Source organism: Bos taurus, chromosome 2 (genome assembly GCF_002263795.3).
Source record: "Bos taurus isolate L1 Dominette 01449 registration number 42190680 breed Hereford chromosome 2, ARS-UCD2.0, whole genome shotgun sequence".
In the NCBI taxonomy this organism is placed as follows: Eukaryota; Metazoa; Chordata; class Mammalia; order Artiodactyla; family Bovidae; genus Bos; species Bos taurus.
Window position 1 is genome coordinate 68,089,224 of NC_037329.1, and position 72,089 is coordinate 68,161,312.

Genomic DNA, 72,089 nt, shown 5'->3' on the forward strand with positions numbered 1-72,089 from the left:
AGGAGCCCGGCAGGCTACAGTCCATGGAGTCAATAAGAGTCAAAATCAACTGAGCACATGGTAGTTATCATCCCACATGTCCCCTCAACCAACAAGCAGGGATGGCAGTCATGGAGATTGTAGCCTCCATTCCTTTGCAGTTCACTTGTGCTGAGTGCTGATAAGATCTTATCCTTAAAAGTTTTGTCATTGTTTGTTTTGACCTGTCTGGTTAATTCTGTTATATTCAGTTCAGTTCAGTTCAGTCGCTCAGTCGTGTCCGACTCTTTGCGACCCCATGAATCGCAGCACGCCAGGCCTCCCTGTCCATCTCCAACTCCCGGAGTTCACTCAGACTCACGTCCATCGAGTCAGTGATGCCATCCAGCATCCTCCGTCGTCCCCTTCTCCTCCTGTCCCCAATCCCTCCCAGCTTCAGAGTCTTTTCCAATGAGTCAACTCTTCGCATGAGGTGGCCAAAGTACTGGAGTTTCAGCTTTAGCATCATTCCTTCCAAAGAAATCCCAGGGCTGATCTCCTTTAGAATGGACTGGTTGGATCTCCTGGCAGTCCAAGGGACTCTCAAGAGTCTTCTCCAATACCACAGTTCAAATGTATCAATTCTTCAGCGCTCAGCCTTCTTCACAGTCCAACTCTCACATCCATACATGACCACAGGAAAAACCATAGCCTTGACTAGACGGACCTTTGTTGGCAAAGTAATGTCTCTGCTTTTGAAGATGCTATCTAGGTTGGTCATAACTTTCCTTCCAAGGAGTAAGCGTCTTTTAATTTCATGGCTGCAGTCACCATCTGCAGTGATTTTGGAGCCCAGAAAAATTAAGTCTGACACTCTTTCCACTGTTTCCCCATCTATTTCCCATGAAGTGATGGGACCAGATGCCATGATCTTCGTTTTCTGAATGTTGAGCTTTAAGCCAACTTTTTCACTCTCCACTTTCACTTTCATCAAGAGGCTTTTGAGTTCCTCTTCACTTTCTGCCATAAGGGTGGTGTCATCTGAGGATATCTGAGGTTATTGATATTTCTCCCGGCAATCTTGATTCCAGCTTGTGTTTCTTCCAGTCCAGCGTTTCTCATGATATACTCTGCATATAAGTTAAATAAACAGGGTGACAATATACAGCCTTGATGTACTCCTTTTCCTGTTTGGAACCAGTCTTTTGTTCCATGTCCAGTTCTAACTGTTGCTTCTTGACCTGCATACAAATTTCTCAAGAGGCAGATCAGGTGGTCTGGTATTCCCATCTCTTTCAGAATTTTCCACAGTTTATTGTGATCCACACAGTCAAAGGCTTTGGCATAGTCAATAAAGCAGAAATAGATGTTTTTCTGGAACTCTCTTGCTTTTTCCATGATCCAGAGGATGTTGGCAATTTGATCTCTGGTTCCTCTTCCTTTTCTAAAACCAGCTTGAACATCAGGAAGTTCATGGTTCACATGTTGCTGAAACCTGGCTTGGAGAATTTTGAGCATTACTTTACTAGCGTGTGGGATGAGTGCAGTTGTGTGGTAGTTTGAGCATTCTTTGGCATTGCCTTTCTTTGGGATTGGAAGGAAAACTGACTTTTCCAGTCCTGTGGCCACTGCTGAGTTTTCCAAATCTGCTGGCATATTGAGTGCAGCACTTTCACAGCATCATCTTTCAGGATTTGGAATAGCTCAACTGGAATTCCGTCACCTCCACTAGCTTTGTTCATAGTGATGCTTTCTAAGGCCCACTTGACTTCACATTCCAGGATGTCTGGCTCTAGGTCAGTGATCACACCATCATGATTATCTGGGTCATGAAGATCTTTTTTGTACAGTTCTTCTGTGTATTCTTGCCATCTCTTCTTAATAGCTTCTGCTTCTGTTAGGTCCATACCATTTCTGTCCTTTATCGAGCCCATCTTTGCATGAAATGCTCCTTTGGTATCTCTGATTTTCTGGAAGAGATCTCTAGTCTTTCCCATTCTGTTGTTTTCCTTTATTGCTTTGCATTGCTTACCTGAACTTAAGTATTATCTTTTATTCAATTGCTAAGTTGTGTCCAACTCTTTGAGACTCCATGGACTGTAGCCCATGAGGCTCCTCTGACCATGGGATTTCCCAGGCAGGAACACTGGAGTGAGTTGTAATTTCCTTCTTCAGGATCTCTTCCTGGACCAGGGATCAAACCCACATCTCCTGCATTGGCAGGTGGATTCTTTACCACTGAGCAACCTGGGAAGCCCTAAGTGTTACCTAGGAAACCTGTAAAACTACAGATACTCAGAGACATATTCAAGAAATTTCTATTCAGAAAGTCTGAATGTGGTTTCTAGAACACTGACAATTTCAAATAAAACCCTGTTACTAATTTAAAAATTCAAGTCTTTAATCACTCAACACATCCCTACTGAATATCTACTACAGTTAGTCATTGTGCTGTAAACAGAGTTTATTAAATGGATAAGACCCAAGGAAGGAGTGACAAAACTGAAGAGGTCTTGTAGACAAATCATGTCTTTAGTTTGTAAGTAAAGATGAGATACGGAATTTGCCCTAAGAATGTACCTTCTTCTGTTGCCTATCATTAAATATGTCTTACTAATTATGAAAGTTTATCTTTTTTAGATCTGCTTATTCTATTTTAATTTTATTATTTAATAATAAATATTCCTCACTTCTATGTAGCAGCTACCTCAACACTTCCAAGGGATGGGTTCCCAGTCCTGCTCATGTTGGTCTCTATCTAACACTTACCTTCCCAGATCACTTGGTTCACATTAGTCATTACAAATGTGTTTAATGTAAAAGTAACAATTGCAAACCCATATCATTTGCACAGGCATTTGATAAATGCAAAAAAAGCTAAAACAATTCATGGTACAGTAAGAAAGTTCTACAATAAACAGTTGTTTAAAAAAAAAATCATAGCTACATGATTCAGGCCTTTCCAAACACCTTTCGTTTTATCACTGTACAATATTCATGGAGTTTAATCATGGAATTGTGTTGCTTATAGATGTGGCAGGAGGATGATGTCAGTCTTAGAAGTGTGTTTATTGGAATGAGTCTGTGTGGGAACCACGGATTTTAGAGGTATGTTAAGTGAAATGAAATGTTATCGATGAGTTAAACAAGTTTGAAACAGATTCCAGCCCTCATGCCACAACATAAAATCCTGCATTCTGCAACAAAGAGCTGACGCGGTCTCTTTCGATGTCTGCCGCCGAGGACTTTGGGTCTCTGGATGTACGTAGGGCTCCGGGCCTTTGGGCCGCCAGCTGCACTGGATTCAGCCCTTGCCGCTGGAGCTGCCCGCCTGGGCCTGTGCGCTGGCTCCCGTGTGGTGTGTCTGGCTGACCCAACTCGTGGTGCCACCTCCAGTCTCTGGGCGACCCAAGGGTGGCGGGGCGAGCAGCGTGGGTCTTCTACCCTATGCGCTCCCCGCTGCAGGCACCCAGGGGTGGCTGGGACGACCCCCGCCCTGTGGGCTCCGTGCCACGTGTCAGGTGTTCTCCTCCTGGGGTCGTTGGCTGCTCTCACCTGAGGCGAGGTGGGGGGGCCAGGGGAGGTTGCCGGTGAGGCTTAAAGCGGGCCCCTCTTGTGACTGTCCTCACCGTGCCTTCCCCTGCGCTCCATCTTGGCTCAACTGATCGATCGATGTGGTGTGGTCGTGCTCTCCTGGACCGAGCCTAAGCCGTGCCAGACGAGGGACCGGCGGTCCCCGTGAACGTGTCTGCTCTTCTCGGTCTGTCCACGGGGCCCCTCGCCTGTCTTTCCCCCTGCCCGTCGGGGATGGTGAGGAAGGCAGGGGTTGGGTGCGGCCTCTGGCCCTGACCTTCGGTCTCCTGTCCCCTGCTTCTGGGTGGCGGGCCCAGAGGTTAAAGCGTCTCCCTGCAATGCAGGAGACCTGGGTTCAATCCCTGGGTTGGGAAGATCCCCTAGAGAAGGAAATGGCAACCTACTCCAGCATTCTTGCCTGGAGAATCCCATAGACAGAAGGAGCCTGGTGGGCTACAGTTCATGGGGTCACAAAGAGTCAGACAGGACTGAACGACTTTACTCACTCACTCACTGTAACAAAGATTGAAGATCCTGTGTGTAGCAACTAAGACTCGGCAGACCCAAATAAATAAATACATAAATATTTCAAAAAACTAATTCCAACCATTATTAATTATAGTAGTTATTAAATGGATGGTCATTTTCTAAGGGTGGGTGATGTTTTTATTATAATATCATGTGTAATTATTTCCTAATTGACTTTCCTCCTTATGTTTGCCTGACTCAGAAATGTAATTTTTTTTATCATAAACTTCATCTTGTTGTTTCCTTCTTGATATCCTTGGGTATTTCCCATAGTTCTTTGCATGAAACCTAAAATAAAGCCAACAGTGGATGGATGACTCACAAGCTGGAATCAATATTACAAGGAGAAATATCAACAACCTGAGATATGCACATGACATACACTTTAATGGCAGTAAGTAACAGCAACTGCACAATTGTACTCATCTCAAACACTAGCAAAGTAATGCTCAAAATTTTTCAAGCCAGGCTTCAACCATATGTGAACCATGAACTTTCAGATGTTCAACTTGGATGTAGAAAAGGCAGAGGAACCAGAGATCAAATTGCCAACATCTGCTGGATCATGGAAAAAGCAAAAGAGTTCCAGGAAAAAAACCTACTTCTGGCTTTTTGATTACACCAAAGCCTTTGACTGTGTGGATCACAATAAACTGTGGAAAATTCTGAAAGAGATGGAAATACCAGACCACCTGACTTGCCTCCTGAGAAATCTGTATGCAGGTCAAGAAGCAAAGGTTATAACTGGACATGGAACAACAGACTGGTTCCAAATAGGAAAAGGAGTATGTCAAGGCTGTATTGTCACCCTGCTTATTTAACTTATATGCAGAGTACATCATGAGAAACAATGGGCTGGAAGAAGCACAAGCTGGAATCAAGATTGCTGGGAGAAATATCAATAACCTTAGATATGCAGATGACACCACCCTTATGGCAGAAAGTGAAGAGGAACTAAAAAGCCTCGTGATGAAAGTGAAAGTGGAGAGTGAAAAAGTTGCCTTAAAGCTCAACATTCAGAAAACAAAGATCATGACATCGGGTCCCATCACTTCATGGCAAATAGATGGGGAAACAGTGGAAACCATGACAGACTATTTTTGGAGCTCCAAAATTACTGCAGATGGTGACTGTAGCCATGAAAGAAAAAGATGCTTGCTCCTTGGAAGGAAATTTATGACCAACCTATACAGCATATTAAAAAGCAGAGACTTTATTTTGCCAAGAAAGGTCTGTCTAGTCAAAGCTACGATTTTTCCAGTAGTCACCTATGGGTGTGAGATTTGGACTATAAATAAAGCTGAGAACCAAAGAATTGATGCTTTTGAACTGTGGTGTTGGAGAAGACTCTTGAGAGTCCCTTGGACAGAAAAAAGATGCAACCAGTTCATCCTAAAGGAAATCAGTCCTGAATATTCATTGGAAGGACTGATGCTGAAGCTGAAACTCCAATACTTTGGCTACCTGATGCAAAGAACTGACTATTAGAAAAGAACCTGATGCTGCGAAAGATTGAAGGCAGAAGGAGAAGGAGATGACAGAGGATGAGATGGTTGGATGGCAACACTGACATGAGTTTCAGTCAGCTTTAGAGCTGGCAATGTACAGGGAAGCCTGGCATGCTGCAGTCCGTGGAGTTGCAAAGTCGGACATGACTGAGTAACTGAACTGAAAGAGGAACTAAAGAGGCTCTCAATGAAGGTGAAAGAAGAGCGTGAAAAAGTTGTCTTAAAACAACATTCAAAAAACGAAAATCATGGCCTCCAGTCCCATCACTTCATGGCCAATAGATGGGGAAACAATGGAAACAGTGACAGAATTTATTTTCTTGGGCTCTAAAATCACTTCAGATGGTGACTGCAGCCATGAAATTAATAGACACTTGCTCCTTGGAAGAAAAGCTATGACAAACTTAGACAGCATATTAAAAAGCAGAGACATTACTTTGTCGACAAAAGTCCATATGGGCAAATCTATGAACAGCAGCAGCATAAAGCCAACAATAATATCTAAAATAAAACATACAAGATTGTGTATGATTAACACACCCCAATATTTCCAATGTCATTGCTGCCTTTGACACAACTTTCCTGCTTTCTTGTGATTTTCTGCAGCATGACATTCTTCCCAGGCCTCAGCAGGGGACCCTGGAAACGTCACTGAATTAAGACTGACATCATTTTTTTTTTTTCATTTCATATGAACTGAAGTTAATGTAGTCTACATGACAGTCTGAGAATTGTTCAAATAGTAAATCACTCAAATGCAATGAAATGTGTTTTTTTAAAATATTTTTTTCCAAAAGAATTCCCCCAAAATTCATATTTTTGGAACTGAATAAAAGTGTCATAATAGAGTTCCCTTTTCTCCATACCCTCTCCAGTATTTATTGTTTGTATACTTTTGGATAGCAACTATTCTGACCGGCATGAAATGGTACCTCATTGTGGTTTTGATTTGCATTTCTCTGATAATGAGTGATGTTGAGCATCTTTTCATGTGTTTGTTAGCCATCTGTGTGTCTTCTTTGGAGAAATGTCTGTTTAGTTCTTTGGCCCATTTTTTGATTGGGTGGTTTATTTTTCTGGAATTGAACTTCAGGAGTTGCTTGTATATTTTTAACATTAATTCTTTGTCAGTTGCTTCATTTGCTATTATTTTCTCCCATTCTGAAGGCTGTCTTTTCACCTTGCTCATAGTTTCCTTCATTTTGCAAAAGCTTTAACTTTAATTAGGTCCCATTTGTTTATATTTGCTTTTATTTCCATTACTCTGGGAGGTGGGTCATAGAGGATCCTGCTGTGATTTATGTCAGAGAGTGTTTTGCCTATGTTTTCCCCTAAGTTTGACAGTTTCTGGTCTTATGTTTAGATCTTTAATCCATTTTGAGTTTATTTTTGTGTATGGTGTTAGAAAGTGTTCTAGGTTCATTCTTTTACAAGTGGTTGACCAGTTTTCCCAGTACCACTTGTTAAAGAGATTGTCTTTTCTCCATTGTATACCTTGTCTCCTTTGTCAAAGATAAGGTGTCCATAGGTGCATGAGTTTATTTCTGGGCTTTCTATTTTGTTCCATTGATCTATATTTCTGTCTTTGTGCCAGAACCATACTGTCTTGATGACTGTAGCTTTGTAGTATAGCATGAAGTCAGGCAAGTTGATTCCTCCAGTTCTAATCTTCTTTCTCAAGATGGCTTTGGCTATTTGAGGTTTTTTGTATTTCCATGCAAATTGTGAAACTATTTGTTCTAGTTCTCTGAAAAACACCGTTGGTAGCTTGATAGGAATTGCACTGAATTAATAGATTGCTTTGGGTAGTATGCTCGTTTTCACTATATTGATTCTTTCAATCCATGAACATGGTATATTTCTCCATCTATTTGTGTACTCTGATTTCTTTCATCAGTGTTTTATAGTTTTCTATAGGTCTTTAGTTTCTTTAGGTAGATATATTCTTAAGTATTTTATTCTTTTCGTTGCAATGGTGAATGGAATTGTTTCCTTAATTTCTCTTTCTGTTTTCTCATTGTTAGTGTATAGGAATGCAAGGGATTTTTTTGTGTTAATTTTATATCCTGCAACTTTACTATATTCATTGATTAGCTCTAGTAATTTTCTGGTGGAGTCTTTAGGGTTTTCTATGTAGAAGATCATGTCATTTGCAAACAGTGAGAGTATTACTTCTTCCTCAATATGGATTCATTTTATTCCTTTTTCTGCTCTTATTGCTGTGGCCAAAACTTCTAAAACTATGCTGAATAGTAGTGGTGAGACTGGGCACCCTTGTCCTGCTCCTAATTTTAGGGGAAATGCTTTCCATTTTTCACCATTGAGGATAATGTTTGCTGTGAGTTTGTCATATATAGCTTTTATTCTGTTGAGGTATGTTCCTTCTATTCCTGCTTTCTGGAGGGTTTTTATCATAAACAGATGTTGAATTGTGTAAAGGCTTTCTCTGCATCTATTGAGATAATCATATAGTTTTTATCTTTCAATTTGTTAATGTAATGTATTACATTGATTGATTTGCAGATATTGAAGAATCCTTGCATCCCTGGGATGAAGTCCACTTGGTTATGATGTATGATCTTTTTAATAATATGTTGTCAGATTCTGTTTGCTAGAATTTTGTTAAGGATTTTTGCATCTATGTTCATCAGTGATATTGGCCTGCAGTTTTCTTTTTGTGTGGCATCTTTGTTAGGTTTTGGTATTTGGGTGATGGTGGCCTCATAGAATGAGTTTGGAAGTTTACCTTCCTCTGCAAATTTCTGGAAGAGTTTGAGTAGGATAGGTGTTAGCTCTTCTCTAAATTTTTGGTAGAATTCAGCTGTGAAGTCATCTGGTCCTGGGCTTTTGTGTCCTGGAAGATTTCTGATTACCATTTCGATTTCCATACTTGTGATGGATCTGTTAAGTTTTTCTATTTCTTTCTGGTTCAGTTTTGGAAAGTTGTACTTTTCTAAGAATTTGTCCATTTCTTCCAAGTTGTCCATTTTATTGATATATAGTTGCTGATAGTAGTCTCTTATGATCCTTTGTATTTCTGTGTTGTCTGTTGTGATTTCTCCATTTTCATTTCTACATTTGGTGATTTGATTCTTCTCCCTTTATTTATCAATGAGTCTGGCTAATGGTTTGTCAATTTTATTTATCTTCTCAAAGAACCAGCTTTTAGCTTTGTTGATTTTTGCTATGGGAACCCTCTTACATTGTTGGTGGGAATGCAAACTAGTACAGCCACTATGGAGAACAGTGTGGAGATTCCCTAAAAAGCTGGAAATAGAACTGCCATATGACCCAGAAACCCCACTGCTGGGCATACACACCTAGGAAACCAGAATTGAAACAGACATGTGTACCCCAATGTTCATCACAGCACTGTTTATAATAACCAGGACATGGAAGCAACCCAGATGTCCATCAGCAGATGGATGGATAAGAAAGCTGTGGTACATATACACAATGGAATATTACTCAGCCATTAAAAAGAATACATTTGAATCAGTTCTAATGAGGTCAATGAAAATGGAGCCTATTATACAGAGTGAAGTAAGCCAGGAAAAAAAAAAAACAACAACTATACAATATACTAATGCATATATATGGAATTTAGAAAGATAGTAATAATGATAACCCTATATGAGAGACAGCAAAAGAGACACAGATGTATAGAACAGTCTTTTGGACTCTGTGGGAGATGGTAAGGGTGGGATGATTGAGAGAATAGCATTGAAACATGTATATTATCATATGTGAAATGGATCGCCAGTTCAGGTTCGATGCCTGAGACAGGGTGCTCAGAGCTGGTGCACTGGGATGACCCAGAGGGATGAGATTGGGGAGGGAAGTGAGTGGGGCGTTCAGGATGGGAATACACATACAACCATGGCTGATTCATGTCAATGTATGGCAAAATCACTACAATATTTTAAAGTAATTAGCCTCCAATTAAAATAAATACTTTTTTTTAAAAAGTAAATATGGAGCACAGTACTATAGATTCAATTACAATAACTGATTAAAACTACTACTCCTAAAAAAAAAGTGTCATAGAAAAGGATCCTATTCTATGTAATATTTTGGCATGTGTGTTGGCAGAGAATCTGCTGGCTTCAACTTTTTGTCTCTCAAGATTCTCTTTGAGATTGTCTCCTTCTCCATCTAGCTTGAAGGAGGAATAGTGGAGATTTCTAAAAGCCCAGACTAAAGTGGTCCAGATCAATATCACTCGTATTCCTTCAAGTGGAACTTAGTCACATGTCATTGCCTAACTGCAGGGGATGCTAGGAAATGTTAAGAAGCTATTAACAGAGATAGGTTTCACCTGTTTTTCATTTTGACCCATTTCACTTCTTTACTTTGATAGGAAAGAATGAAAATTTCCTGCTGGAAAGATTTAGGTCAATTAATGAAAGTTCTCAGGATTTGGAATTTTAGAATATAATTAGCCTCCTGAAGGGAAGAAATTGAGATATAACAAGATATATCTGTTGTTTGATACATCTTGCCATGTTGTAACTTTCTAACTAGAAACTTCTATTTTGTTCTTTAATCATGGTTTTTTAGATTTATGATATTTTACAGTATTAAATTCTGTATTTTCCCCACTTATCATCAAGCAGGAACTTTTTAAAGGGGTAAATTATTTATATGCTTCAATGGTTATTGAAGGAATGAGATTCTGAAAGACAATTTTACTTTTCTCCAGGTACTAGGCTACATATTTTTTAATGTACCCATTTCATCTTCACCATCACTGTTGTGAAGTATGAACAATTGCTATCATTCCCAATTTACAGAGGAGCAAATGGATAATTACTCGTAGCTCAGCTGGTAAAGAATCTGCCTGAAATGCAAGAGACCTTAGTTCGATTCCTGGGTCTGGAAGATTCACTGGAGAAGGGATAGTTAGCCATTCCAGTATTCTTGGGCTTTCCTGGTGGCTCAGCTGGTAAATAATCTGCCTGCAATGTGGGAAACCTGGGTTTGATGCCTGTATTGAGAAGATCCACTGGAGAAGGAAATGACTAACCATTCCCATATTCTGGCCTGGAGAATTCCATGGACTGTGTAGTCCATTGGGTCCCAAAGAGTTGGACATGACTTAGTGACTTTCACTTTCATGGATAATTGAGAAATCAAATAACTTCAGTTCAGTTCAGTTCGGTCACTCAGTCGTGTCAGACTCTTTGCCACCCCATGAATCACAGCATGCCAGGCTTCCCTGTCCATCACTAATTCCCGGAGTTTATTCAGACTCACGTCCATCGAGTCAGTGATGCCATCCAGCCATCTCATCCTCTGTCGTCCCCTTCTCCTCTTGCCCCCAATTCCTCCCAGCATCAGAGTCTTTTCCAATGTGTCAACTCTTCACATGAGGTGGCCAAAGTATTGGAGTTTCAGCTTTAGCATCATTCCTTCCAAAGAAATCCCAGGGCTGATCTCCTTTAGGATGGACTGGTTGGATCTCCTTGCAGTCCAAGGGACTCTCAAGAGTCTTCTCCAACACCACAGTTCAAAAGCATCAATTTTTTGGTGCTCAGCCTTCTTTATGGTCCAACTCTCACATGCATACATGACTACTGGAAAACTCCAGTTTTGTGCACTGCCTCCTTAGGTCTTATCCATTTTATAAACCCTCTTTACAGCACTGTCACTAACTAGTAGATATTCAGTAGGGATGTGTTGAATGAATAAAGAGTTGAATTCTTAAATTAATAACTTAGGTATTATTTGAAAATGTGAATGTTCTAGAGAGCACATGCAGACTTTCTGAATATAAATTTCTTGAACATGAGTTTGAGTATCTGTATTTTAACAAGACTCTTAGGTTTGATTTCTGGGTGAGGAAGATCTTCTGAAGGAGGAAATGGCAACTCACTGCAGTATTCTTGCCTGAAAAATCCCATGAACAGAGGAGCCTGATGGGCTTCAGTCCAAAGTGTCAGACTTGACTGAGCACACACACTAAGTATTTGCCACATTGATACTACATTAGAAAACTCGCTTTTAAAAATAATTTCTGATCTCCATCCTCGTTGCCATTATCATCTATATTCATGAGATTTATCTATAGCTTTTCTTTGTATCAGTAATTGACACACCAATTGTTCTGATTTTTTTAGACACATCATTTCTTTTCATATATGCCATAATCTTTAATTCTGTTTGGTTTTTGTTGTCGTTCTTATTGTGATTATTCTTACTGGTGTTTCTCAATTTGTTGTTTTATGTCTAGTTTCTTTTCATTTTTATCTCATTTATTTTTTAAAATTAATTTATTTATTTTAATTGGAGGCTAGTTACTTTACAATATTGTAGTGTTTTTTCGCCATACATTCACATGATTCTGCCATGGGTGTACGTGTGTTCCCCATCCTGAACGCCCCTCCTACCTCCCTCCCCATCCCATTCCTCAGGGTCATCCCAGTGCACCAGCCCTGAGCACCCCGTTTCATGCATCGAACCAGGACTGGCGATCTATTTCACATATGGTAATATACATGTTTCAATTCTATTCTCTCAAATCATCCTACCCTTGCCTTCTCCCACAGAGTCCAAAAGTCTGTTCTTTACATCTGTGTCTCTTTTGCTGTCTCACATATAGGGTCATCATTACTATCTTTCTAAATTCCATATGTATGCATTAATATACTGTATTGGCATTTTTTTTTTTCTGACTTACTTCACTCTCATCTGACCCTTGAAAACTTTTTTAAGGGTAGCTTTATTTATTTATTTTTATTTTTTAACTTTACAATATTGTATTCATTTTGCTATATATCAGCATGAATCCGCCACAGGTATACACGTGTTCCCCATCCTGAACCCTCCTCCCTCCTCCCTCCCCGTACCATCCCTCTGAAATTATTAGTTTGTTATTCTACACTTTAAAACTATAAAAAAAAATTGTTCCTCTGTTTACCTGAGTCTTGTTTATTTCTTGGCCAGCAATAATCTAGCATAAAGGCTATGCATTTAGACTCAAAACTAAACTGCTTTTACCCAAATTGTAACTCTATGTTTTACTTTCTAATTGACTTTAGCCAAGTTATTTGTCTTTTTCATTATAGGGGACTGGATGCAAAAGTAGGAAGTCAAGAAACACCTGGAATAACAGGCAAATTTGGCCTTGGAATATGGAATGAAGCAGGGTAAAGACTAATAGAGTTTTGCCAAGAAAATGCACTGGTCATAGCAAACACCCACTTCCAACAACACAAAAGAAGACTCTACACATGGACATCACCAGATGGTCAACACCGAAATCAGATTATTATATTCTTTGCAGCCAAAGATGGAGAAGCTCTATACAGTCAACAAAAACAAGACCAGGAGCTGAATGTGGCTCTGATCATGAACTCCTTATTGCCAAATTCAGACTGAAATTGAAGAAAGTAGGGAAAACCACTAGACCATTCAGGTATGACCTAAATCAAATCCCTTATGATTATACAGTGGAAGTGAGAAATAGATTTAAGGGACTACATCTAATAGATAGAGTGATTGATGAAATATGGACAGAGGTTCATGACATTGTACAGGAGACAGGGATCAAGACCATCTCATGGAAAAGAAATGCAAAAAAGCAAAATGGCTGTCTGAGGAGGCCTTACAAATAGCTATGAAAAGAAGAGAAGTGAAAAGCAAAGGAGAAAAGGAAAGATATAAGCATCTGAATGCAGAGTTGCAAAGAATAGCAAGAAGAGATAAGAAAGCCTTCCTCAACGATCAATGCAAAGAAATAGAGGAAAACAACAGAATGGAAAAACTAGAGGTCTCTTCAAGAAAGTTAGAACATTTCGTGCAAAGATGGCACCCCACTCCAGTACTCTTGCCTGGAAAATCTCATGGACAGAGGAGCCTGGTAGGCTGCATTCCTTGGTGTCGCTAAGATTCAGGGACGACTGAGAGACTTCATTTTCACTTTTCACTTTCATGCATTGGAGAAGGAAATGGCAACCCACTCCAGTATTCTTGCCTGAAGAATCCCAGGGACAGAGGAGCCTAGTAGGCTGCCGTCTATGGGGTCGCACAGAGTTGGACTCGACTGAAGTGACTTAGCAGTAGCAGTGCAAAGATGAGCTCGATAAAGGACCGAAATTGTATGGAACTAACAGAAGCAGTAAATCATTCTGAAATAGAAAATAAATATGTAGTACTGTCAGAGTTTATAATTTTAGCACGTATTTTGTGATCATGCATCCTTGACACTCAAGAATACATGGGGTCAAAGTTTCAAATACAGAGCTGAACATGAAATAGGGGAAAATTCACGTGGAAGAAAACTAATTTTAGCAAGGAGGATGGATTTTTAGCAAGCAAATATTGTTTGAAGAAGCAAGATATATTTTAATATAGTGGCAAGTGAAAACTTCTCAAATGCCACACATGCAGCTTTGCACTGGGAAAAAAAGAGTTTGAATTCTATGAAATTTCAAAAAGTACAAACTGTTTTCTAATATTATCTGAATTCCCACAGTCTGATGGAACCTCCTTAAGGAATTGATAACAATATTAACATATCCATCTCTGTCTGGTATGATGTAGTAGGTAAAAATATTGTGAATGTCAAGATCATTAATAATAATTTTCAGCTTATTGGAAGTCAATAACAATTACACAATTCAGCTTTGCCAAGATAGAAAATATGAAAAATTAAAAGATATACAAGATCAATAGAAAAGTATACCCTATCAGATTTTACTGCTGCCAAAAATTACTAGGTGACAATAGATTCAGATAAATGTCATTAAAATGATCAACTTCTATTTCCTGTCAGTGGAGGGAATAGTGGAATAAGTAACTAAAATAAACAAATTTTTAACAGCTTTGAAAGTGTTTATTTCATATTTGGCTACCTATGATTCATTGTGAAGGTATATAAAAGGGAAAATGGTCAGCATAATTTGAAATGCTAGTCAATGCTATTTATTTAGTCTGTGTTTGAATAAGTTAACCAAAAACATATTGATACTGTGTTAAAAACTAGCATGTTATTTGAAATTTTATGGTTTTATGGGGTATTGTACTGATAGAGAAAAATATATTTCAAAGGTGTGTCATACATTTAGAACAGTTAATTAATTTATTTTATGTCTTACCTTGTTCCACATTTGATTTTATGCAACAAGAAAATGCTTAATGATTGGCAAAAATGAAATAGAATAATTCAATTGTAATGATAAATTAAGCATTAAAATATAAAATTAATTATGATAAAGATAATAATGGCTATTATTTACAGCCTTCCTTGTACTAAGCAACATTTTAATGTGCATGTATATTATCTCATTTAATTTTTATAGTAGCCATGTCTGTTGTGTATGCTATGTTCATTTTGCAGATGAAAAGACAGAGGCCTAGTGAGTATAAAAATCATGTTCCAAACTGAATAGCTTGGGAAAGCCTAATATGGAAATTAAACTGAATATTTTTTCCCCATTACTCTATATGTACTATCTATACTTAATTGTTAAGATGAACATAATTGTGGTAGCTAACATCAAATAGTCCATGGGGTCGCAAAGAGTTGGACATGACTGAGCGATTTTCACTTTCACAACTTCAAATTTAGACTCAATTTCTAACCTCTTAAAAGTTGTATATACTATACTCAAAATATTAATTGCAAAGTAATAATTTCAAAATATAGAAAAGCATCACAGAATAATTTTTAAAAATGAAAAATATGTCACTGGCATAGGTAAATTTTAATATATAATTGTCATTTTTCTAGATAATTTAAGAACTTTGAGATTTGGTACCAATAATGCTTAGTTTTTTTATTAAGTATAAATATGAACAACTTTTAAAGGAGAGAAGTTTAGCTAGTGTGGTAAATTAGCTGGCTTATTAATGCTTAAAAATGTGTTTGCAGGTAAGTTGTTAACAGAGTTAAATAAAAAGCTTATCATTTAAAATAAGATCAAATTCTGATATCCTCAATTAAAATAAATAACTGCTTCTTTGGAACATACTACACTTTTAGTTTATTCAATAAAAATAGCACACTTTGCCAAAATTTTATATATACACACACACTTATAAAGTAAAAGTAATTTCATTTATATTTATGATATTATTTGCAGTTTCCAAAGAACCTCTTTAATTAGATGCATACTTATTTCTAAGTTTTTATAAAGATCAATTTCATGTTGGAATGATTAATGGTAATTCCATGACTAGAAAACTAAAGAGGTTTCTTTCAGGCCTTTTTTGCCATTGGTTAATTATCTGCCTTTGCTTCTTAAGATAGTGTGGGTATCACTTAACAATTGAGGTAAGTCAATAAATTATAAACTTATAAATGACCAGGTGTCATATTGGGTCTACGCTGAAAAATTTTATACACACATATATACACATATTTATACATATATATAAATAAATGCAGGACTTTCCCAGTGGCTAAGTGGTAAAGAACCCACTTGCAATGCAGGAGATGCAGGTTTGATCCCTGGATCTTGGAAGATCGCCTAGGGGAGGTCTTGGAAACTAACTCCAGTATTCTTGCCTAGAGAATCCCAAAGACAGAGGGGCCTGGAGGGCTACAGTCCATGGAGTCGCAAAGAGTCAGACATGACTGAAGTGACTTAGTATGTACGCACACATGCATACAAATATGCGTAGGTACATGGATACATATTTAATTCTAAACTTCTTGTTCACTTAGTTAAAACACTTAGTGCTTAAAATAAAGCCTTAATTTCTCTTTCAAATTTGTTCACACCTATAATTTGTTGGCTTTCTTTGCCTGGAACCCTGGTAAATTGAGGTCTCCCCAAAATGAGAAGATGCGTAATCCCTTTTGGGCCCATGGAATTAACCAATGAGATTTCCTGCTGCTCTAGTTCACCCATGTAGTAAACTGAGAATAGCATTAAAATTGGGATACATGGATAGGACACTAGTTTCATTATTTACGTATGTCTTAAAGTTTGTTATTCAGTCTGTGTGACACAGTTTTCTCCTCTTCTTTGTGTAGATATAAAACCTGTATTTCAAGGTTAACATATAGACTGTGTGTGTGTGTTTAGTCGCTCAGTTGTGTCTGACTCCTTGTGACCTCATGGATTGTAGCCAGCCAGGCTTCTCTGCACATGGGGATTCTCCAGGCAGGGATACTGGAGTAGGTTGCCATGATCTTCTCCAAGGGATCTGATTCACCCAGGGATTGAACCCAGGTCTCCTGCATTGCAGGCAGATTCTTTACAGTATGAAACATCAGGAAAGCCCAACATATAGACTAAATGAGCTATAGTTTATAAAGCATGGCGCTAGGTACAAAATGATGCTTCTGAGATTTTAATAAAAGTAGTGGTTGTAGTTATCTCAAATAACAGTTTGCCATGGAATTAGATCAAGGCAGATTCAAAAGTTAAGCCACCGGTTTCGGGGGTCAGGGCTGAGGATTACTTCAACCTCTATTTCACCTGGTTTAAAGGGGAAAAGACTGGGTTAAACAAAGTTAGCTTTGAGCAAGGAATAGGCAAGTATTTAAAGTATTAAAAGTATTAAAAGTCTAGACAGGTAGAAACTGGAGCAAAGGAGGTTAGTGACACTAATGAGCAGAAAATAGTGAGGTTGGCCCAAAATCTTGGAAAGAGAACATTTTACTCTGAGTTCTATTTTATACAATTTTCTTGTCATTTGCTCTTTCTGACACATAGGTATTCAGTATAACCAGGAGGATGTCAGAAAACTGGAAGCCAATTGTTAAACAATTGCAGGCAGACAAATGGGTCACTAGCAGATTCTTCTAACTCTGCCAAGAAGATAAAATATTCTAGCAATGATGGGAAGTACAAAAAGAGAAAATTAAATATTTTGGTGTCTGCTGAATTACAAAGAAAAAAAATACACAATCAAACCAATTGTAAGACAATGAAAAGAACTGAAGAACTGACTCATTTGGAAATACTCTCATTTAGAAAAAGCATAAACAAATAAACATAGACAGGTTGCACTGCATACAACAATTCAAGCCCTTTTGGAATCTATTGAATGAGTAGTTGAGTTCTACTTATAGGTTGCCTTTTTCAGAATTGAATCAGTTTCTGTTTAATATCCAAAACCATGAATGCTTAAAAGCAGCCTTTTAAGAAGGTTTGAGTAGCAAAGATTTCCAAATACTTCCTTTTCTCACATTGACTTACCTGTAACTGACTTCATTGAGGACCAATTCTGATTATTCATTTTTCATTAGAATTGCCAGTACCACCAAGTCTTCACTTCATAAATTAACAAAGTTTTCAGTTATGATTAGTCTGTATCTACATGCCTTTGCATATTCATTGTATTGAGACATCTGGTTTAGCTCTGCCAATTAACAAATTTGTTTGGTAAGTCATGATATCTTCACTGGCAAATATGTTTTTAATGCTTTATATAACCAGGGTGTGCTCCCCTGCTGGCTCAGTGGTAAAGAATTTTCCTGCTATTACAGGACACATGAGTTCAATTCCTGGGTCAGGAAGATACCCTGGAGAAGGAAATGGAAACTCACTCTAGTATTATTGCCTCGAAAATACCATAGACAAAGGAGCCTGCTGGGCTATAGTTCAAGGGATAGCAAAGAGTCAGGTATGACTTAGTGCTAAATAACAACAATAACAAAAACAGGGAAGCTGTTTCCTATGAATAATGTAGATCTCCATAAGCTATTAGTCCTTTGTTTGAAACCTCCAACCTCAATGTATTATTGATCAATGCCATCTCATGGCATCAAGCCAAGAAAGTAAACATTATTCAAATCTATGACCAGCTATCATGAAGTAAATCCATAGATAACAGTTTCAGTTCAATGATATGTCTGAATATATGTGAATTTAGTCATTTTTACTTTAAAATATACTTTATTATGTAGTAGAGTCAGCCATCTACTTTTATTTTTCATGTATAAGCTTTGTTTACTTCTTTAGGTTGTTTACTTTTTCACATGAGGTTTTGAATACTTTCTATCAGCCTCTAGAAAAGAATCTTTTTGGGGTTTTTATAGAAATTATAATAAATCATACATAAGCAACTACAAGTATTTAAATGTTTAAATTTTGAAACCTTTTCTAAATTGTACTTTCTCAATTTTACTTTCAAAAAGAGGTCAACATATTTTCTTGAAGATTGCTGAAATGTAATATATGTTTGACCAACTTAGCATTTCAATTTTAAGTTCCTTCTGTAAACTTTTTGGATACTAGTCATATACCCATGTATCTAAGTCAAACACTCTTTGTTGGGGCCAAAATAAAATAATCCCAAACATTTGTCAAGTTCAAACATGATACATCCATACTTCCTTTTATTAATTCCACACAAAACAATGGTTAGTTGTTGTAGGAAATTGATTCTGAGCTTCCTTTGCCTTCATTTACTTAATTATATGAGCAGATTCTATGCTATTTTCAGTCTTTGGAACCAACACTCCATAATAAAAATACTAAGAAAGAAAGCTTAATTTCTCTTTGATTTTTTGACTGCCTGATAATAAGCATTTGTGTGCGTCTCCTTTTCACCCAAACCTCAATCGAGTATAGCTGTGTAAATCACATTTACCCACCTAACTCCCACATGTGTGTGTGTGTATATATGTTTTATATATGTATATATGTACACATATATAAAACCAACCAAAAGGGCCTCTATAGCATCTAGAACTCAAATGTCACTGGCCATTTTCCTTTAAACCACCAAGAACTGGAAAGTATTTACTTTTAAAATTTGCACTTGGATAAAATTTTCCTTAAGAATATCTTTTTATTACTTAGAAAATTGTCTTTGATATATTTTGTAATTCATCTTTGTTTTTGGAGTGAAACATTATTAAGAAATTTTTACAGGAAATATTCATTTACTTTTTACTTATTCCAAATGTACTGTCTTTCCTAGGTATTGAGGCATAGAAATATATATTTTCCCCAATGTTATTAATTTGCCTCTGAGATTGTTTAGTAAAGAATACTTGTAGACAAAGGGAAAACTATAGGAATGGAATAAAATTACTAAGACTTTCCACAATTGGGAAAAAATGACTTTTTTTTTTTTTTGGACACTTGGTAGCAAAGTACATTGTGTTCCCTCTTGTAATTACTTTAGGACTCCTCACCATTTTTAAAGGTTATATTTATATATGGATGCTCTCATTGATTACCCAGTGATCAAATTTTAAGCTAAATAATAATAACTTTCTTACAAAACAGACTGCTTCTTTCAAACTGAATTTTTAAATTTTCTAAGGACATATTAGGTTAGGTTGTGGAGTATGCAGATTCATTTCACAGAGGAGGTATTTATATGGAAATATGTATTCAACATCAGGCAGATAATTGATAGCACAGCCAAGGACAAATCTTGATTTGGAATGTTCTATGAGTGTTCTCACTTGTTTATTTACTTATTTATATATTTTTGTGGTGAAGAAAGGTAGAGCATTTATTATAGGCACCAAACAAGGAATATGGCAGTTCATGCTCAAAAGACCTGAACACCAAGTTTTATTTTATTAAGATATAAAACTTGAAAGCAAACATAATCACTTTTTCACTTCCATTTCTATAGCAAATATCTTTTAAATATTTGATATATTCTGAACATTCTTTTGGGCCAGATAATAAAAGAGAGTATGCGCAGTCACTCAGTCGTGTACTACTCTTTGTGATTATATGGACTATAGTCTGTCAGGCTCCTCTATCCGTGGAATTGTCCAGGCAAGAGTACTGGAATGGGTTGTCATTTCCTTCTTCAGGGGATCTTCCTGACCCAGGGATAAAACCTGCATTTTTTGCATCTTCTGCACTGGCAGGCAGATTCTTTGCCACTGAGCCACCCAGGAAGCCCCAAACAGAACTTCTTCCTATTCTAAATATATGATGTGGTGGAAAATTTTGATGTGTAAGAAAAGTTAATAACAATCAATACCTGAGTGATATCACTGCCACAGGAGATCAAATGTACAGCTAGGGCATTTGTTGTTTTAAAGAAAGCTTCATGGGTGAGATCAAGTTAAAACTATGCATAGAATGAGGATCTGGATATGCAGAGCAAAGAATATATTCCAGACAAATGATATGAAGAGAGTATATTATAATTATATGTGTTTAGAGAAATAATAGAAACTTGATCCAGGAATATTACTGAGAGTCAATCACTATAGAGTTACACTGGAGTCAAGTTTTGGAGAATATAAAATGTCAGATTAGAGGTTTTGTATAATTGGGAGGTTCAGGAAGCAATTGGGAGCCATGTAAGTAGTATATGAGCAAAGACGTGACACAAAAAAGTGTTGTTATATTTATGCTTTTGATAATATTGCAACAAAGAGAGACAGAAGATGTTACAGTACGAAAACCTGAGCTATAATATTTTTTAACATTATTATGTTGTTATTTTGAGGTTTTGGTTGGGGGTAGGGTATGGAAGGACAACACTCTGAAGCAGTCAATTAGAAACAATTACAATACTTCAGCACCATTGATATGAAGGATGTGAATATAAAAATAATCATCACTTGAGAGGACTGCTGTGAAAGAGTACCTCATGGTTGAAACACATTTCAGACAGAGCAAGAAAGAAGAGAGAAATTTCCAAGAAGTTAAGGAAATTTCCATTGTGGTAAAAATAAGACTTTTTCTGTAGTGGGACCATGTATTCCAGAGATATGGGGTGGGGGGAAGACTAGGAAAGAGGAAGAGGTGGAAAATGGATCGTATTATAGCAGGGGTTCCCAACCTCTGGGATCTAATGCCAGATGATCTGAGGTGGGGCTGATATAATAATAATAGCAATAAAGTACACAATAAGTGTACTGCACTTGAATCACCTTGAAACCATCCTCCACTCCTCAGTGCAGGGAAAAACTGTCTCCCACAAAGCTGGTCCCTGGCGCCAAAAAGGTTGGGGATCACTGTATTAGAGGGAATAGAATGCCATGTTGTCAAATAATAGCAAAAGATGTTACTCATTTTTAATTGTTTTATGAGGCCAGCATAACCAACCCTAAAACATGCTATAAGAAAAGAAATGTTATAAGAAACACATTTAAAATTATTCTTTCTCAAATAATTAAGATGCAAATAAACTTAAAAAAGGTATTATCAAATCAAATATATTAAAATCTTTTTAGAGTATTATACAGCGTGACAAGGTGGTCACTCACATTAGATAAATCAATAGAATCACATTAACAGGATAAAGAGGGAAAATATGATTATCTTATTAGACGCAGAGAGAAACATTTGACAAAATTCATGACCTATTTATGACAAAAATCTCAGCAAACTAGAAATAGAAAAAGATGTTATTCTTATAAAAATGATTGTAAAAAAGGCATATTTCACATATTGTGAAAAGAAAAAATAAGTTAGGAATAAGGACATTTCTGTCTGTTACTTCCATGTAACATTTTACTAAAGGTAATTGCAATAAGGAGGACTGTCATGAAATAAAGAGATAGAAATGTGTTAACCAAGATAATATGATTGGGTAAGTATAAAATCCAAAATAATATACAAAGGAATATTCACACAAATAAAATTTAGCGAGTTTGTGGCAAGCTGAATCAATAGTTCAAAAGTTATATTACAATAAATTCACAAGGAACCATTGGAAATGAAATTTAGACTATACCATTTATAATGACATTTTTTAAAAGTCAGATACCTGGCCATAAACTTAATAAGAAGGTTGCTGAAGGATATCAAAGAAGACAAATAAATGAATAAATATAACATTTGGAAGACAATACTGTTAGGATGGAGATTTTCGGCAAACTTTTCTATTTTGAGGCAGAAAATTGACAAGCTGAATTCAAAATTTTTTATGAAAATGCAAAGAAGCTGGAAGAGCCAAAACAATCCTAAAGAGGAATAAAAATTTATGAGTAATAGCACCATATTTCAGAACTTATTATAAATTTATAGTAATAAAAAAGACTATTGGTGTAAAGAAAGGCTAATAGATCGATGGCACAGACTAGAGAGGTCAGAAAAATATCTACACACACGAATCAACTAGATTGATATTACATGTTCTTTGAAATTCTGTGGGGAATGAACTATCCTTTAATACATGGTGCTAGAGCATCATACTGCAAAATCACTTCATTACACCTAAGAAAGTAAAGCAAAACACAAAAATTAGAAAAATATATTCATGACCTTGTGGTACATAGCTACTTCTTAGATAAGATATAAACCAATAGTCCTACAGAAAAATGCTTATTTTATTAATACTAAAAACCTCTATTCACCAAAATGTTCCATTAAAATTATTTTATTAAAATAATTAAAAAGTGAGTCATAAATGAGAAGACAATGCAAATATCTGCAAAATACTTTCTCCACCAAAATGGAAAAAGTCTTAACAAGTAAATGAAAATTATTAATAACCATGTTTTAAATAACATAACTTACTAAATATTTCATAAATAAAATGTTTAATAAGCATATAAGTAGATGCTTACTACTGTGAATCACCAGATGCAAGTTAGAAGCATAATAAGGAGTTCCATGTCCTGCAGGACAGCAGAAAAAGGTCTACAGATCCACTCCCCAGTGAAGATTATGAATTATTTTAAAAACTCCTCCTAAGTAATCACCTCCCCCATATGCACATAATCCTTTACATCCTTTGTAAAGACATATGACTGAATTGGAGGAGTGGATATAGAGAAGAAAAGAGAGAGGTGCATTATATTATCCACCTTTTCTGTTTGAAAGCAGTGGAAAGTTGAATGTAGCAGAATGTGCATTCTTCAATGGTCTTAACTGCCATTTCATTATCTGTAGTTTTCGTCAGTATTCCTTTGACACTTGTGTCTTACATTTCCACGTATATTTCAAGATGCTTCTTATAAACTGAAAACAGTCTCATGTGATAAAAATTTACTTTCCCTTTAAACTCCCCTCACTGCATTCTTGATGGCTTGTTTAGTGCTAAGGGGAATACATTGGTTCTATACTGCTGTGTAATAAATTACTCCCAAACTCTCCAGTTTAAAACAACATGCATTTATTATCTCAATTTTTCTCTTGGTCAGAAGTCCTGTTATGGCTTAGCTGGGTCCTCTGCTTGAGAGTTTCTCATAAAGCTGTACTCAAGATGTTAACTAGGGTCTCTGACATCTCAAGGTTCAACTAAAGAAGTATCCATTTCAGGTTCATTCAGTGGGTGTTCGTAGAAGTCAGTATTTCGTGGACTACTAAATTGAGGGCATCATTTAGGTCCTTATTAGCTGTTGGCCAGAGGCTATCCTTAGTATCTTGACATATAATCTTCTGCAAAGTGACAGCTTCATCAAAGTCAGCAAAAGGGTCTGTTAGCAAGGAAGCCTTCTCTAACCAAATATCAGAATTGGAATATTGCACTGGTTTGGGTCACCATCCAGACAATAACAGAGATATTCTATTGCCAGTACCCAATGGAGCAGAGGACAGCCACTCTGGCATGCAAAACATCCCCTGGGAAACCTGCTAGCTCTTTCTGAGGTTGTAGTTGATGAGAAATGGATACCAGTTCTGGTTAGTACTGATATTCCAATTTGTTTTGTCTTTACTGCCTTTCTTTATTTCCATAATTTCTTTCTGGCAGTCTGTCATATTAACCTATGCTGACTTCAAGTTCGCCATCACTAACCTTCCATGATCATGGCATATTGTCCCATCTGCTAAGTCGCTTCAGTCGTGTCCGACTCTGTATGACCCCATAGACGGCAGCCCACCAGGCTCCCCCATTCCTGGGATTCTCCGGGCAAGAATACTGAAGTGGGTTGCCATTTCCTTTTCCAATGCATGAAAGTGAAAAGTGAAAGGGAAGTCACTCAGTCGTGTCCGACTCTCAGCGACCCCATGGACTGCAGCCTACCAGGCTCCTCCGTCCATGGGATTTTCCAGGCAAGAGTACTGGAATGGGGTGCCATTGCCTTCTCCAATTGTCCCATCACTTCATGGCAAATAGATGGGGAAACAGTGGAAACAGTGTCAGACTTTATTTTGGGGGGCTCCAAAATCACTGCAGATGGTGATCACAGCTATGAAATTAAAAGATGCTTACTCCTTAGAAGGAAAGTTATGACCAACCTAGGTAGCATATTGAAAAGCACAGAACTGATATTTGAGAGGTCTCAAATTCAAACCCTAACTGTGGTTCTAGAGCTCACACCTTTACACATGATCTTGGCCAAGATGCCAAGAAGCAATAGAGAACTCATGCCCGTTTCTCCATTTCTATCATCAATATTACAACATTGCAAATGACATAATCAAGACTCAAAACTAAAGTAACACTCCAAAGAACAAACTGAAAGAAAGGGATGAGCTGGGATTCAGTCTGGATTTGTCTGACACCAAAATTTATAATCTTGATGAATATTGGAAAATATATGACAATTTGATTAGTATCTCTCTAAATGTATGTGATTTGGCTAAAGCTATATTTGTACTTTCATCATAATTTAATGGGCAGAATATTTTCATTCAAAAATGTATGAAAAATAATGGAGTAGATATTCAATGCCATTTAGAAAAAGAGCTCTAAGCCTGAGGAAAGTTAGGAAATATCTGCATACAAAATTTTTTAAAATAGTTAAACCACAGAAGAACCATAGATTTAATAAACATCCTGAAAAGTTATTGCTTTGAAAAGACCAAAACAATGAATCAGCATGTGTAGGCTTACCAGGAAAAAATTCAACAAACTAATAAATAATATTAAAATGATAGAGGAGATATAAAGAAGACTTTCAAAATTCTTCAGGAAATACACAACATTCTGTAAATGGCGATTCTCAATGAAGTGAAAATTTAATTGGAAAATGTAAGAAATGTAAAAGAGAGCAGTAGAAATAAAAAGAATGAATTAAAAAAATGAAGTTCTAATGCTGATATTGGAGGAAAAATGTGTCATCTGCGTGTCAGACAATATAGCGGATATTTAGACATTACTACCTTTTATATCTCAGTTAAATTCACCCATTCCAGTCCATTTGAGTTCGCTGATTCCTAGAATGCTGATGTTCACTCTTGCCATCTCTTGTTTGACCACTTCCAATTTGCCTTGATTCATGGACCTGACATTCCAGGTTCCTATGCAATATTGCTCTTTACAGCATTGGACCTTGCTTCTATCACCAGTCACATCCACAACTTGGTATTGTTTTTGCTTTGGCTCCATCCCTTTATTCTTTCTGGAGTTATTTCTCCACTGATCTCCAGTAACATATTGGGCACCTACTGACCTAGGGAGTTCCTCTTTCAGTATCCTATCATTTTGCCTTTTCATACTGTTCATGGGGTTCTCAAGGCAAGAATACTGAAGTGGTTTGCCATTCCCTTCTCCAGTGGACCACACTCTGTCAGATCTCTCCACCATGACCCACTGCAGATGGTGACTGCAACCATGAAATTAAAGACACTTACTCCTTGGAAGAAAAGTTATGACCAACCTAGATAGCATATTCAAAAGCAGAGACATTACTTTGCCAACAGAGGTTCGTCTAGTCAAGGCTATGGTTTTTCCTGTGGTCGTGTATGGATGTGAGAGTTGGACTGTGAAGAAGGCTGAGCGCTGAAGAATTGATGCTTTTGAACTGTGGTGTTGGAGAAGACTCTTGAGAGTCCCTTGGACTGCAAGGAGATCCAACCAGTCCATTCTGAAGGAGATCAGCCCTGGGGTTTCTTTGGAAGGACTGATGCTAAAGCTGAAACTCCAGTACTTTGGCCACCTCATGCAAAGAGTTGACTCATTGGAAAAGACTCTGATGCTGGGAGGGATTGAGGGCAGGAGGAGAAGGGGACGACAGAGGATGAGATGGCTGGATGGCATCACTGACTTGATGGAGGTGAGTCTGAGTGAACTCCGTGAGTTGGTGATGGACAGGGAGGCCTGGCATGCTGCGATTCACAGGGTTGCAAACAGTCTGACACGACTGAGCGACTGAACTGAACTGAACCGAACTGAACCTTTTATATCATGCTACTTAGGAAGGGGTTTATTATTTTTATCCTAAATATTGTCTCTGAAACCTTATAATTTTTAAGCTTTCATTGTGAAAGGAAGTACAGAACATTAGAATCAGCATGTACAGAATATTAGAATGCAGATTCTGCATTCTTGCCTCCATGGACTTCAACAATTATTCATCTCAACTGACCTCAGGTCATCATCTGTGAAGTAAAAGTTGGGCCACACTATATTTAAGATTCATTCTAGCTATATAATTATATAGAACATCAGGTTTTTCTTTTGTAGGATAATTTAAACTTTATTGATAACAAGATATGTTCCTTTCAGGTAAGATATTATTTCATCATTATTCTTTACATGGAAAGGAGGTTTACTTTTTATAGATAATACTTCTTAACACACTCAATTCAATCTTTTAAAAACATGAAGGAAATAGAGGGAAAAAAATCACAGTAATATTTTAAGACAAATGTTTAAATATTCAGAGAGTCCCTGTCTCTCCAAATTACTGTTTTGGCTCTGGTACAAAACATATAGTTTGATTAGTTGTCAGAAAAATTATAGTATACGCTAGTTATCCAGAACCACTATCCTTTGAGCCTAAGATCATGTGAGAAGTTAGGGTCACTAAAGCATAGTAAGGAGGCAAGTGCCACTGTCTTTGTTCATCCAAAGTTCTTAAATTTGATCTACATTTTTCAGTGAAATAATTCCTGGAAATGAATTGAGTATATCTCATAGAATCATTTTACTGAATAGCATCTTATCAGTAATTTACCTTGCCTTTGGCAGGAATGGAAGGTACACAAAGAGGAAAATGTGTATTACGGGTCACCCTATTATACTCAAGATTTGATCAAAAGGTTGGGTTTTTTGACCACTTAAACTCACCTGGTTTTAAGGATGGTTAACCCTCAACAGCCTCCAACATATGTTATATCACTTGTTGCAGTTATTTTTCTTTATGAAACATGGCTGCTGCTGCTGCTACTGCTACGTTGCTTCAGTCGTGTCCGACTCTGTGTGACCCCATAAATGGCAGCCCACCAGACTCCCCCATCCCTGTGTGATAGGACAAAATAAATGTAGAAGAAATGATGGAGTTGGAAAGTCAACATTTTGTAACAATTATGGTAACAAAGGATCATGAATGGATGTTAAAGATGTAGATGAATATTTAATGAGGATCTGGATGTTTACACAACATCAAAATATCTCCCAATGAAAAATGTGTGTGTGTGTGTGTGCCTGTGTGTTGACAGAAACAGCAAGCAATGTCACAATATTAACAACTGAAGAGTCATGGTAAGTAGGAGTGATCTGTGCTGTTCTTGCATATTTACCAAAAGTTTATGTTACTTCAAGATAAACAAAAATTAACAAAACCACTCAAATTGAAATAGTAATACATCTTTTTAAAGAAATGACATCTTCCAAAATATGCAAATAAAATTATTAAATTGTCTTTTACTGTTTCCCTCTATTCTTTTTCTACTGAACTAGTAAATAAGCCGGACATGACTGAAGTGACTTAGCAGTAGCAGTAGCAATAAATGTAAGCAGATAAAGTTGCAACATTCCACCCTTGACTACATGCCCAAATCTATACTGTGATGTTTGCATGAATACACATGCATAAGATTTTTGTTTGTTTTCACAAGTGATTTTTCTTTGAATTCTGCAATTTGCATCAATTCTTGTACATCAAAAATATTTGTCTAGATTTAATACATATATAAATACCTATATGTATATGTTTCATTAGTTGCTCAATATCCTGTAGTATGAAATTTTCCACTCTTTGTTCAATCATTTCTCTGTTTTTTTTTTTTTGACACTTACATTGTTATTCTTTTCTAAAATTAGATATCTTTGTGTATATATATGTCCTGCAGTGGCTGCGTGGCTCAGGAGTGGCAGCTGCACAGCACAAGGGCAGCTGAGAGGAAATAGCCCAGGTCCAAGGCCAGGAGTGGTAGCTGTGAGGAGATACCCAATGTCCAAGGTAAAGGGCAGTGGCTGCTCATTGCTGAAGCAGCTGTGAAAAGATACCCCCTATCCAAGGTACAAGAAACCCAAGTAAGATGGTAGGTGCAAAGAGAAGGCATCAGAGGGCAGACATACTGAAACCACAGTCACAAAAAACTAGCCAAAATGATCACATGGACCACAGCCTTATCTAACTCAGTGATAATAAACCATGTCTTGTGAGGCCAACCAAGACAGATAGATGGGTCATGGTGGAGAGGTCTGACAGACTGTGGTCCACTGGAGAAGGGAATGGCAAACCACTTCAGTATTCTTGCCTTGAGAACCCCATGAACAGTATGGAAAGGCAAAAAGATAGGACAATGAAAGATGAGCTACCCAAGTCCACAGGTGCCCAATATGCTACTGGAGATCAGTGGAGAAATAACTCCAGAAAGAATGAAGGTATGGAACCAAAGCAAAAAAACACCAAGTTGTTGATGTCACTTGTTATAGAAGCAAGATCCACTGCTGTAAATAGCAATAGTACATAGAACCTGGAATGTTAGGTCCTTGAATCAAGGCAAAGTGGAAGTGGTCAGACAGGAGGTAGCAAGAGTGAACGTTGACATTCTAGGAATCAGTGAACTAAAATGGACTGGAATGGGTGAATTTAACAGAGATGACCATTATATCTACTACTGTGGGCAAGAATCCCTTAGAAGAAATGGAGTAGGCATCATAGTCAACAAAAGAGTCCAAAATGCAATCCTTGGATGTAATCGCAAGATGACAGAATGATCTCTGTTTATTTCCAAGGTAAACCATTCAATATCATGGCAATTCAAGTCTATGTCCCAACAAGAAGTTGAAGTTGAACTGTTCTATGAAGACCAACATGACTTTTTAGAACTAACACCCAAAAAAGATGTCCATTTCATTAGAGGGGACTAGAACGCAAAAGTAGGAAGTCAAGAAACACCTGGAGTAACAGGCAAATTTGGCCATGGAGTACAGAATGAAGCAGGGCAAAGGCTAATAGAGTTTTGCCAAGAGAATGCACTGGTCATAGCAAACACCCTCTTCCCACAACACAAGAGAAGACTCTGCACATGAATGTCACCAGATGGTCAACACTGAAATCAGATTGATTATATTCTTTGCAGCCAAAGAATGAGAAGCTCTATACAGTCAATAAAAACAAGACCAGGAGCTGACAGTGGCTCTGATCATGAACACCTTATTGCCAAATTCAGACTTAAAGAAAGTGGGGAAAACCACTAGACCATTCAGATATGACCTAATGTCCCTTATGATTATACAATGGAAGTGAGAAAAATTTAAGGCACGAGATCTAATGGACACAATGCCTGATGATCTATGGATGGAGGTTTGTGACATTCTGCAGGAGACAGAGATAAAGACCATCCCCAAGAAAAGCAAAAAAGCCAAATGGCTGTCTGAGGAGGCCTTACAAATAGCTGTGAAAAGAAGAGAAGTGAAAAGCAAAGGAGAAAAGGAAAGATATAAGCATCTGAATGCAGAGTTCCAAAGAATAGCAAGAAGAGATAAGAAAGTCTTCCTCAGGGATCAGTGCAAAGAAATAGAGGAAAACAATAGAATGGGAAAGACTAGAGATTTCTTCAAGAAAATTAGAGATACCAAGGCAACATTTCATGGAAAGATGGGCTCAGTAAAGGACATAAATGTTATGGACCTAACAGAAGCATGAGATATTCAGAAGAGGTGGCAAGAATAAAAATAACTGTACAAGAAAGATCTTCATGACAGATAATCAGAAAGGTGTGATCACTCACCTAGAGCCAGACATCCTGGAATGTGAAGTCACGTGGGCCTTAGGGGCATCACTACGAACAAAGCTAGTGAAGGTGATGGAATTCCAGTTGAGCTATTTCTAATCCAAAAAGATGATGCTGTGAGACTGTCGCACTCAATATGTCAGCAAATTTGGAAAACTCAGCAGTGACCACAGGACTGGAAAAGGTCCATTTTCAATCCAATCCCAAAGAAAGGCAATGTCAAAGAATGCTCAAACAGCCGCACAATTGCACTCATCTCACATGCTAGTAAAGTAGTGCTCAAAGTTCTCTGAGCCAGGCTTCAGCAATATGTGAACCGTCAACTTCCAGATGTTCAAGTTGGTTTTAGAAAAGGCAGAGAAACCAGAGATCAAATTGCCAACATTCTCTGGAACATCGAAAAAGCAAGAGAGTTGCAGAAAAACATCTATTTCTGCTTTATTGACTATGCCAAAGCCTTTGACTGTGTGGATCACAATAAACAGTGGAATTCTTAATGAGATGGGAATACCATAGCACCTGACCTATCTCTTGAGAAACCTGTATGCAAGTCAGGAACCAACAATTAGAACTGGACATCAAACAATAGACTGGTTCCAAATAGGTAAAGGAGTATGTCAAGGCTGTGTATTGTCACTCTGCTTATTTAACTTATATGCAGAGTACGGCAACCTACTCCAGTACTCTTGCCTGGAAAATCCCATGGACTGCGGCGCTTGGTAGGCTGCAGTCCATGGGGTCGCTAGGAGTTGGACATGACTGACTTCACTCTCACTTTCATGCATTGGAGAAGGAAATGGCAACCCACTCCAGTGTTCTTGTCTGGAGAGTCACAGGGATAGGGAAGCCTGGTGGGCTCCCATCTATGGGGTCGCACAGAGTCAGACATGACTAAGTGACTTAGCAGCAGCAGCAACAGAGTACATCATGAGAAACGCTGGATTGGGGGAAGCACAAGCTGGAATCCAGATTGGCAGGAGAAATATCAGTAACCTTAGTTATGCAGATGACACCACCCTTATGGCAGAAAGTGAAGAAGAACTAAAAAGAGCCTCTTGATGAAAGTGAAAGAGGAGAGTGAAAAAGTTGGCTTAAAGCTCAACATTCAAAAAACTAAGATCATGCCATCCAGTCCCATCACTTCATGGCAAATAGATGGGGAAACAGTGGAATCAGTGGCTGGTATTATTTTGAGGGGCTCCAAAATCACTGCAGGTGTTGATTGAAGCCATGAAATTAAAAGACTCTTACTTCTTGGAAGGAAAGTTATGACCAACTTAAGTAGCATATTAAAAAGCAGAGACATTACTTTATCAGCATAGGTCTGTCTAGTCAAGGCTATGGTTTTTCCAGTAGTCATGTATAGATGTGAGAGTTGGACTTTAAAGAAAGCTGAGCCCTGAAGAATTGATGCTTTTGAACTGTGGTGTTGGAGAAGACTCTTGTTAGTCCCTTGGACTGCAAGGAGATCCTACCACTCCATCCTAAAGGAGGTCAGTCCTGGGTGTTCATTGGAAGGACTGATGTTGAAGCTGAAACTCCAATACTTTGGCCACTTGATGGGAAGAACTGACTCATTTGAAAAGACCCTGATTCTGGGAAATATTAAGGGCAGGAGGAGAAGGGGATGACAGAGGATGAGATGGTTGGATGGCATCACCGACTCAATGGATTTGAGTTTGTGTAAACTCTGGGAGTTGGTGATGGACAGGGAAGCCTGCCATGCTGCGGTTCGTGGGGTCACAAAGAGTTGGACACAACTGAGCAACTGAACTGAACTGAACTGATATATATGTCTTATTGTAGCCACTGTAATTTTCATCCCTGATAGTGAAGGTCCTAGTATTTGTAGCTCACATTGAAAGTGGCTCAGATAGTAAAGAGACTGCCTGCAGTGCAGGAGATTTGGGTCTATCCCTGGGACAGGAAGATCCCCTGTAGAAGGAAATGGCAATCCATTCCAATATTCTTGCCTGGAAAAGCCCATAGATGGAGGAGCCTGGCAGACTACAGTCCATACGGTTTCAAAGACATGACAGTCACTTCACTCTACTTTTTATTGCACTGAATCTCAGCCTTTGACTTCCAGCAGTATCAACACTGTTGTTATTTGTTGTTCATTTTTAATCACACCATAGGGCCTGGTTCATAAACTATTGAAACAAAAGCTTTAGGAGTAGGTCTGGGTCATACTAAAGGATGCCTTTATATTCTTTGGTTGTTTTCTACATTAAGACTTCTCAAGCTCTTTCCAAAGGAAAATGGATTTTTGTTTTTATCATAATTTTTAAGTTTGCAATTTTTCACAGACCAATATATGCTGTTCAAGCCACAGGTGATTTGCACAGAAGTTCAACTGTAACCCCAAAAAATCTTTAACTCCTCGCATAATACAGAACTTAAAAATTATATTTAAAATGAAAAAATGGTAAGATAATACAGAAAATCACAGTAGAAAACAGCAGCAATTCCCTGGCCCTAGAAATCATACCCAATACCAGTGCCCCTCTACTTAGGACAATAAATACATGAAGTGTTGAATATTCTCTGGGTTAGGCATGTGAAATCATTCAAAAGCTGAAAATATCCAACGATTATTTCATATAATTGATTTGTCAGGACTGTACGGACCATGTATAATCACACCTGCTAGCTTTTACATCAAGTTTTTAGAATCACATTTTTCTTTAATAGAAACTGATTCTCTCAGTAAGACACTTGTGCAACAAAGACACTCCAGGGGAAAGTAGAGAATGTAGAGTACAGGAGCACTATGGGGCATTAACCTTGTCCATGATAGCTGTAAAAATTAGCTATGCAGAAATAGCTGGCTTAAACTGTGATCTTCTTGGGATATGTACTTTTTTCCTTCTCCTTTTTAAAATCTCATATTAACACTTATACAGATCCTAGTTTACTGTGGATTCCTGGGGCCTGGAGAACTGACTGAACATTTGTGTAAGAGAACAAATAATAAATTCTATAGCAGATACCCATGGCAAATTCTCCAACCTCTTGTTATCTAAACCCTAATTGTGTTGAGACATTTACTACTCAGAGAGGTGTAAAACAATCATGGAAATTCTTTGAAAAACTCATTTTAAGAAAGGTCACATGACCTAATGTCTGATTCTTTGTAACCCCACAGACTGCAGCACACCAGGCTTCCCTGCCCTTCACCATTTCCTGTAGCTTGCTCAAACTCGTGTCCATTGAGTCGGTGATGCCATCCAACAATTTCATCCTCTGTCATCCCCTTCTCCTCCTGCCTTCAATCTTTCCCAGCATCAGGGTCTTTTCTAATGAGTTGGCTTTTTGCATCAGGTGGCCAAAGTATTGGAGCTTCAGCTTCAGCATCAATCCTTCCAATGACTATTTAGGGTTGATTATCTTTAGGATTGACTGATTTTTATCTCCTCGCAGTCCAAGGAACTCTAAAGACTCTTCTCCAACACCACAGTTAAAAAGCATCAATTCTTCAGCACTCATTCTTCTTTATGGTCCAACTCACATCCATACATGATTTTTTGTATAGTTTCATCATTTTTAGTTAGATTGTAACTAAAATCTTTTCTACTATATAGTTGCTAAAGATAAATATTTAAACTAAATATGACCTGGCTCTTTTGCAACTTGCATTTTTATACTGTTTCCCAGCACCTTCAAAATTAGATTAGACCCATACTTCTTTATCTTTAATCCTAAATTACAGATTAAATTAATAATAAAGTAGGTCATATGAAAAGCATTTATATTTTCAAACTATAATTTTGGATATGTTCCTCTTCCACTAGTCTGCAGTTTGGTCCAAATCTTTGTGGACTTTATGGACTGCAATGTCTTCCTTTACAGTTTCATCAAGCAGTTAGTTACCCAAAGAGAGGAAACCAGGAACAGGTTTCAGCTCTTATATCTGATAAATGCTGGCTATGTGAAATAGTAATAGTTTGTATTTATATACAACTCTCTTAGGATCTGAATGCAGTTGGAAACAGCCATAAGTAAACAAATTCTAACTTACTGCTGAATGTGCTTTAGAAATGCCTAGTAATGCTAGGGTTAAGCTGCATTATGAAAGTTATAACACCGTTTAAGTACATAAATTAAAATAAAGATGTGTATAAATATTGAATCATTATGTTTTCGCATGAAACTAATGTAGCTTTATATGTCAATTATATCTCAATGGAAAAGAAGTAAATAAATAAATATAACAAAAATAAATAATATAAATAGTGTTATATTGCATTGCAATATAACAAGCCTCTTGCATTGCAGGCAGATTCTTTACCAACTGAGCCACCAGGAAAGCCAAATGTACAATTAACATTAATCAAATGTAACATATTAGAAAAGATATAATCCATCCCATGCACTGAGGAATGATTTGAGAATTCTAAATCTCCAAAAACATGTTATGGAAAGATAAGTTAAAATTTTTTTTTCAGTTCAATTCTGTCACTCAGTCAGGTCCAACTCTTTGTCACCCCAGGGACTGCAGCACTCCAGGCTTCCCTGTCCATCACCAACTCCCAGAGCTTGTTCAAACTCATGCCTATTGAGTCGGTGACGCCATCCAACCATCTCATCCTCTGTCATCCCCTTCTCCTGCCTTCAATCTTTCCCAGCATCAGGGTCTTTTCCAATGAGTCAGTTCTTTGCATCAGGTGGCCAAAGTGTTAAGAGTTTCGGCTTCAGCATCAGTTCTTCCAGTGCATATTCAGGGGTGATTTCCTTTATGATTGAGTGGTTTTCATATTGTTCTCTTTCTTTAGATACATATATAAAGGATAGGTGTCTAGCCTTGAGTGGTATTGGAAAGTAAGTTTGTTGTAAGTAGTGTTGTTACAAATATTTCAGATCACTGATTAGGAAGTTTGCAGGTACCTACAAAGTATAAACCGTCAGAATAGGTAAAAAAGTTGACAGTGCATTTTTTTTTTTTTTAGCTTTTCTACAACTTTTTTAAAAAATTTATTTAATTGGAGGCTAAATTACTTTACAATATTGCGGCGGTTTTTGCCATACATTCACATGAATCAGCCATGAGTATACATGTGTTCCCCATCCTGAATCCCCCTCCCACATCCATCCCCATCCCATTCCTCAGGGTCACCCCAGTGCACCAGCCCTGAACACCCTGTCTCATGCATCGAACCTGGACTGGTGATCTGTTTCATATATGATAATATATATGTTTTTTATTTTATTTTATTTTTAAACTTTACATAATTGTATTAGTTTTGCCAAATATCAAAATGAATCCGCCACAGGTATACATGTGTTCCCCATCCTGAACCCTCCTCCCTCCTCCCTCCCCATACCATCCCTCTGGGTCGTCCCAGTGCACTAGCCCCAAGCATCCAGTATCGTGTATCGAACCTGGACTGGCAACTCGTTTCTTACATGATATTTTACATGTTTCAATGACAGTACATTTTATTTCTTAAAAAGAGCATAATGTTTTTAAAAATATGAAACACTAGAAACATGAGGCAGATGTGGTGTGAAAGAAAAGTTTTAATAAGATTCCTCCTAGGTAATTAGAATCACAGAATACTGTCAGGTGCTATAGTTTCCCTGGTCTCAAAACTCTTAGGAAAATATGATATTCCAGATAAGCTCCCTAAGCAAAATTATATCATTGTGTTTAGCTAATGAGAAATATGCTCTAATACACATACAGTTTCAAACTGGAAAAGAAAATTTGGGATGCATGATTATTGTACATTTTTAATAAATATAGGGGCTAAGCAATATTTGCCTGTGTATGAATATCACTTTCTCTTCCATAACTTCTTTCACAGGTTACAATGAAAGCAAGCTTCATTCAAACTCTACTGAACATACACTTTTTTGTTTTTTTCACATACACTTTTTAACAAAGCAGGAAAAAGTCAATCTTAAAATCCCTAGTGTATCCTCAGTGACCTCCGGTCTTAATCTTTTTGGAGGTCCATGACACTCTGCGTGTCAGTTTGACTTGACAAAATGATAGTGCTCTAGCAGAAGTACTAGGGTGTCTATTAGTTGGATTAAGGCATAGAAAAGATTCTCCAGATGAGTGGCTCAGCGAAGGGTCATTTGTAGATCAAGACAACTAGTCAATATTGCAGAGGCTATTCATTCAGAGTGTCTATAAACTCTTAAGCACTCACCACATCATGATTGTTACCGATTTCACCAAATGAGAGTCAAATTCTAACAATTCAAGCTATTTAATGAGCCATATTTTTCTCCAAATAAAACTTTTTTTCTAGTATTCTTTGTATTAATTAGAAAGTTTTTGGTATTGATATGATTATAAAAGAAATGGTCTCCCAAATATGGTTTGGAAACTTCTTGGGGCCATGAATCACAACTTTCTTCTAAAAATAAATTATTGCTTCTAATAAAATAAGCAAGTTTTGAAGAACTTAATTGAGAATAGATTTGTTCTGAAAATTATGGAGAAACTATATTCCCACTTAGTGTGCTGTCAATCAAGAGTATACTGACTTTAACCAGGCTTTCTTTTCCTTTCTGTCTAATAATGATTATTTCTTCTATAAAAATGTCTTAACAAGAATGAATCTTTTAGGTAGCCTACAAAGGGCCTTTGATCCTTCTATGTAATATTTCAATAAAAATTTAACACATGATTATAAATAAATTGCCTGAGAAATTTTCTTTGCCAGTTAATGATGGCTCAAGCCCTTGTATGAGCTGTCCCTAGAGAGGTCTTTTTATTAAAACACCACCTTTGGAGTATAAGTTACTGATTAGAACAACCTATTGTTAGAGGAATGTTGTTTAATCTTGCTAATAAGTACAGACTACTACACTGTCTATGTTAAAATAGTTAATTATAAATGATAAGGACTTCTGCTTCCCAAAGAATGAAACTGACATTTTTCTCCATACCTATTGAAAAGCACTACTTGAAACCTACCAGATGTGAAGAAGGAAAAAAAAAAAAAAAAAAAACTAGTTAGGGGTCCTGGAATGGAAAAAACAACTGTGGTGAGTTTTTTCTGTTTGCTCTTGTGCTTATATAATTCAGATTAGGTGCTAAAGAAGATAATAACCTGGAAACACCAATAGACACAGACCAAAAAAGTATTAAAAACCTTCTCACTCCAGTCAAAGGACCAGGAAAGGGGCAGCCTACAAGGACAGAAAGCTTTTACAAAATAATTGCACTGATCCATCCAAACATCATACACACACGTACAATATAATTCTGAATCAAAGAACACCATCAAAAAAATAGTGGTTCCACCACTAGCTCACCAGAAAAAGCCAATTAGAGAGCATAAATTTCCACCCTCATAAGGCTGGAACAGGGCAACATCTTGTGTTATTGGAGACCACATGGGGAGCTTGGATTTCCACCCCACTAGACAGTAGAAAGGTACCACTCTCTCTTTCCAATGGAATGATGAGAAAGTCAGGACATTCAGTACCTTCCACGTAGTAATGAAATCATTTCCTACTTTCCCATGGTATTAGTGAAAGCAACATGGGAACAGTAACAAAGCTCCCTTTTACCCCCAAAGTCCAGAAGAGGATTATGAGTTTAATTACCTGGGGACTAGAATTTTTTCTAAGCAGGGATTTCTAGTTTTCACATATAGATTAAAGGAAGATTCAGTTCAGTTCAGTTCAGTTCCGTTCAGTCTTGCAGTCATGTCTGACTCTTTGCAACCCCATGAATCAGAGCATGCTAGGCCTCCCTGTCTATCACCAACTCCCAGAGTTCACCCAAACTCATGTGCATTGAGTCGGTGATTCCATCCAGCTATCTCATCCTCTGTGGTCCCCTTCTCCTGCCCTCAGTCCCTCCCAGCATCAGGGTCTTTCCCAATGAGTCAACTCTTCACATGAGGTGGCCAAAGTATTGGATTTTCAGCTTTAGCACCATTCCTTCCAAAGAACACCAAGGAATGGTCTCTTTTAGGATGGACTGGTAGGAACTTCTTGCAGTCCAAGGGACTCTCAAGAGTCTTCTCCAACACCACAGTTCAAAAGCATGAATTCTTTGGCGCTCAGCTTTCTTGACAGTCCAACTCTCACATCCATATATGAGCACTGGAAAAACCATAGCCTTGACTAGACGAACCTTTGTTGACAAAGTAATATCTCTGCTTTTTAATATGCTATCTAGGCTTGTCATAACTTTACTTCCAAGGTGTAAACGTCTTTTAATTTCATGGCTGCAGTCACCATCTGCAGTGATTTTGGAGCCCCAAAAAATAAAGTCTGACACCATTTCCACTGTTGCTCCATTTATTTCCCATGAAGTGATGGGACCAGATGTCATGATCTTCATTTTCTGAATGTTGAGCTTTAAGCCAACTTTTTCACTCTCCTCATTCACTTTCATCAAGAGGCTTTTTAGTTCCTCTTCACTTTATGCCATAAGGGTGGTGTCATCTGCATATCTGAGGTTATTGATATTTCTCCCGGCAATCTTGATTCCAGCTTGTGCTTCTTCCACCTTAGCATTTCTCATGTTGTACTCTGCATAAAAATTAAATAAGCAGGGTGACAATATACAGCCTTGACGTACTCCTTTTCCTATTTGGAACCAGTCTATTGTTCCATGTCCAGTTCTAATTGTTGCTTCCTGACTTGCATATAGGTCTCTCAAGAGGCAGGTCAGGTGGTCTGGTATTCCCATCTCTTTCAGAATTTTCCACAGTTTATTGTGATCCACACAATCAAAGGCTTTGGCATAGTCAATAAAGCAGAAATAGATGTTTTTCTGGAACTCTCTTGCTTTTTTGATGATCCAGCAGATGTTGGCAATTTGATCTCTGGTTCCTCTGCCTTTCCTAAAACCACCTTGAACATCTGGAAGTTCACGGTTCATGTATTGCTGAAGCCTGGCTTGGAGAATTTTGAGCATTCCTTTACTAGTGTGTGAGGTGAGTGCAATTGTGCAGTAGTTTGAGCATTCTTTGGCATTGCCTTTCTTTGGGATTGGAATGAAAACTGACCTTTTCCAGTCCTGTGGCCACTGCTGAGTTTTCCAAATTTGCTGGGATATTGAGTGCAGCATCATCTTTTCAGATCTGAAATAGCTCAAAATGAATTCCACCACCTCCACTAGCTTTGTTCATAGTGGTGCTTCCTAAGGCCCACTTGACTTCACATTCCAGGATGTCTGGCTCTAGGTGAGTGATCACACCATCGTGATTATCTGGATCATGAATATATATTTTTTGTACAGTTCTTCTGTGTATTCTTTCCACCTCTTCTTAATATCTTCTGCTTCTGTTAGGTCCATACCATTTCTGTCCTTTATTGAGCCCAGATTTGCATGAAATGTTCCCTTGGTATCTTTAATTTTCTTGAAGAGATCTCTAATCTTCCCCATTCTGTTGTCTTCCTCTATTTCCTTGCATTGATCACTGAGGAAGGCTTTCTTATCTCCCCTTGCTATTCTTTGGAACTCTGCATTCAAACGGGTATATCTTTCCTTTTCGCTTCTCTTCTTTTACAGCTATTTGTAAGGCTTCCTCAGACAGCCATTTTGCTTTTTTGAAATTCTTTTCCATGGGGATGGTCTTGCTTCCTGTCTCCTATACAATGTCACGAACCTCTGTCCATAGTTCATCAGACACTCTGTCTATCAGATTAGTCCCTTAAAAAATATTTCTCACTTCCACTGTATAATCATAAGGGATTTGACTTAGGTCATACCTGAATGGTCTAGTGGTTTTCCCTACTTTCTTCAATTTCAGTCTGAATTTGGCAATAAGGAGTTCATGATCTGAGCCACAGTCAGCTCCTGGTTTTGTTTTTGCTGACTGTATAGAGCTTCTCCATCTTTGGCTGCAAAGAATATAGTCAATCTGATTTCGGTGTTGACCATCTGGTGATGTCCATATGCAGAGTCTTCTCTCGTGTTGTTGGAAGAGGGTGTTTGCTATGACCAGTGCATTCTCTTGGCAAAACTCTATTAGCCTGTGTTCTGCTTCATCCCATATTCCAAGGCCAAATTTGCCTGTTACTCCAGGTGTTTCTTGACTTCCTACTTTTGCATTCCAGTCCCTTACAATGAAAAGGATACCTTTTTAGGTGTTAGTTCTAAAAGGTCTTGTAGGTCTTCATAGGACTGTTCAACTTCAGACTCTTCAGCATTACTGGTTGGGGCATAGGCTTGGATCATTGTGGTATTGAATGGTTTGCCTTGGAAATGAACAGAGATCATTACATCGTTTTTGAGATTGCATCCACGTACTCCATTTCGGACTCTTTTGTTGGCCATGATGGCTACTCCATGTCTTCTAAGGAATTCCTGCCCACAATAGTAGATATAATGGTCATCTGAGTTAAATTCACCCATTCCAGACCATTTTAGTTCTCTGTTTCCTAGACTGTCGACGTTCACTCTTGCCATCTCTTGTTTGACCACTTCCAATTTGCTTTGTTTCATGGACCTAACATTCCAGGTTCCTATGCAATATTGCTCTTTACAGCATCGGACCTTGCTTCTATCACCAGTCATATCCACAACTGGGTATTGTTTTTGCTTTGGCTCTATCCCTTCATTCTTTCTGGAGTTATTTCTACACTGATATCCTGTAGCATATTGGGCAGCTACCAACCTGGGGAGTTCCTCTTTCAGTATCCTATCATTTTGCCTTTTCATACTGTTCATGGGATTCTCAAGGCAAGAATATTGAAGTGGTTTGCCCTTCCCTTCTCCAGATTACCAGAAGAAAAACCAGAAGAGACCTGGTGGGAGACAAAATTCCTATATCATCCACCATTAAAGAGGAACCACAACCTTGGTAACAATAGGTGTCAAGTGGGAAACATGGACTTTGATTCTCCTTCAGCAGTAATGAGATGGCATATTACCTTCCTCTGTCAAAATGATCTATCTAAAACAGAATATTTACTTCTCTGTAACAGAAGATACAGAGTTACATACTACGCACAATGCTTAGGTTTTAAACAAAAATCATCAGTCATGTTAAGAACCAGAAAGATCTCAAAATGAACCTGAAAATGTAATTAAAACATGCTGACATTGAGATGATAGAAATATTAGAATTATCTGAGAAAGAATTTATTTTATCCACCGTAAGTTAAAAATAAACTCAAAATTCTATAGATATATCAAAATAGAAGTATAAAAGAAATGTTCAGGTAATATATAGAAGGAAGTGAAGAGCATACAGAAATCAGCAGTATTTTAGATAATGAAATTTCCAGGCATCATTATTTGGACATCTTAATTGGCTAACACTACTAAAGTTTAATTCCCAAGGAAAATAAAGCAGTGTGTATTCATGTAGAAGAGAAAGAAAACATGGCTGCATCTGGGTCAGTTCAGTGAAGAGGATGATGGGCATAATTATTTGAGGACTAAAATTCTTGAACAGCATGGATGTCTCAGTTTTTTCACAAAGAGACTAAAGGTAGACTATCAAAAGAGGAAGACAGAGGATATATGAATATTTATTATGTGAGATATGCAACTAGCTTAATGTCTTTGTGCCTTGATTTTCTTTTCTAAATATCTAAAATTTGGGGATTATTTGTGAGGATTAAAAAAATCACTCCATCTTATCCATGAGGATAATGATGATGTTTTATTATCATAATTTGCCTGTGCAGAGCAAAGGCAGAACATTTTATAGTGTTAGACAATACAGTCTTTATTTCTTCTTTCCATTTTAAAATTGCAACGAATTAGCAAGTAGGAAATTCACAGAATGAAGGGAAATGAATGAGAAGAGATAGAAGAGCTTTGTTTTTAATTCTACCATCCTTAGTTTTATTATGTCCTTTTATCCTTTTATGTACCTACCCATTTTTACCCCTTCCCTGGTGGCTCAGGTGGTAAAGAATCCTCCTGTAATGCAGGAGACCCAGGTTCCATCCTGGGTTCTGAAGACCAGCTGGAGAAAAGTAAGGCTAGCCACTTTTCTATCCAATATTCCTGCCTGGAGAATTCCATGGACAGAGGAGCTTAGTGGTCTACAGTTTATGGGGTACAGAGATATGGACACAACTGAGCAACTAAAACTTTCACTTTAACTCATTTATGCAACCATTCATCCTTACATAGCTATTTAGGGACAAATTCTGAATGCCACATTTATGATGAGAAGGATTTTAAGGATGCTGTGTAATTCATAGAATGTTTTTTATTTATTTTTTTCAGTTTTATTTATTTATTTATTTTTACTTTACAGTATTGTATTGGTTTTGCCATACTTTGACATGAATCTGCCATGGGTAACATATGTTCCCCATTTGAACCCCCCTCCCACCTCCCTCTCCATCCCATCCCTCTGGGTCATCCCAGTGCACCAGCCCTGAGCACATAGAATGTTTTTAAACATAAATAAAAGGCAACATAATGGAGTGTTTTAAAACTCAGACATTGATGGTTGGACAGAGACACAGATAGATGAATAGAATATGTGATAGAGCAAATATAATAAAAATTTTATTGTATAATTTTGCTCAGTTCTCAGTCGTATCTCTTTGCAACCTCATAGACTATAGCCCTTCAGGCTCCTCTGTTCATTGAATTTTCTAGGCAAGAATACTGGAGTTGGGTGCCAATTCCTACTCCAAAGGATCTCTCCTATGTCTCCTGCATTAGCAGGCAAATTCTTTACTAAGGTCATCTAGAAAACCCTATTGTACAGTTAGCTGGTGGCTATATGGCTGTAAGCTGTACAGTGGATCTTTGCAAGATTACAGATGCCAGTGATTATATCCATAATCCTCTTCACGAACTCAAATGTAGCCATGTGTCTTTTATTATTATTATATTATTATTATTATATTAAAGCTAAGTAGCATTAGTAAATTAAGATATCCAAATAATGATTCCTTACAGATTGTATCACCAACCAAAAAATACTGCTGATTTTGCACGCAGTATATTTTCAAGTATGGCTTTTCATACAGCATGACAATAGTTCCTTATATGGCTTATTTAGCCCTAACCATCACTGATAGCCCAAAACTCTTTGCAGAGTAGCTTTCTTTTGAGAAAAAGGAAAGTGAAAAAGAAAAGGTCCTGTTGGAAATAAGAAATTATAACATACTGAGCAACTGTAATCAAGTTGTTCTCTTTCTACCTGAATCAAATAAGAAGTTTATCATATTTCCCTGAAGAAATTAATCATAAATTTTGTAGCTTTCACTTACTAGGATATTAATGGAGGTGCCTTATATTAAGGAGTTCAGTTCCTCAAACTCAGTAGTTTTTAGTTTTACTCTTTTTATCATTTCCTGCCTTCAAATACTTACGGTTAAGATTAAGAGAGTAAAATATAAAGTTTTGTGAATAGCTAGTACATACATCAAAATAAAATTATTTACAAATTCCAGGTAGCAACAAGAAGTCAAAGAGGGAGAAATAGAGAGGAAAAGAGAGAGAAATTCCAAAATAAAAGATCAGACTTAAGCTATAGATGTGAAAAGTAGCATAAAATATATGACCCAAACATATGCTGGCTGAATATCACTTCAAACATAACAACTAGACAGACGAAAGAATAGAAAAGATTTGTCACATTAGTATCAATCAAAGGAAAACAGGAGTGACTATATTTATACCAGATAAAGAACAGAGAACAAAAAAAATTATCAGAGAGAAGGTGGGCCATTTCATAATGATAAAATAATCAGTCTACCAAGAGCACAGGGCTTCCCTGGCGGCTCAGTTGGTAAAGAATCAGCCTGCAATGCAGGAGACACTGGTTTGATTCCTGGGTAAGGGAGATCCCCTGAAGAAGGGATAGGCTACCCACTCCAGTATTCATGGCCTTCCCTGTTGACTCAGATGGTAAGGAATCCACCTGCAATGTGGGAGACCTGGGTTCAATTCCTGGGTTGGAAATATCTCCTGGAGGACAGCATGGCAACTTACTTCAGTTTTTTTGCCTGTAGAATCCCCATGGACAGAGGAGCCTAGTGGGCTACAGTCCATGAGGTTGCAAAGAGTTGGAAAGGACTGAGTGACTAAGCACAGCACAACACAGCACACCAAGAGCACATAACAATCATAAAAGTATGCAACAAAAACCAGAGTTGCAAAATATGTGTAGCAGAACACGATGAAACTGAAAGAAAACTAGGTAAATCCACCTTGGTACTGGAGACTTCCACATCCTCTCTAAACAACTGATATACCTAATTGGCAGAAAACCAATCAAGATATATAAAAAAGTTAACATTACCACCAAATGGAGGGATCTAATAAATACCTGTAGAATGTTCACCATCTCTGGTGGCTATATATACTTTATTTTACAATCTCCCCAAACATACAGTAACATATCCTGAGCTGTAAAACACATTTCAACAAATTTAAATGAATTTAAATTCTACATAGTGCAATCTCTGACTACAAATAAATCAAACTAGAAGTTGATAGCAGAAAGATAGGAATACTTCCAAAAGTTTGAAAACTAAACAACACACTACATAACAGTCCATGGGCCAAAGAGGGAAGTACAAAATAAATTAAAACATTTAGTAAACTGAATGAATATTAAAATATATCAAAATGTGTGGAAAGCAGTTAAAATAATGCTACTGAGAGGGACATTTATGTAAATATATGCATCTGTTCAGTTCAGTTAAGTCACTCAGTCGTGTCCGACTCTTTGCAACCCCATAAACTGCAGCATGCCAGGCTTCCCTGTCCATCACCAACTCCTGGAGTTCACTCACACTCATGTCTATCGAGTCGGTGATGATATCCAGCCATCTCATCCTCTGTTGTCCCCTTCTCCTCCTGCCCCCAAACCCTCCCAGCATCAGCGTCTTTTTAAATGAGTCAGCTCTTCGCATCAGGTAGCCAAAGTATTGCAGTTTCAGCTTCAACATCAGTCCTTCCAATGAACATCCAGGACTGATTTCCTTTAGGATGGAATGGTTGGATCTCCATGCAGTCCAAGGGACTCTCAAGATTCTTCTCCAACACCACAGTTCAAAAGCATCAGTTATTCGGCGCTCAGCTCTTTTCATAGTCCAACTCTCACATCCATACATGACCACTGGAAAAACTATAGCCTTGACTAGACGGACCTTTGTTGGCAAAGTAATGTCTCTGCTTTTGAATATGCTATCTAGGTTGGTCATAACTTTACTTCCAAGGAGTAAGCGTCTTTTAATTTCATGGCTGCAGTCACCATCTGCAATGATTCTGGAGCCCAAAAAAATAAAGTCTGACAATTTCCACTGTTTCCGCATCTATTTACCATGAAATGATGGGACCAGATGCCATGATCTTCGTTTTCTGAACACTGAGCTTTAAGCCAACTTTTGCACTCTCCACTTTCACTTTCATCAAGAGGCTTTTGAGTTCCTCTTCACTTTCTGCCATAAGGGTGGTGTCATCTGAGGATATCTGAGGTTATTGGTATTTTTCCCTGCAATCTTGATTCCAGCTGGTGCTTCTTCCAGCCCAGCGTTTCTCATGATGTACTCTGCATATAAGTTAAATAAGCAAGGTGACAATATACAACCTTGACATACTCCTTTTCCTATTTGGAACCAGTCTATTGTTCCATGTCCAGTTCTAACTGTTTCTTCCTGTCCTGCATATAGGTTTCTCAAGAGGCAGGTCAGGTGGTCTGGTATTCCCATCTCTTTCAGAATTTTCCACAGTTTATTGTGATCCACACAGTCAAAGGCTTTGGCATAGTCAATAAAGCAGAAATAGATGTTTTTCTGGAACTCTCTTCCTTTTTCCATGATCAGAGGATGTTGGCAATTTGATCTCTGGTTCCTCTGCCTTTTCTAAAACCAGCTTGAACATCTGGAAGTTCATGGTTCACATATTCCTGAAGCCTGGCTTGGAGAATTTTGAGCATTACTTTACTAGCGTGTGCTGCTGTTGCTGCTAAGTCACTTCAGTCGTGTCTGACTCTGTGTGACCCCATAGATGGCAGCCCACCAGGCTCCCCCGTCCCCGGGATTCTCCAGGCAAGAACACTGGAGTAGGTTGAGATGAGTGCAATTGTGCAGTAGTTTGAGGATTCTTTGATATTGCCTTTCTTTGGGATTAGAATGAAAACTGACCTTTTCTAGTCCTGTGGCCACTGCTGAGTTTTCCAAATTTGCTGACATATTGAGTGCAGCAGTTTCACAGCATCAGCTTTCAGGATTTGAAATAGCTCAACTGGAGTTCCATCACCTCCACTAGCTTTGTTCGTATTGATGCTTTTCAAAGGCCCACTTGACTTCACATTCCAGGATGTCTGGCTCTAGGTGAGTGATCACACCATCATGCATAAGATTAGAAGAAAAGACTCAAATCTAAGTAGCCAATTCAAGAGCATAGAAAGAGAAGTGCAATAAATAACCAACCGACAAACAATAACAACAAACTCTTAAAACAATCAGAAAGAAATAAAGGGAAGAAACAATTGAAATCAGGAAAATAATATATAAAATGAGTAAAATAGGGTTATTTGTGCAAAAACAAGATCAATAAAATTGAGACAGAAATAGATCCACAGAAATATACCTAAGGTATTTTTGATAAAGTGCAAAAAATTCAAGAGTGGAAAAATTACTTTTTCCACAAATGAAGAAAATAAAGAACAGCTAAATGTTTTGAGGAAAAAGACAAAGTGGGGAAAAGTCTTCAAGACTAGTATTAGGGAAAGAGATTGGTAATCAAAAGCAAGATTCTTAAAAGGAAAACTTGTTAAACTGACTTCATTAAATTAAATATATTTCTCTTCCTGGGACACTGTTAAGATGATGAAAAGACAAGCTACAGATTAAACAGTTGTAATTCAGCTGTCTGACAAGAGCTGGTGCTTAGAATTTATAACAAATGCTAAGTCACTAATGTAATGAAACAATCCAATTAGAACATGACCAAAACACATGAAGAGACTTTTCAGAGAAGACATACAGATAGAAAATAAGTCCATGAAAATGTGTTCAACATTATTAACCATTAGGGCAATGCCAGTTAAAACCACACTGCCACATCACCTATCAGAATTGCTAACATAAAACCATAATGATGGCAAATTCTGGTGATTACTCAGAGAAATTGGAACATACATGCTATTGTAGCAAATGTTAAAAGAAATTTTTTAGAGAGAGAAAAATAATATATTGAATAGTACAGAAACTTGAATCTATAGGAAGAAGAGAAGAGCATCAATGAAGGAATAAGCAGAGAAAATTAAAAGTTTCTTATTCTTAATTGATTTAATAAATGACAGTTTGTGCAAAATAATAATAGCAACAATGCATTTGATTATATATGCTTATTACATGTATCTTATGTGTATGTATATATATACACATGTACTGATTATATGTATGCTTATCTATAAGTGAAATGAATGACATCAAAAATACAGAAAAAAGGGAAAAAATAGAACTATTTAGTTCTTATATTGTATTCACAGTATCTATGAGGTGCTACAGTGTTATTTAAAAGTGGACTTGGATTAGTGATAAATGTATATTGCAAAGTCAAGAGAAATCCTAAAAAAAAAAGAGCTATAACTGGCATGATATGAAAGGAAAAAATACAATCATTAAAAATGCTCAATTAAACAACAATAGAAAGAAAAATAGCAGACAACAAGAATTGGAACAAAGAACAAGTTCAACAACTAGAATACAGTAACAGATATAGTACATATAAATCCAGTTGCATCAATAATCCATTTGAAAGTCAATAGTCTAAATTCTTCTACTAATGGACAGAAATTTCAGATTTGATCAAATCGTACTATTCAATTACTGTATTCTGCAAAAAAAAAAAAACACATCTTAAATATAAAGATATGTGTGTGTGTGTGTGTGTGTGTAATACCCGGAGAATGAAATGACAACCCACCTCAGTAATTTTGCCTGGAAAATTCCACAGACAGAGGATCCTAGTGGGCTACAGTTCATGAGTCTGTAGAGTCATACATGACTGAGTGCACACACACACACACACATATAAGTAAATGGATAGAGAAAAATACACATTAACATTAATCATAAAAAGCTATATTAATTTCAAACAGAGCAGACTTCAAAGTAAGGAAATTTAGATTAAGAAAGAGAAATATGAGTTGTTCTCTGGGTTTCCTGACATTGTTGTTACCTGACATTAATTTGGGGGAATTCTCAGTCATTATTTAAATATTTTTTTCTGTTTCTTTCTCTCTTTTTCTGGTATTCTCAACATGTGCATGTTACACTTTCTGTAATTGTTCCACAGATCTTGGGTACTCTGTTCTGTGCTGGGTAAAAGGAACTGCTGTAAATAGGCCTTTAGTAATGTGATAGTAAGGTGTGATAGCATAATGTTGTGGGAAGCATTCTATAGCCTATGATTAGGTATCTGTATTTTTTTAAATTTTTTATTGAAGTATGGGTATCTGTATTTTAATGAGCATTTTCCCCCTTAGGAGACACAGGATAGCTAGTGTGAACTCAAGTGTGGTATTTCCCTTCCTCAAGATCAGTTAGATTTTGACAATACCCCAGTAGGTTAGGCAAAACAGTTAACTAGATTCCTCTGACGGCAGGCCTTGTTAAGAAGAATAGGGAACTATGGTATATGTCAAAATGATTCCTTTCCCTCCCACTGCTGGAAGCATGAAGGGATTTTTCTCCAATATTTACCGTGAGATCCTGGTTAATATCCTAGAGGTAAATGTCACAATATTGTGAGATTCCTTATTACTGGGTCCCCCTGGAGTCTTTAACTGTTAGAGTTGTTCACGCTGAGCCTCCAGTAATTCACTAATCACAGTTCTGGTTTTCCTACCCCAGCTCTGGTTCCTGTGTGGTTTCTGCTTGCTGCTGCTCTAGTAAGTTAGCACACCCTGTATTCACCTGTCTCTCCAATATTGGGGGCATTGGTTTGTCTTGTCCTCACCTCTCTTGTGGGGGCTTCCTAGGTGGCTCAGTGGCAAAGAATCCTTCTGCAATGCAGGAGACACAGGGAAATGGCAACCCACTCCAGTATTCTAGCCAGGGAAATCCCACGGACAGAGGAGCCTTGTCCATGGGGTTGCAAGAGTCAGACACAACTTAGTGACTAAAGCACCACCACTAGCCTGATCTTATGGCTTTATGAAGTGTTGATTTTTCAGTCTGTTCAGCTCTTTATTCATTGTTAAGATGGAGAGACAAGGTCCAACACGATGGACCTAAAACATAATAACTGCTTATTTATTCTTATTCACAAAACAGAAGATCTTGCCTCAGAAAGCAGCTAGAAGTCTGAACACAGAAGCTAATTCATCCCACTATTTCCACCCCATCTGAAGGCAGATACAAAGGTATCATTGTTCATTTGCTCAGAGTTCAAAGTTCATAGTTCAGTTGTTCCAGATATGAAAACTAAATATCTATTTATTTAAGTAGGGGCTACATAATAACCAGAATATTGACAAGGCAGAATTATTTCACTACATGTTTAACTATTTTATACTAGAACTATCATGAAAATAACATTGAAATGTATGCTACCTCCATTTGTTACTCCATAACAATCTAGTTTTTGAGCCTGAAAACTAAACGATTTAGCTCAACAATAGATGATCTCCTTTCACAGTTCTGTGGGCTGCCAGTGTTAGTTGGCTAGAATTGTTTGTTGAATGAATAAATGACCATGAGTCAAGTGAATACATTCCCTATTGATTATTTCTTCTATTGTTTTTAGTGCAGTTATTTGTTGAATAAATAGATACATAAATGTACCTGAAAATAAATAGTTACTGAAGTAGAACAATCTTTTTACCACGGATTATTTCTGTAGTAGTCATTTCACAAACAAACTAGTGATATAAATGTCAAAGTTGCTTTCTCATTTAAACAAAAGGCTTCCAAGGCTTCCCTGGTGGCTCAGTGGTAGAGAATTTGTCTGCCAATTCTGGAAACATGGGTTCAATTTCTGATTGGGGAAGATTCCACATGCCACAGAACAGTGAATCCCACATGCTGTGGAGCAAATAATTGCATGTGCCACAACTACTGATCTTGTGCTCTAGAGTCCAGGAGCCACAACCACTGAACCTATGTACCCTAGAGCCTATGTTTTGAAACAAGAAAAAACACTGCAGTGAGAAGTCCACCCATCACAACTAGAGACTAACCCCCACTTCGTGCAACTAGAAAAAAACCTGCATAGCAAGGAAAACTCAGCACAGCCAAAAATAAATGAATAAATAAATAAAATTATAAAAATGAAAATCCCTGAGCTTTGCTAACAATAAAAATTTCTGTGCTATAATTGGATTGAATTGGCTGATTGAATTTTCAAAGGAAAAACATAACCTACATTATATTATTTTGTTTATAAATATTAGTCATTATGTATTAATATTTAGGACTTACTATATTAAAGACAACATGCAACATTTTGGGATGTAAAAATACTTAAAAATAGAAAAGTGTTGGCCCACAAAATGTATGGCAAATACATTGAGTATTTGCCATAATCTTGAGTGAGATTAGTAAGAAAAGAATTAGTCAAAGAAATTAGATTACTGCTCTAAATTTAAGGTAATACATTTCTTTTAAAAAATTGTATGAATAATTGCAGATATTCTTTGTTACTACTGTAGATCAGTGGTTACATCTTTTACTTTCAACACCACGTCTAGTGAATAATTACAACAAAAATCACAAATCCTATACCAAGTGAAACCTTAAAAAGAATCCATCGTCAAATTAAGAGTAGAAATGCTGTCTGAGTTTCAAGTGCACAGGCCAAAAGTCTCCAGTTACTTTTATCTTCACAAGAAGCATTTTGTTAATTTAAAATTAGGATTTAAACATAAAGGATATTGTTTCCTTCAGGCTTTCTAAAACAAATTAGTATGGGCAACTTAAATTTTCCTTCACCTTCTAATCTTTGAAAATCTAACCAGAAAATTGCTTTGTCCCAATATTATATTATCACATAAAAGATATTTATTGCCAGTTTTCCTGCTATTCTAAGTTTAGTGACTTTTATATTAAACAAGCAAAATGTTACTTGTATGAGAAATTTTTACTTTATAGTGTTCCTAAAGTATTGAAGGGAGGGGATTGGGGGCAGGAGGAGAAGGGGACGACAGAGGATGAGATGGCTGGATGGCATCACCGACTCAATGGACGTGAGTTTGAGTGAACACCAGGAGTTGGTGTTGGACAGGGAGGCCTGGCGTGCTGTGATTCATGGGGTTACAAAGAGTCGGACATGACTGAGTGACTGAACTGAACTGAACTGAACTGAACTGAAAGTATGCTTGAGATGTGTTTTATAAAATAAAATAAATTATTAGGCATCATTTCCTGAAGTAATATTCAAACATATTAATTACAACAAGATTCATTAACAAGATGTTTAATATATATTAGCTCTTCCCTGATTTCAGAAATCTACTGAGAAAACACTTGCTACTTCAGCATATTTCATCATCTTAGAAAGATTAATATTGAAGTTAGGAAATGAAAATGAATGATTCAGCAAGGACTATCCTTTTATTTGCAGAAAGTGAGGCCGTGGGAAATGATTTCAAAATACAATATTATAAGTGCTAATTTGTAGAAGATGTATGTTTTAGTAGATACCAGATCAGTTCAGTTTTTCAGTCATGTCTGACTCTTTGCAACCCCATGGACTGCAGCACACTAGGCTTCCCTGTCCATCACCAACTCCCAGAGCTTGCTCAAACTCATGTCCTCGAGTCAGTGATGCCATCCAACCATTTCATCCTCTGTCGTCCCCTTCTCCTGCCTTCAATCTTTTCCAGCATCAGGGTCTTTTCCAATGAGTCAGGAGGCCAAAGTGTTGGAGCTTCAGCTTCAGCGTCAGTCCTTTCAATGAATATTCAAGGCTGAATCCTTTAGGATTGACTGGTTTGATCTCCTTGCAGTCCAAGGGACTCTCAAGAGTCTTCTCCAACACCAAAGTTCAAAAGCATCAATTCTTTGGCACTCAGCTTTCTTTAAGGAGAGCCTCTTGATGAAAGTGAAAAAGGAGAGTGAAAAAGCTGACTTCAAACTCAACATTCAGAAAACTAAAATCATGGCATCCAGTCCCATCACTTCATGGCAAATAAATGGGGAAAAAAATGGAAACACTGAACAGACTTTATTTTCTTGGGCTTCAAAATCACTGTTGATGGTGATTGTAGCCAAGAAATTAAAAGACACCTTGTGCTCCTTGGAAGAAAAGGTATGATCAACCTAGAAAGCACATTAAAAAGCAGAGACATTACTTTGCAAACTAGGTCCAGCTAGTTTAAGTTATGGTTTTCCCAGTAGTCATGTATGGAAGTGAGAGATACCTAATAGTTTATGGAAATTTTCTATTTATATTTAAAAACTTTAAACATATTTTCACATTTCTATGTTTCTTATTTAAATAAATGCTCCGTCCATGGGATTCTCCAGGCAAGAATACTGGAGTAGGTTGCCATATCCTTCTCCAGGGGATCTTCCCAATCCAGGGATCGAACCCAGGTCTTTCACATCACAGGCAGACACTTTAACCTCTGAGCCACCATGGAAGCCCTATATGATAAATGAGAACACTACAAATATAAAAATGTTCAAATTCACAAAGGGCTGTTATAAATGTAGAGAGATTTTGATAAATAAAGTAATAATGACATATGAAACATCAGTAAAGCTTACTTTCCCATTGATGGATACAATTTTTTGTTATTGCTGTTCAATATTATACGACTTAGTAACAATTGCCGTCATGTATTCTGGGCTTTGGGAGAAATATAGCCCATGTAATGCTGATTTAGGCTCCTTTGTGGTTTTATCCTATCAAAAATTTTAAACATTTCATACCCATTCACATATATATTGATATATGTATCATGGGGAGCTGGTATCTGTATCTCTCTGACGTTTGTTTGAATATCTTCCAGCAATGTTTACCCATTCTTCCTTGCTTCTAGGATAGGATTCTCATGCTATCATCCATATTCTGTTTAAAATAATGCACTCTATTCTTAGTCGTGCACTCTCCTTATATCATCATAGGAGAATATTCCCAAAGTGATCATTAAGGACCACTGCTATAGGTGATAAAAGACTACAGTGCAGTATAGATGAAGATAGACAAATTTGTATTCATTTCCTAGTGCTGCCATAACAAATTACTACAAGCTTGTGGGTGACAAACAACAAAAATCTTGTCTTACAATTCTGAATGTTAGAAATCTAACATGGCTCACATTGGGCTAATATCCAGGTGGTGGTAGGGCTATGTTTGTTTCTGGAGGCTCTAGGTGAGAAGCTCTTTCCCTGTCCTTTCCAGTCTTTGTCATCCACACTCCTTGACTCATGGCCCCTTCCTTCATCTTTAAAGCCAGGAGAGATGCATTTCTCTTACTCTTCCATAGTAATATCACCCACTCAGACTAGTCTGAAAAGGTCACTGCTTTTAAGACTCATATGATAAAGGATGGCTCAACTGGACAATCCAATATAATACCCTCTTTGCAAGGTCTAGATTCTTAGTTTCATCTCCAAAGACCTTTGACCAGGAAAGCTAGCATGCTAACTCATGTGTTGTGAGGATTATGGCATGAGTATTTCGGGGAACTTTTATTCTGCTTACTACAAGCATAACACACATTCATGCAGAAAATTAGGAATGAAAGCTACACTTTGAGATCTGAATTTACTTTCTTCTCATATTTCACTGAAATCCACGCCCCCCATGTTTTAGCCAAATCTCATTCAATTCTCACTTCTATCCTCATTTCATCAATTCCAACAACCTTAAACACATTCCTATCTCTAAAATTTGCCTCCATTTATCAGTAGTTTCCTCTTGTATTCTATTTTCTTCCTCTAAGAATTATTAAAAAAAAGATATTCCCAGGTGTGTGGCCTTCAATCCTGCCTCGTTCATCCAGAGGAAGCATAATTGAGCTTTCAGTAAACTGTAAGATGATAGATTTTCACCCGTCAAGATGTGTTGGAGACCAAAAATAAACAATTATAGATACTTCTTCACTTTTAACCTGGATCAGGGCTGAAATACATCAACTTCTATGTTTAGTGATTTAAGCTTCTCTGAATATTTCTATGAAATCTTTTTAGCTTTGGTGTCTAGTTTAGACTTAGTTCCCCTACTAGTATATTATTCTAACATGTTAAGGTGACGTGGTATTTGGTGAGTCCATTGATTAGTACATTAAAAAATTATAATCAAGATGCAACAAGCTGTCTGAGCATGTGCTATTTAAACTGACTAATTCCTTATTATAAAATAGAGTTGAAAATACCTGATACACAATTTTAAAAGTTGATTGTGAAGAGCAGATAAGAATATAAAATAAAACTGCAAGGCTTTTGAGGTGGCGCTAGTGGCAAAAAACCTGCCTGCCAATCCAGGACCTAAAAGATGAGGATTCGATCCCTGGGAAAGGAAGAAGCCCTGGAGAGAAGAATGGCAACCCACCCAAGTATTTTTGCCTAGAGAATCCCATGGACAGAGGAGCCTGGCATGCTACAGTGCATGGGCTCACAGACCTAGACAAGACTGAAACAACCTTGAGAATGCCACGAACAGTATGAAAAGGCAAAATGATAGGATACTGAAAGAGGAACTCCCCAGGTGAGTTCAGTGCAGTTCAGTTGCTCAGTCGTGTCAGACTCTTTGCGACCCCATGAATCGCAGCACACCAGGCCTCCTGTCCATCACCAACTCCCAGAGTTCACCCAGACTCACGTCCATCGAGTCAGTGACACCATCCAGCCATCTCATCCTCTGTCGTCCCCTTCTCCTCCTGCTCCCAACCCCTCCCAGCATCAGAGTCTTTTCCAATGAGTCAACTCTTCACATGAGGTGGCCAAAGTACTGGAGTTTCAGCTTTAGCATCATTCCTTCCAAAGAACACCCAGGACTGATCTCCTTTAGAATGGACTGCTTGAATCTCCTTGCAGTCCAAGGGACTCTCAAGAGTCTTCTCCAACACCACAGTTCAAAAGCATCAATTCTTCGGTGCTCAGCCTTTTTCACAGTCCAACTCTCACATCCATACATGACCACAGGAAAAACCACAGCCTTGACTAGACGAACCTTTGTTGGCAAAGTAATGTCTCTGCTTTTGAATATGCTATCTAGGTTGGTCATATTTTCCTTCCAAGGGGTAAGCGTCTTTTAATTTCATGGCTGCAGTCACCATCTGCAGTGATTTTGGAGCTCAAGAAAATAAAGTCTGACACTGTTTCCACTGTTTCCCCATCTATTTGCCATAAAGTGATGGGACCGGATGCCATGATCTTCATTTTCTGAATGTTGAGCTTTAAGCCAATTTTTCATTCTCCACTTTCACTTTAGTTAAGAGGCTTTTTAGTTTCTCTTCACTTTCTGCCATAAGGGTGGTGTCATCTGCATATCTGAGGTTATTGATATTTCTCTCGGCAATCTTGATTCCAGCTTGTGTTTCTTCCAGCCCAGTGTTTCTCATGATGTACTCTGCATATAAGTTAAATAAGCAGGGTGACCATATACAGCCTTGACGTACTCCTTTTCCTATTTGGAACCAGTCTGTTGTTCCATGTCCAGTTCTAACTGTTGCTTCCTGACCTGCATACAAATTTCTCAAGAGGCAGGTCAGATGATCTGGTATTCGCATCTCTTTCAGAATTTTCCACAGTTTATTGTGATCCACACAGTCAAAGGCTTTGGCATAGTCAATAAAGCAGAAATAGATGTTTTTCTGGAACTCTCTTGCTTTTTCCATGATCTAGCAGATGTTGGCAATTTGATTTCTGGTTCCTCTGCCTTTTCTAAAACCAGCTTGAACATCAGGAAGTTCACAGTTCACATATTTCTGAAGCCTGGCTTGGAGAATTTTGAGCATTACTTTACTAGCATGTTAGATGAGTGCAATTGTGTGGTAGTTTGAGCATTCTTTGGCATTGCCTTTCTTTGGGATTGGAGTGAAAACTGACCTTTTCCAGTCCTGTGGCCACTGATGAGGTTTCCAGATTTGCTGACATATTGAGTGCAGCACTGTCACCGTATCATCTTTCAGGATTTGAAATAGCTCAACTGGAATTCCATCACCTCCACTAACTTTGTTCCCAGTGATGCTTTCTAAGGTCCACTTGACTTCACATTCCAGGATGTCTGGCTCTAGGTCAGTGATCACACCATCATGATTATCAGGGTCATGAAGATTTTTTTTGTACAGTTCTTCTGTGTATTCTTGCCACCTCTTCTTAATATCTTCTGCTTCTGTTAGGTCCATGTCATTTCTGTCCTTTATCGAGCCCATCTTTGCATGAAACGTTCCCTTGGTATTTCTAATTTTCTTGAAGAGATCTCTAGTCTTTCCCATTCTGTTATTTTCCTCTATTTCTTTGCATTGATTGCTGAGGAAGGCTTTCTTACCTCTTCTTGCTATTCTTTGGAGCTCTGCATTCAGATGTTTGAATTTTTCCTTTTCTTTCCTATCTTTCTTTTTCTCCTTTGCCTTTCGCATCTCTTCTTTTCACAGCTATTTGTAAGGCCTCCCTAGACAGCCATTTTGCTTTTTTGCATTTCTTTTCCATGGGGATGGTCTTGATCCCTGTCTCCTGTACAATGTCACGAACCTCATTCTATAGTTCATCAGGCACTCTATCTATCAGATCTAGGCCCTTAAATCTATTTCTGACCTCCACTTTATAATCATAAGGGATTTGATTTAGGTCATACCTGGATTGTCTAGTAGTTTTCCCTACTTTCTTCAATTTCAGTCTGAATTTTGCAACAAGGAATTCATGATCTGAGCCACAGTCAGCTTCCTGGTCTTGTTTTTATTGACTGTATAGAGCTTCTCCATCTTTGGCTGCAAAGAATATAATCAATCTGATTTCAGTGTTGACCATTGGTGATGTCCACGTGTAGAGTCTTCTCTTGTGTTGTTGGAAGAGGGTGTTTGTTATGACCAGTGCATTTTCTTGGCAAAACTCTATTAGTCTTTTCCCTGCTTCATTCTGTATTCCAAGACCAAATTTGCCTGTTACTCCAGGTGTTTCTTGACTTCTTACTTCTGCATTCCAGTCCCCCATAATGAAAAGGGCCTCTTTTTTGGGTGTTAGGTCTAAAAGGTCTTGTAGGTCTTCATAGAACCGTTCTACTTCAGCTTCTTCAGCATTACTGGTGGGGCATAGACTTGGATTACTGTGATATTGAATGGTTTGCCTTAGAATCGAACAGAGATCATTCTGTCATTTTTGAGATTGCATCCAAGTACTGCATTTTGGACTCTTTTGTTGACTATGTTGGCTACTCCATTTCTTCTGAAGGATTTCTGCCCACAGTAGTAGATATAATGGTCATCTGAGTTAAATTCACCCATTCCAGTCCATTTGAGTTCGCTGATTCCTAGAATGTCAACATTCACTCTTGCCATCTCTTGTTTGACCACTTCCAATTTGCCTTGATTCATAGACCTGACATCCCAGGTTCCTATGCAATATTGCTCTTTACAGAATTGGACCTTGGTTCTATCACCAGTCACATCCACAGCTGGGTATTGGTTTTGCTTTGGCTCCATCCCTTCATTGTTTCTGGAGTTATTTCTCCACTGATCTCCAGTAGCTTATTGGGCACCTATTGACCTGGGGAATTCCTCTTTCAGTATCCTATCCTTTTGCCTTTTCTTACTGTTCATGGGGTTCTCAAGGCAAGAATACTGAAGTGGTTTGCCATTCCCTTCTCCAGTGGACCACATTCTGTCAGATCTTTCCACCATGACCCACCCATCTTGGTTTGCCCAATGGGCATGGCTTAGTTTCATTAAGTTAGACAAGGCTGTGGTCCTAGTGGGATTAGATTGACTAGTTTTCTTTGAGTATGGTTTCAGTGTGTCTGCCCTCTGATGCCATCTTGCAACTCCTACCGTCTTACTTGGCTTTCTCTACCTTGGGCATGGGGTATCTCTTCACAGCTGCTCCAGCAAAGCACAGCCACAGCTCCTTACCTTGTACAAGGGGTATCTCCTCACCGCCACCATTCCTGACGTTCAACGTGGGGTAGCTCCTTTAGGCCCTACTGTGCCTGCACAGCCACGGCTCCCAGGTCAGTAGCTGCCCAATATGCTACTGGAGAAATATTCTAGTGGAGAAATATTCCAGAAAGAATGAAGAGATGGAGCCAAAACAAAAACAATACCCAGTTCTGGATGTGACTGGTGATAGAAGCAAGGTCCAATGCTGTAAAGAGCATTATTGCATAGGAAGCTGGATTGTTAGGTCTATGAATCAAGGCAATTGGAAGTGGTCAAACAGAAAATGGCAAGAGTGAAAGTCGACATTCTAGGTACCAGCTAACTAAAATGGACTGGAATGGGTGAATTTAACTCAGATGACCATTATATCACTACTGTGGGCAGAAATCCCTCAGAAGAAATGGAGTAGCCATCATGGCCAACAAAAGAGTCTGAAATGCAGTACTTGGATGTGATCTCAAAAATGTCAGAATGATCCCTGTTCATTTATAAGGCACAACATTCAGTATCATGATGATCCAAGACTATGCCCCAACCAGTAATGCTGAAGATGCTGAAGTTGAATGGTTCTATGAAGACCTACAAGACGTTTTAAAACTAACACCGCAAAAAAGACGTCCTTTTCATTATAGGGGTCTGGAATGCAAAAGTATGAAGTCAGAAACACCTGGAGTAACAGGCAAATTAGGCCTCGGAATACGGGATGAAGCAGGACAAAGGCTAATAGAGTTTTGCCAAGAGAATTCACTGGTCATAGCAAACACCCTCTTCCAACAACACAAGAGAAGACTCTACACATGGACATCACCAGATGGTCAACACTGAAATCAGATTGATTGCATTCTTTTCAGCCAAAGATGGAGAAGCTCTATACAGTCAACAAAAACAAGACCAGGAAGCTGACTTTGGCTCAGATCATGAACTCCTTATTGCCAAATTCAGACTTAAATTGAAGAAAGTAGGGAAAACCACTAGACCATTCAGGTATGAACTAAATAAAATCCCTTATGATTATACAATGGAAGTGAGAAATAGATTTAATGGACTAGATCTGATAGATTACCTGATGAACTACGGACGGAAATTCGTGACATTGTACAGGAGACAGGGATCAAGACCATCCCCATGGAAAAGAAATGCAAAAAAGCAAAATGGCTGTCTGGGGAGGCCTTACAAATAGCTGTGAAAAGAAGAGACGCAAAAAACAAAGGAGAAAAGGAAGATATTCCCATTTGAATGCAGTGTTCAAAGAATAGCAAGGAGAGATAAGAAAGCCTTCCTCAGTGATCAATACAAAGAAATAGAGGAAAACAACAGATGGGAAAGACAAGAGATCTCTTCAAGAAAATTAGAGATACCTAGGGAACACTTCATGCAAAGATGGGCTTAATAAAGGACAGAAATGGTATGGACCTAACAGAAGCAGAAGAGCTGCCAGGAATACACAGAAAAACTGTTCAAAAAAGATCTTCATGACCAAGATAATCATGATGGTGTGATCACTGACCTAGAGCCAGACATCCTGGAATATGAAGTCAAGTGGGCCTTAGAAAGCATCACTATGAACAAAGCTAGGGGACGTGATGGAATTCCAGTTGAGCTATTTCAAATCCTGAAAGATGATGCTGTGAAAGAGCTGCACTCAGTATGCCAGCAAATTTGGAAAACTCAGCAGTGGCCACAGGACTGGAAAAGATCAGTTTTCGTTCCAATCCAAAGAAAGGCAATGCCAAAGAATCCTCAAACTATTGCACAATTGCACTCATTTCACACGCTAGTAACGGAGAAGGTAGTGACACCCCACTCCAGTACTCTTGCCTGAAAAATCCCATGGATGGAGGAGCCTGGTGGGCTGCAGTCCATGGGGTCATTTCAAGTCGGACATGACTGAGCAACTTCACTTTCACTTTTCACTTTCATGCATTGGAGAAGGAAATGGCAACCCACTCCAGTGTTCTTGCCTGGAGAATCCCAGGGATGGGGGAGCCTGGTGGGCTGCTATCTATGGGGTCGCACAGAGTCGGACATGACTGAAGCGACTTAGCAGCAGCAGCAGCAGCACACGCTAGTAAAATAATGCTCAAAATTCTCCAAGCCAGGCTTCAGCAGTACGCGAACCATGAACTTCCAGATGTTCATGCTGGTTTTTGGAAAGGCAAAGAAACCAGAGACCAAATTGCCAACATTCACTGGATCATGAAAAAAGCAAGAGAGCTCCAGAAAAACATCTATTTCTGCTTTATTGACTATGCCAAAGCCTTTGACTGTGTGGATCACAATAAACTGTGGAAAATTCTGAAAGAAATGGGAATACCAGATCACCTGACCTGCCTCTTGAGAAATCTATATGCAGGTCAGGAAGCAACAGTTAGAACTGGACATGGAACAACAGACTGGTTCCAAATAGGAAAAGGAGTACATCAAGGCTGTATATTGTCACCCTGTTTATTTAACTTATATGCAGAGTACATCATGAGAAATGCTGGGCTAGAAGAAGCACAAGCTGGAACCAAGACTGCTGGGAGAAATATCAATAACCTCAGATATGCAGATGACACCACTCTTATCGCAAAAAGTGAAGAGGAACTAACGAGCTTCTTGATGAAAGTGAAAGAGGAGAGGAAAATTTAGGCTTAAAACTCAACATTCAGAAAACGAAGATCATGGCATCTGGTCCCATTACTTCATGGCAAATAGATGGGGAAACAGTGGAAACAGTGTCAGATATTATTTTTTCGGGCTCCAACATTACTGCAGATGGTGATTGCAGCCATGAAATTAAAAGACACTTACTCCTTGGATGGAAAGTTATGACCAACCTAGTAGCATATTAAAAAGCAGAGACATTACTTTGCCAACAAAGGTCTGTCTAGTCAAAGCTATGGTTTTTCCAGTGGTCATGTATGGATGTGAGAGTTGGACTGTGAAGAAAACTGAGAGCCGAAGAATTGATGCTTTAGAACTGTGGTGTTGGAGAAGACTCTTGAGAGTCCCTTGGACTGCAAGGAGATCCAACCAGTCTATCTTAAAGGACACCAGTCCTGGGTGTTCATTGGAAGGACTGGTGTTGAGGCTGAAACTCCAATACTTTGGCCACCTCATGTGAAGAGTTGACTCATTGGAAATGAGCCTGATGCTGGGAGGGATTGGAGGCAGGAGGAGATGGGGACAACAGAGGATGAGATGGCTGGATGGCATCACCAACTCAATACACATGAGTCTGGGTGAAGTCCAGGAGCTGGTGATGGACTGGGAGGCTTGGCATGCTATCATTCACGGGGTCGCAAAGAGTCGGATATGACTGAGCAACTGAACTGAAACAACTTAACATGCATTTTTTAGAAATGTGTTTAAACTGTTTAAAATAATTTCTGAAAACTAATTTTAATTCCAATTATGGTTTGATTTATATTTAAGACAAAATGAGAAAAAAGATGTATTTTATAACTTATTTTTATAGTTTCCCTTTTTTAATTTTTCCTTATATACCATATATTTATAGTCATGCTGCATGCTGTATACTGTGATTCCTATCCTTAAGAGTCTTTTTGTTTGTTTGTTTAGTCCATTCCTTTTTTAAGGGATAAAAAATCTTTTTTTTTCCAGTTTATAATCTCAGTAGGAAAGCAAAGCATTTACAAATGGAAATCATACCCACAGAAGGTAGAAATATAAACTGAAAGAAAATGTGATAAAAACAGTTAGCATCTATGAACAGAAGCTGAATTTTCCAGAAATAAGGGAAGATTACAAAGTCAATTATTTCTCATAATAGTGACCATTCATTAGGTGCTATACATGATAGGTTTGCAAAGTTATGACCAACCTAGATAGCATATTGAAAAGCAGAGACATTACTTTGCTAACAAAGGTCTGTCTAGTCAAGGCTATGGTTTTTCCAGTGGTCATGTACAGATGTGAGAGTTGGACTGTCAAGAAAGCTGAGTGCCAAAGAATTGATGCTTGTGAACTGTGGTACTGGAGAAGACTCTTGAGAGTTCCTTGGACTGCAAAGAGATCTAACCAGACCATCCTAAAGGAGACCAGTCCTGGGTGTTCATTGGTAGGACTGATGTTGAGGCAGAAACTCCAATACTTTGGCCACCTCATGCGAAGAGTTGACTCATTGGAAAAGACTCTGATGCTGGGAGGGATTGGGGGCAGGAAGAGAAGGGACAACAGGATGAGATGGCTGAATGGCATCACAGACTCGATGGACATGAGTTTGAGTGAACTCCGGGAGTTGGTGATGGACAGGGAGGCCTGGCGTGCTGTGATTCATGGAGTCACAGAGAGTTGGACAAGACTGAGCGACTGAACTGAACTGATACATGATAGGTGAAAGACATATTAAGCAATATATAAAAATTTCCATATTAAGACTCACAATAAGCCCATGATTAAAATATTTCTGGATCTATTTTCCAGAGAAACCTGGGAGTCAGTAAAATTAAGTAAGATCCTTGAAGTTACATGGGTATTATGAATTGTTGTGTGTTCATGTGTGTTAGTCACTCGGGTGTGTTTGACACTTTGAGACCCCATGGCCTGTAGCCCACCAGGCTCCTCTGTACCTGGAATTCTCTAGGCAAGAATACTGGAGTGGGTTACCATTGCCTTCTCCAGGGGATCTTCCCCACTCAGCGCTAGAACTCAGGTCTCCTGCATTGTAGGCAGGTTCTTTACTGTCTGAACCACCAGGGAAGCCCATAAATGGTTGTGCCAACATGTAAGTCCAGGCCAGCTTGATTTTGAAAACTTGTGCCCTTGTCAACTTTGCTTCATCAAGAAATCTATGATGAAATGATGAGATCTGGATGAAGGGGCATTGGGAGTCACTGAGACCCTTCAATATTAGATCAAAATTAGACCCCTGCTCAATACGTTCTTCTTAGAAAATGTGATGTCTTTTTATAGCAAGAAGAAATGATTAAATATGTATAGTAATTTTCTAAAAGCTATGATTATAGCATTAAACCTCCTTTGTTTAATTTTGGTGTGATTCTGTTTAAAAATAGGTACTTTTATTGTCTCTCATAAGTGAACAAAAACATCCCTTTAACTAACTCTCAAATAAAAGACAATAATCATAAGACTGGACTCACTAAACAGGGGATAAAACAAAACTCTTCAATGCCTAGTGCTCACTCCAGAAAGAGTTGAAGTAGCTACTACTTAATTAATGTATGATTTTCTGTTTCATATTCATTCAGATGACACTACTAACTTTATGGCAACCTTGACAATTATTAAAATTGTAGAGGAGAGAGTCTAAATTTGAATTCCAACTGTGACCCACAAATATCAGAGATTCGTATTCCAGAAGCCTGTGTGCATGGCCTGATGTCTTCAATTTATTTTATGTTAAATAAAATTATACATCAAGTGAAATTAATGCATTAACCATCATAACATTTGGCACCAAAAAGTATTTTTAACTTTGGAATATAATTGTGAAATTTCAAAAGTATAACTTGATCATTCCCTGCTTATAATGTAATATATGGAATTTCTTGCTTCTGCTTTGAAAGATTTCCAGATAGAGTAAAACAGGAAATTCTTATTATGATTCAAAAGAACCTCTAAGATACAGCCTGGATCATCTATCTGGCCTGATGTTCTTGGTCTCTCTTGTCCAGCTATAAACATTTTCCTTTAGTTATATGAACTTTCTAAGCACTTGCTTCAAAATCTTCATACACATAATTTTTCTGATCAGAATATTCTTTATATGTGGCTAACTCTTACTTGGGCTTCCCTCGTAGCTCAGTTGGTAAAGAATTCATCTGCAACGCAGAAGACCCTGGTTGGGTTCCTGGGTCAGGAAGATCCCCTGGAGAAGGGATAGGCTACCCACTCCTGTATTCTTGGGCTTCCCTTGTAGCTCAGCTGGTAAAGAATCCGCCTGCAATGTGGGAGATCTGGGTTTATCTGATTTGGGAGATCTGTGTTATCCCTGGGTTGGGAAGATCACCTGGAGGAGGAAAAGGCTACCCACTCCAGTATTATGGCCTGAAGAATTTCATGGACTATATAGGCCATAGAGTTGCAAAGAGTTCAGACACAATTGAACGACTTTCACTTTCAACTCGTAATTAATCAAAGTTCTTATCTTCAGCATAATTTTCTGTCACATAAAACTCAATCATTGAACATTTCCTTATGCACACCACAATTCTGTACATATTGAGTGCCAAGTTGATCCAGATGTTATCAACAGGGTGGAGACACAGCAGTGAACACAATTGTTCAAAATCCCTTATCCATAGGTTTGGTTATAATTAGTGTATATCATTCAGAACAGCAAGCTTGGTGATAATGAAGAGGTAGGTTTATTTTATTTTTGCAGATATTTTGGAGGAATTCCTTTAAGAATTTCTTACACTAAAGATCTTAGCTGATACATAAAAACTTTACTCAGTGTGATCTGCTTAGAGAAAGTAATTTATGGAATTTTTATATTATTTATAGTCCTCAAAGCAAGCAGCATTTCATTTTGAAAGAAGGCACTGAACAATTTTATAATTACTGGGACCTGGAGAAAATGGTGAAATCTTTGGAATTCCAACCCTCACCCTTCTGTTCTCTCAGTTATATCTTCATACCTGAGCAATTCATGTTTCTAAACACTTACTCTATAAACTTTCATTTTGCAAACTTCCTTTTGCTATTGTACTTAATTGTAAAAATAGTTAACATCACAATTAGTCTTATCATCACTACTTTTATGATTGCACTTACAAATTACTGTTAACAATCACTTTTACAATATTGTTTATGGCACCACAGAAGAGTCATTACTTTTTACAACCTTTTTATTAAAACTACTTACATGTCATCCCCCTGAAATTCTTTGGATAGTTAGTTCTGTAAACTCTCTGACAATTTTATCTGTCCTAAAAGTGTCTTCTTTGTGCTTTTGAAGGCTTCCCCATAGCTATTCTTTATGGCTCAGAAGTAAAGAATCCACCTGCAATGCAGGAGACACAGGAAATGCAAGTTTCATCCATGGGGGTCTGGAAGATCTCTTGGAGGGGGTACGGCAATATTCTCTTATTATTTGTCTGGAGAATCCTATGGACGGGGAGCCTGGTGGGCTACAGTTCATAGGGTCACAAAGAGTCAGACACAGCTGAAGTGACTGAGTAATCATGCTTCTGAAGTGTGTATAAGGTGTTGGGGACTGGTGGAAGCAGAGATTAGATTGCTATTTCAGTGTCCTGATATTTGAGAAACAAGATTAGGTTCACATTCACTTTATTTCATGAAACTACAGCTGTCATGCTGATCCTATTTAAGTTTTTTTTTTTTTTTAATTTTATTAAAATATAATTGCTTTACAGAATTTTGTTGTTTTCTGTCAAATCTCAGCATGAATCAGCCATCAGATCAGATCAGATCAGTCGCTCAGTCGTGTCTGACTCTTTGCGACCCCATGAATCGCAGCACACCAGGCCTCCCTGTCCATCACCAACTCCCGGAGTTCACCCAGACTCACGTCCATAGAGTCAGTGATGCCATCCAGCCATCTCATCCTCTGTCGTCCCCTTCTCCTCCTGCCCCCAACCCCTCCTAGCATCAGAGTCTTTTCCAATGAGTCAACTCTTCGCATGAGGTGGCCAAAGTATTGGAGTTTCAGCTTTAGTATCATTCCTTCCAAAGAAATCCCAGGGCTGATCTCCTTCAGAGTGGACTGGTTGGATCTCGTTGCAGTCCAAGGAACTCTCAAGAGTCTTCTCCAACACCACAGTTCAAAAGCATCAATTCTTTGGCACTCAGCCTTCTTCACAGTCCAACTCTCACATCCATACATGACCACTGGAAAAACCATAGCCTTGACTAGACGAACCTTTGTTGGCAAAGTAATGTCTCTGCTTTTGAATATGCTATCTAGGTTAATCATAACTTTCCTTCCAAGGAGTAAGTGTCTTTTAATTTCATGGCTGCAGTCACCATTCGTAATGATTTTGGAGCCCAGAAAAATAAAGTCTGACACTGTTTCCACTGCTTCCCCATCTATTTCCCATGAAGTGGTGGGACAAGATGCCATGATCTTCGTTTTCTGAATGTTGAGCTTTAAGCCAACTTTTTCACTCTCCACTTTCACTTTCATCAAGAGGCTTTTGAGTTCTTCTTCACTTTCTGCCATAAGGGTGGTGTCATCTGCATATCTGAGGTTATTGATATTTCTCCCGGCAATCTTGATTCCAGTTTGTTTTTCGTCCAATCCAGCGTTTCTCATGATGTACTCTGCATAAAAGTTAAATAAACAGCCATAGGTATACATATATCCCCTCCCTTTTGAACCTCCCTCCCATCTCCCTCCCCATCCCACCCCTCTCAGTTGGTATAGAGCCCCTGTTTGAGTTTCCTGAGCCATACAGCAAATTCCCATTGGCTATCTATTTTACATATGGTAATGTTTATAGAAGTCTAAGGAAGATAACATATTTAGTCTATATGCATATAAATTCTACTGTATTATTTTGCTCATGCATGTTACTTTCAGATGTGTTCAGTTCAGTTCAGTTCAGTTGCTCAGTCGTGTCCGACTCTTTGCAACCCCATGAATCACAGCACGCCAGGCTTCCATGTCCATCACCAACTCCCGGAGTTCACTCAGACTCACATCCATCAAGTCAGTGATGCCATCCAGCCGTCTCATCCTCTGTCATCCCCTTCTTCTCCTGCCCCCAATCCCTCCCAGCATCAGAGTCTTTTCCAATGAGTCAACTCTTCACATGAGGTGGCCAAAGTACTGGAGTTTCAGCTTTAGCATCATTCCTTCCAAAGAAATCCCAGGGCTGATCTTCAGAATGGACTGGTTGGATCTCCTTGCAGTTCAAGGGACTGTAAAGAGTCTTATCCAACACCACAGTTCAAAAGCATCAATTCTTCAGCGCTCAGCTTTCTTCACAGTCCAACTCTCACATCCATACATGTAATGCTAATTCAGTCTCAAATGCAGAATAATTAATTAACCCATTTATTTATTCAACAAATATTACTCAAATATTAACTATGTGCTTGACCCTGTGCTTAGTCACTCAGTCATGTCCTACTCTTTGTGACTCCATGGACTATAGACTGTCAGGATCCTCTGTCCATGGGATTTTTCAGGTAAGAATACTGCTTGGTCTTAGGTATTCAAATTTATAAATCACATTTTTGAAGAGTTTGTGCCTAATGGAATAACCAGAAAAATAAATGATCAAATGAAACCTAAAAATGCAAAAATACAGGAAAACCCAGTGAGTTATGAAAATATGGAGATACAACAAAATGAAACCCTTCCCAGGAGTAATAGAAAAAGTTTTCTTTAACAGGAAATAATTGAGTTGAGTTTTGAAGAGTGAATAAGAGTTTACCATATGAAGGTATCAAGAAGTGTTTCAGGCACAAGGAAGAACATGTTCAAGATGTGCCCACATGGTTCACCCAATATAAAATCTATATTGTAACTTAGAGGCTGAATAGGACAGATGAGTGAAAAATTATAGACTTGTCAAACTAACACACGGAATCTTGACTTAACAGAGTCTGTAAATATACCTTCCTCACAGGTATAACTTTTTTAGCAAAAATTGAAGTGTAGTTGATTTAAAATTTGCTAGCTTCAGAAGTTCAGCAAAGTGATTTAGTTATATGTATGTATGTATGTATGTATGTGTGTGTGTGTGTATATATAAAATTTCCAATTCTTTTCCCTTATAAGTTGTACAAAATGCAGAGTATAGTTCCCTGTGCTACACACTTGGTCCTTGTTGATTATCAATTTTATATATAGTATAACCAAGAAGGGTTAATTTCAACTCCATGCTAAATCTGTTTCTCTGGCTTTAACCCCTTCTTTGACCCTTTTGTTATTATAAGCACACATGATGGCCTGCCTCAGGTAACCCTGCCCTCTTCTGCCTGACTGTTAATCTAAAGTGCCTTTGTTTAGCTCACAGGGAGATAACCTGACCCTGCCCACCTGTGAATGACTGTGACATCCTTGAGTTCCTTGAGTGGGGATTGAAGTCACTTGTCATCATGGCTCAGAAATTGATGTCTGGAGGGCCAGAATCATGGATAGCTATGACATCCTTGCTTATTGATATGGCAGGAGATATTCCATTTCACACCACCTGTGAAATGATTGTAAGAAAAAGAGACCAATACATCCCACTGCCTGAGGCTTGCCATTCTAAGAGGCATTGCAAGAATTAAATGGTCTTTTTACTTTGTTTCTTCACCTCCACCCATATCTGATCCAGAAAAGAACCTGGCATCCAAGCACCCGCCCCTGCCGCCCCCAGCCACAGATGGTTGAGAGTTATGCTGCCATCTTCTTGGTCAGTGGGCTTTCTGAATAAAGTCACATTTGTTGCCTTAACACCTAGTCTCTTGGATTCATTGGCCTACCCTTTGGTGAAGAGAGCAAGATTGGACTCAGTAACAGTGGTAGTGTACATCTGTTAATCCCAAACTCCTAATTTATCCCTCCCCTTTGGTATCCATGAGTTCATTTCCTACATCTGTGAGTCTATTTCTGTTTTGTATATAAGTTTATTTGTATCATTTTTGATGTACACTTTGATTGTGAAGTTCAACTCCCATTCTCTGTAAAACCAGGAGCCATTATTCAGGAATACTGACAACTTCCTGCCACCAATAAACAACAAATAAATATTTCCAATGTCATTGTGTGCTGTTTTGTTTTTCACAATGAGAAGCCCCTGCCCAAGTCTTCTTTCTGGGCTCTGATTTGCATTCCTTCCTAACTCATTAGTGATCTTGTTTCCCTAATTATTCTTTGCTCTTATATCTCTAATTCTTCCCAACTACTGGACCATCTGCATCTCAAATTCATTTATTAAGATAAACTAACAGAAAAATGAGCTTCCCTGATGGCTCATAAGGTAAAGAATCTGCCTGCAATGCAGGAGACCCAGGTTCAATCCCTGGGTTGGGAAGATCCCTTGGGAAGATAATGGCTATACACTCCAATATTCTTGCCTGGACAATACCATGGACAGAGAAGCCTGGCGGTCTACAGTCCATGGAGTCACAAAGAGTCAGACAACACTGAGAGACCAACACAATGGCAACAACGACAACAAACAAATAAATCAATGTCAGAGGGCAATTACTCTTGATAAGAAGTCTGGGAGGAGCCTTCTCTGGTGGTCCATTGGTTAAGAATCTGCCTTCCAATGCAAGGGACCTAGGTTCAACCCCTAGTCAGGGAACTAAGATCCCACAAGCCACTAGACAACTAAGCTTGAGCCACAGCTACCGAGTCCTCATGTTCTGGAATCCTCATACCACAACTAGAGAGAAGACTGCTCACTGCAACAGAAGATCCTGCATACTGTAACTAAGACCTGACACAGCCAAAAATAAATAAACAAATATAAAAAAAGAAAGTGAGACTAATTTGTATAACATTGTAAAAAAAATCTGGGAAAGAAATGTAGATGAAATTATTGAAATGTGTGCAAGTGAAAATGTTTAAGTGATCTTCTCTGCTTGTTGGTATGAATAAGATAAAAAAAATTCTTAACAAACTTGGAAAGACAGAAATTATACAATACAAATAAAACTATACAAATTGTAACAAATATCAATGTCAAAGTAAGATAACTACAAACACTATCCCAGCTGAAATGGACCAAAGATCTGATTCATCTGTCTCAGAACACATGAAGAAATTTCAGCGTTACATAGCAAACCATAGGGGGGGTGCCTAAAACTGTACTTCGATTAAAAATCAAAGCTGTAACATATTCAATAGGAGAGAATTTGGTATTCAACTTACTGTTTAAAATTTAAGGAAAACAGGAGAGCTAATTAGCAAGTAACAATAAATAAAAGATAAAATTTGTTTTAAAGTGCGAAAGTTTTAAGGAAACAAGGAAAGAAAAAGTTTTCCTCAACCCTCTTAGAGTCCCTATCTGGGTCTGAAAATTAAACTGACAAAGACAGATGAAGAGGAGAAAGATATAAAAGTGTTATTGAATATTTACATATACATGGAACACTTTATAAGAGCATGAGGACCCAAAGAAGAGACCAAAATAGGATACCTTTATATGTTTCAGACAAAGAAACAACAAACTTGTGAAAAACTGACAAAACAATTGGGGCTAGGAGTCATAAACAGTGGTCATAACTAGGAAGATGAGGGTTAGTTTAACAAGGATTTCCTGTACAGATTTCACATCCCCAAATTTCCCATCTCTGGTGATGAGAAGGTCCTCCCTCTTGGCACAGGGAGGATGCCTTTCACATGGGAGTTTTATGACCTGTTTTAGGGAATAAGGGTGAGGGGGTGAGGTCAGAGGGATCTGCTTGTTTCTAATCTTTTCTCAAACTCCTTCAGTTTATATACCAAGGTACCATAATTTAGGGTACCATGTTCACTAGAAACATCTAATCAAAATAAATGGGAGAGTATACATATGTGTGTAATATGGATAAACAAACCTATAAAAAACCAAATATATAAAAGATGTTATTTGAAATTTGAAAGGACACAAAGTCAAAACATAATATATATATATATATAATATAAGACAAGGTTAGGTGCAAATATTTAATACATATGAAATAAAATTCCCTTGTATACTTCTGGGATGACATGTACTACTAAGTCAAATTGAAGAAGCTGTTTTTGGAGAGAGTTTTTTGAAAAAATGTGGACATTGATTTCATACTCTCTCCAAAAACAGCCATGAACCCAGGTGGTTTCCAAGAGGCTATTTGCACATGCTTTCTTTGTCATTTTTTTCAACTTTCTATTGTAATAAAGGAGAAGGCAATGGCAACCCACTCCAGTACTCTTGCCTGGCAAATCCCATGGATGGAGGAGCTTGGTAGGCTGCAGTCCATGGAGTCACTAGGAGTCTGACACGACTGAGTGACTTCATTTTCAATTTTCACTTTCATGCATTGGAGAAGGAAATGGCAACTCACTCCAGTGTTCTTGCCTGGAGAATCCCAGGGATGGGGGAGCCTGGTGGGCTGCCATTTCTGGGGTCGCACAGAGTCGGACATGACTGAAGCTGACTTAGCAGCATTGTGATAAAAATGCAAAGCTGGTTTGAACTCAGGTGTAAAGATTTTCGAGAGCAGATGGTTTCCCTCCTGTAGGAGTTATAACCAAAATCTGAGGCTGAAATTGTAAGTATTCAATACGTTTCACAGACTAGCTGCTGCTGCTGCTGCTGCTAAATTGCTTTAGTCATGTCCGACTCTGTGCAACCCCAGAGACGGCAGCCCACCAGGCTCCTCTGTCCCTGGAATTTTCTAGGCAAGAATACTGGAGTGGACTGCCATTTCCTTCTCCAATGCATGAAAGTGAAAAGTGAAAGTGAAGTCGCTCAGTTGTGTCCTACTCTTCGAGACAACATGGACTATAGCCTACCAGGCTCTTCTGTCCATGGGATTTTCCAGACAAGAGTACTGGAGTGGGTTGACATTGCCTTCTCTATTCACAGACTAGGAATACTTCATAATTGTCAAAAGGCCAAGGCCATAAAAGCTTTTTGATTTCTGACTTCTCTTTCTTATTAAGATTAAGAATTTGAATTAATAGTGGTCACATGCCTTTATTATCTTCTTGATCTTCAAAGAAAAGTAAAAGGTAAAGAAGTAATACTGCCTAAACTTTTTTTTTTCATGGACTTGCTTTTAGAACATTTTATTGCATTGACATTAAAATATTAAGGACAAATGTCACCCACATTTCCACAATTTGTCACCTGTTTTAATTTTTCTATGCTTGTTCTATGTGTATATATATATTTTTAATTTATTTATTTTAATTAGAGGCTAATTAC